Here is a 60,948-nt window from a genome sequence, read left to right as displayed (position 1 = left end):
GTGCCCTGATCAAGGGGACCTCAGTGGCACCTCAGTGGCACCTTGGCAACCTCCTGAATACGGGGCCACCACCGGCCCAGCATAATGGCAGCATCGACGGCATTACTAGTGGGAGGTGCGTGAAGAAGCCCCTAAAGACAAATAAAAATCACGTTTTTTTCTTTTGTTTTGTTTCTGTTCATTGTCGTCGTTAATAACCGATAGTGATAAACGTCGCGACCAATGCGCGGCGTCGACCAATGAAACGCGGCGGTGACGCGCCGGTGACGCGCCGCCGTGTCCCAGCACGCAGCGCCGCCTGCTATAAAGCGGAGGTCGAGTCCGGGCACGGCTAACAGGATCTCGCCACGTTCAGAACTGTGTTTGCGCGTTTCTAGCTAGCTTCGTGGGGTTTTTTTTTCTTCTTCTTTAGTATCGTTTGAGAACAAAGGGAAGGTTTATCATTTTATTTAGTCAGGTACGCCGAGCGGGAGATTAAATAAATCGACGACGACGAAGGGGAACGTACCAGGACGACCAGCACATACCGGCAAACAAAGAAAATCCTTTCTCCAAATACGAAAATACATCCTCATTATTCTTTAGTTATGAGTCATGTGGCCGTCGAAAATGCACACGGTCTAGATCAGCAGGTAAGTGCGCGTTTTCTGGCGGTCCGTGTGCTCGATGCGGGCCGAACGCGAAGTTAGGAGCCGCGTACTCGTGGCCGTGCGGGGCCACAGCGTCGGGCTCATCTTGCTGCGTGTCGCCCTAATCTGCTGGTTAAGATGGAGGTTGGTGGAGCAGACGGAGGTAATGGTGGTGATGGCGGAACTGCGCCGCTCGATGCGGCGTTCGCTTCTTCGGCCGGGCCTCGTGGTTCCGTCACCATTTCTGGGCCCTTTAGGCTAAAACGCCCCGCGTTGCCCGGTCGAGTTCGTTCGGTGCCGTGGACGTGGACCCCGCTTTATTGTAGTATATATTTTACTTTAGCCGACCGCTATTTAGCAAGCGCATTCTTTGTTAGCTTTTAGCCGAAGTGGAACCGACGATCGGTTGACATTACTAGTTCCACGAAGAGTACGACGTTTTTCCCCAAGATCTATTCATGTTATTTATCCCCTTATTTCACCTTTTTTACGGTTTCGTGGTCTAAAGTGACTTAATACAGAACATTCCCCTCTGTAGGTTGGTTTTAGTTTCCGGCGTTTTGATTTAGTTTCGTATTAAGATGCCCCTTTTTTCTTAGTTTATAATACGTTTCCGCAACGTTTTTCACCGTTTCCCGTTAACCGTAACCGGCTAGTTTGCTCGCCGGTCTGCCGGCAAGCGGTGAAATTCGGCGCCGCGTTGCTTCGTCCTCTTTTTTTTATTTCTCGCTTCGTGGTTCTCTGGGGTCACTTGGAACCCCCCAACAAAGCTGCGCGACGGGGCCGAATTCCGGCTGGCCCTCTGGGAGAGTTCCCCTGCGGGATGCTACGTTAGCGTTAGCCGCGCGTTAGCGGTAGCCGATGCTAAAGGCCGGCCGGGCCGCGCAGTTTCTGTGTGCGTCACGCTCCTCGGGGCGAACGTCCGTACAGCGTTGAGACGACGTTTCCGTCGAGATGAGGGCTTTAAATCTCGATACTTCGTGAGTCTTACGTTTTCTAGTTTTTTTTTATTTTTTATTCGTATTATTTCGTAATGCTCTAGGTTTTTCCCCACCTTGGAGCAGCATGTTAAGTAGGGCATAGTGTTATGAGTGAATTGTGGTTTGCTATTAACGTCTTTTGGTACCTATAAAATAAGGAACTCTAAATGACTTGCGTTTTTAAATTCGCGTATTTGCTTGTTGTAAAGGTAGTCTCAAACCCTGTCTCATATTTTACTCATCAAACGTCTCCTTTTTTTTTCCTCCTCCCAGCTTGCTGCCCTAGACTTGAAGTCTGCTGACGTGCAGGGTGGTGGTACAGGCAGTAAGTGCTTTTTTATATTCTATTCAAGTGTTGTGGAAATCAATGAAGGTGAGCTGACTCTTAATTTATTTAATTTCTCTAGGACGTTACATTCCACCCCATTTACGTAACAAAGAAGCATCCAAAAATGGTAAGAATGGTATAAAAGCCTGTCTTCACATTAAGTTCACTCATTGACATCTCCCATCAACCGTTTTTGTAATGCATCAGGACAAAGCATCTCCCACCTCATTTTTTAATTTTTTATTTTTTTTTTGTTCCCCCAACATCACCTCAGCGAGTCAGTGTCGGTCCTGTGTTTAGACTTGAACATTTTGCTGGGATGGACCCCTAACTTCACCCAGTGCACAGTAGCGTCTGGTTACATGTTTGACACTGGGCCTCTACTTCCATTGCATGGGTCAGGATGTGACCGGGGGCTTGGGTCACTTTTAGTGATTGCGAAGCACGAATTAGTTATTTCTGGTGTGAGGCATGCTGCAAGGTGCTGCTTTAGCTTGTACGGTTTCAGATTCTTCTGTTGCAAGCTCAGTAAGGAGGGTGATATTGCTGTAGGTCATAGCAGCATTCTGAATTGAAGACTTTGTAGAACCCACCACTGACCACTTTATTACATTTTTTTTCCTCTAATAAGGCCAGAAATGGTTATTTCTCTACTAGACAGGTTGGTCTAGTGCCAACCAGAATTGGCTGCAAGTTTTGGTTGTGAATTGAATCCAAAAAGCTTAGCAGCACGACTGGTCTGCATGCTTTGACAAAAGTATACACGTCTGAAACATGGGCTTTATTCCCATACGGTGGGCTCTGAGAGCACTTATTGAAATGCAGTAAATGAACTTAGGGAAGCTTGGTGCTTATTTGTAGCATACCTTTTGCTTGTACTTTTGTACATCCTGAACAAAGCTAAGTTCAATTCCCTGCCCGTCCTTTTGGGGGCGGTGGTTTCCGGTTCAGGTAGCTGGTACAAATTCCCTTCAGCGGGGTACGGTCACCACAGTTTCCCAGTCGCCTTTTAAAGGCTCCCCGCTGCTCCCAAAGATGGTAATGGGTTAAATGCAGAGGACATTTTGTGTGCTGTGTGTATCACAACGACACAACTTTCATTGTTCAGTATCTCGCTTATTGCGGAGTCTTCACGGGAGTTATTTTATTTCTTCTCTCAAGATTCGGCAGGATGGGATGGAGGCCGGAGTAATGGCTTTGTAAATGGTTTCCATAATGGCGACCGAAACAGTTTTTCTGGACGTGTACCCCTTCGGCAGGACCGTGGTGGCCGTGGAGGATTTCGCGGAAGAGGCGGCAGCTCTTACAGCCCTGGCCAGCCAGTGCAGAGCTCAGGTTAATGAAGCTCTAGACCCGTTGCTATTATTTTAAAATTTTTTAATTTTTATTTATTTTTTTATATTAAGGTGGTTAGCTGAGGCCTGACCGCTACATACACCCTTATTTTTTTGGTAGTGGCCTAGTGGGCAACACACTCTCCTATGAACCATGACCCAGGTTCAAATCCCACTTACTACCCTTGTGTCCCTGAGCAAGACACTAAACCCTGAGTTGCTCCAGGGGGACTGTCCCTGTAACTACTGATTGTTAGTCGATCTGGATAAAGGCGTCTGATAAATGCTGTAAATGTAATTTATTAGAGGGATTTGGCTATGACAACAAAGATGGTGGTGGCTGGAATGTCCAGAGAGACAGAGATGCTTACACCAGTTTTGGAGGACGCAGCGACCGGGGCAAGTCTTCTTTCTTCAACGATCGAGGCTCTTCACGGCCAAGGTATGGGATTTTAAGTCTTCCCTACTGAACTGTGAGTTAACAGCAGCTATTTTTTTATAGCCCAAAATGCTGAGCAGTGCGCTATTGGTCTGCAGGTTTGAGCGTGGAGGGTTTGCGAGCGGTGGAGGCGGCCGCTGGTTAGATGACTCCAGGGATGAAGAAGACTGGTCCAAGCCGCTGTCTCGCAACGAGCGTCTTGAACAGTGAGTACTTGACCCTGAACCCGTGACCTGCCACCTGCCTCGGTTTAGTCAGGCACGCTCACCCGTTCGTCTTCTCTGCTTTGCAGTGAGCTGTTTTCTGGCAGCAATACAGGAATCAACTTTGAGAAGTACGATGACATTCCTGTCGAGGCCACCGGTCAGAATGCCCCTAGTCCCATCGACAGTGTAAGTTCTGATGTGCTGCATTAGAATCTGATGTTAACTCAGAACTGTGAAAATGGTGTTCAGATTGCAAATTTTGTCTGCTTCAGTTCCATGATGTGGACATGGGGGAGATCATCATGGGCAACATCACACTGAGCCGCTATAGCCGCCCTACCCCGGTCCAGAAGCATGCCATTCCAATCATCAAGTCCAAGAGAGACCTAATGGCGTGTGCCCAGACTGGTGAGTGCCATGCGTGGATGCTCAGAGGTTTTGCTTTAGGTTTTCTGCTTGTAGATTTGAGGTCATTTCAATCAACACTGTTTGTTCGTGGACAGGCTCTGGTAAAACTGCTGCCTTCCTGCTGCCGGTGCTCAGTCAGATTTACACAGATGGGCCAGGAGAGGCCCTGCAGGCCGTGAAAGGTGGCTCCCAGGAAAATGGCAAATACGGGCGCCGCAAGCAGTACCCACTCTCTCTGGTTCTGGCCCCAACCAGAGAGCTGGCCCTCCAGATTTATGACGAGGCCCGAAAGGTACCTCTCCTGCTCTCTCCCTCCTAGGTCTCCTGACCTGCGTCATTACTGTCTGTTTGATTTACTTTGACCTCCGTTTTTATCCAGTTTGCCTACCGCTCCCGTGTTCGTCCGTGCGTGGTGTATGGTGGGGCTGACATTGGCCAGCAGATCCGTGATCTGGAGAGAGGCTGCCACCTCTTGGTGGCCACACCAGGGCGTCTAGTGGACATGATGGAGCGAGGCAAGATTGGCCTAGACTACTGCAGGTATAAGAAGCCTTCTTTTGAATGTGCCAGTGGATGGTCTGTGAGATTTGTAGATTCCAGCATGTTGAACTGACCTGGTCCTTTTCAATCATGAAGCTACCTGGTGCTGGATGAAGCTGATCGAATGTTGGACATGGGTTTCGAGCCCCAGATCCGGCGCATTGTGGAACAGGACACCATGCCCCCCAAAGGCCATCGTCAAACCATGATGTTCAGTGCCACCTTCCCTAAGGAGATTCAGGTAAGCCTGAAGACTGGTTGCTCATTACGAAAACAATGTGACTGCTGCTGTGGTGCATGTAGACAGGTCTCCTTAAACTGTAACTAGATTTGCATAACAATGAAACAATAGAATTTGAGCACCTTATGTTCTTGGGCAGATCCTGGCCCGTGATTTCCTGGATGAGTACATTTTCTTGGCTGTGGGCCGAGTGGGCTCCACCTCAGAGAACATCACTCAAAAGGTTGTGTGGGTAGAAGAGAATGACAAGAGGTCTTTCCTGCTTGATCTCCTCAATGCTACAGGTAATTTGACTCATTGCTTGTCTAAAGCATTATATTCTTCAGCAGTTTCAAATATTTCATTTATCTTGGCGAGCTAGCTCTTGTAATAGTTTACCTTTTAAATGTGTAGTGAGTGGTGAATGAAACATGCACTTCTGTGTGCATTATGCAGTTTGGTTGAACACTGCATAAAGTGTAGGTTTGGTTTTATTCAAAGTCATACCCAGCGAGGTTCAGGACCAAACTGGGGAAAGCATTGAGAAACCTGGTGAGTAGAATATTTTTTGATGGGTGTGGAATGCCAATGTCATCCTTATTTTTCCCTTTGTAAATTAGATTTTTATTTTTATTTTTAAGTCCCTGTTAAATGGTCCAGCTTTTCTGCTGTTCCATCTATTTTCATCACATCCCCCATGCCATCGTTGTTTTTGCCTTTTTTCTTCCTTAGTCCTTTTCAGATACATGGCGATTTTATTTCTTGATTGCCAGTAGACATTCTATTTGGTTTAAAATGCTTATGCAGATGGTTTTATTTCAGGCGTTGAAATAAAATTGCCTCCCCCCCTTTTTTATTTATTTTATTTATTTTTAAATCATCTCAATCATGTCATTCTTGTTACAAGTTATATAAAAGATGGCATCAAATATAAAGACTTACATCCCATTACCGTTCTGACAATGTGGCTTTTTATTTGCTCTTCTAGGCTGGAATCTTAATATCTGGTATTTTGCTATAAATTAGTTAACATTTTATCATTTCTCTACAGGCAAGGATTCTCTGACGCTGGTGTTTGTCGAGACCAAAAAAGGTGCTGACTCATTGGAGGATTTCCTCTACCGCGAGGGCTACGCTTGCACCAGCATCCATGGTGACCGATCCCAGAGAGACCGTGAGGAAGCACTTCACCAGTTCCGCTCTGGCAGATGCCCGATTTTGGTCGCCACAGCTGTAAGTCTTCAAATTTCCTTCAGTTGGTTTTGAGTTGGTAATGAGTCTTGTGATGCCAAGTAATTATGGTGTCCATGTAGGTGGCTGCCCGCGGTCTGGACATCTCCAATGTGAAGCACGTCATCAACTTCGACCTCCCCAGTGACATTGAGGAGTATGTTCACCGCATTGGTCGTACTGGCCGTGTCGGTAACCTAGGTATGTATTCAGTTTTGAGAATTTGAAAAACATTTATTATTATTGTTATTATGATGCTAATGTGATTTCTCATGTTAGGGCTGGCAACATCTTTCTTTAATGATAAAAACGGGAATATCACCAAGGATCTTCTGGACCTCCTGGTGGAGGCCAAACAGGAAGTGCCATCTTGGCTTGAGAGCCTGGCATATGAGCACCAGCACAAGAGCAGCGGCCGTGGCCGCTCCAAGAGGTAAATTCCGACCCGCTAGTTTTACCTCCAGCCTGGCCAGGAGTAGTTGTGGGTATATGCCAGAATTTTAGTATTATGATTATTTTCTTTTTTCTTTTCTGTGATTTTTAGTGCTGATGTGGCCCGTCCCTCGAGATTAATAACGCTTTCCAATCCTGATTTATTCAGTAGGTTCTCCGGTGGCTTTGGTGCAAGGGACTACCGCCAGACCAGCAGCAGTAGCAGTGGCACCTTCGGGAGTCGGGGAGGCCGCAGCACTGGAGGCCACACTGGAAACCGAGGGTTTGGTGGTGGTAAGGATCTATTAATCTATTGTAGGGAATGCGGTGATCTGGATAATTAAGTGTGATTGAATGTCCTTTTTTTTTTTTTTTTTTTTTTTTGCAGGGGGCTTTGGCAACTTTTACAGCAACGACGGCTATGGCGGAAGCTATTCTCAGCAGGTGGATTGGTGGGGTAACTAATTACCCTAGCAAACGCCATCAGCCTCCTTCCTACTCCCACCTTTCACGATAGTAGGTCACCATGCCAAGCTCGATTTAAATGGAAACCACATGTAAACTTTAGCCAGACTATTAATACCCTGTGTAGCTTTCAAGAACTTCAGTACATTACCAGCTGTGATTCTCTGCGCACGTTCTGGAACAAAAAAACAAATAATAAAAAAAGAACCAGGAGACGAGGAGAGCCATAGTGTCACACCAAGGAGGGTGACCGGTCTCCATGCAACTGTCTGAAGATCAGAGAGAAACGAACACAATAGCCTGATTAAATTTTGGAGTCTTCGGTTTGGATTTTTATTTATTTATTTTTTTTGCTTCCCCTCCCACTGCATCTCATTTCTTTCTTTGTTCTGAAACTAAGTGAGAATCATTTGTTAATGTACTGTGCCTTTCAACGTAGGCTTTTTTTTTTTTTTTTTTTTTTTTTCTCTTCTCTCTTTCTTTTATTAATGTCATGCTGGCCTACACCAGGCTGAGAAATGATTGCGTTTCTTTCCTTTTTTTTTTTTTTTTTTTTTTTTTTTTTTTTTTTTTTTGGGAAGGCATACAAATTAACTTGGTCTAAATCAAACCTTGGCAAAAACTCTGGGATTATATGACTTGAGTGAGTCATGATTCCATTTTGAACTTCAAATTTGTCGCAGGGTCACCAGGCAGACTGTGAGCTTCACAGGAGCGTTCCATTATTGGCTTTCAAACCCTTGTGTGGCAAAATTCATTTCAAGGGAGATTCTTCTTGCTCACTCTATCCTGGAGAGGAACCTTTTTAAGGAAATGGTAGTCTTCGATCAAAAGCCATTCCAGTTTATTATCTTAATGCTCATGTCATAACGTCATAATTAAACACAACTTCTCCGTGCTTGCGGGTTGAAGCGTTTGACACTTGAATTTTAATCCACTCAGTAATTGACAAACTCTTGGGCAGCTAGTCGTATAAAAATGCACTAGCCTGTGAGTGGTTTAAATTTAATTTGCTTATCTTTCTTGAACCATTTTTGGGGGGAGGGGGTACAACAATTTGGAAATGTATTTTTAAATGGTAGAGTATGTCAAAGCAACTGCCATTTATTAAATATTGAGGTAAAAATGGCTACACTAGGACCACAGTACCAGAGCGACCTTTAGCCGAACGTCAGGGCCGTCTCTATCGATCCGCAATGCTAGTGGTGTTTTTTGGTCAAGGAGATACAAAAATTTGCAGCAGGCTTTATTTCACTTCAAATGATCCACATGCATAATTTTTTAATCTAATTTTTATTTGGTATTTTTGTTTATCTCTCTCTCTTTCAAGCTGCGTTGAAATTCAGAAATCCATCCTCGGCTTGCTCTTGACACGGCTCCCCCTTTTTGAAAGACCTCAGTGAACAGGCAGGACAGGGTCAGGAGAGGGTGGTAGTGTGCAACTAATCCAGGAACAAACTGCACAGGATGAAGCGTTTGGGGTGCAGTTATTATAATTTGGCTTTTTTTATTTTTATTTATTTATTTCTAGCACAACCATTTTTTTCCAGCTGCAAAGAAAGTTTTGCTTCCTGGCAGTTATGGCCAAAGATTGTTTTGGCCATGGTTACTGCGCATCGTTGCAGCTACTCTTAGGCCGCCTGAGGTGTGGTGGGCCGCCGTAACGTACTGTATGGGGTTTATCAATGGCCAGTGTGCGCTGGCGTCAAATGGTCTTTTTCTCCAGGAGAAAGCTGCTGGAGAGTTGGCGTGAACTAGCATTCAACTGAAGTGCAATAGTTTTCACTCACAAGTGTGTTGTGCCTTGACTTTTGAAATAATTTTCAAAGTTCACATAGTAAATTGAAGCGGATGCACTGACAGTATTGTGGTAACTTTAAGATGAATGGTGCTACTTGAGTTAGGTCTAGGCCCTTGTATGTTACGCCCTGTTTTACACAAGTTGTTTTATTGCACATCTCGAATTTTATATAAATGTCTTGAGTGCGTGTCTTTAAGCTTCCAGATACTGTGTGTGAAGATTGTGAAAAACGCAGCTTGTTTACAAAAGGGGAAGGGTTCTCAATATTTAACCCGGATTTATTTGGGACCAGGGGGATTGGCAGAGGAGAATTTAGCTATTTGCACACAGATTACTAGATTCTACTTTTGCTGCTAGTTTGTGTAATTTATTAAACATTTTTGAGAAATATTTATTTTTATAAGCCTAAAAAGCGATAGTTTCAAGTAACTTGACCAAAAGACAGTACAAAAACACTGGCACTTGAATGTTGAATGTCACCCGTATGCGTGAAATTTATATATTTCGGGGTAGTGTGAGCTTTTTAATGTTTAAAGTCATTTTGGAATCAGTCAAAATTCTCACCTGTAACTGGCTTCATGGCCAAATGTTTCAGTTTATAATTGGCAGTCAAAATTTGGAAAGCAAACAACCATGCCAAGGTTTGGACAAACATTTATCAAACATTTTCTAAATAAGTATTTGTGCAGCGTGTCCAGAATCTCCAGAAAATATTTTTTATTGGTTTAAAAAAATTTTTTTTTTGGGTTCGTTTTCTTTCCCCCCCAGTGAATGTCTGGCACATGGCAATCTTAAAGAGTTAAAATAAATGAACATGTGGTTTATTCAAATGCATTTGCATATTGGGAGTCTCTAGGGTTTGTTCTTTGTGTGTTGGTGATCTAGAAGTGAGTAATAGAACAGTGCTATGTATTAAGTTGTTACATGTCATTAGCATGGTGTCAGACTTTCAAATCGCTGAACTCTCAAAGAACAACCACAGAGCCCAGTAGACTTTAGTATTTGCTTTATGTACCTAGTGTAGAGGCTGTGCACGGCACGAAAACCTGTACGTTCATTGTATGATTTTACCAAAATTAAAGTTTGAAATTGCAATTAACCTGATTTCATTCTCAGTGTTTTTTGTTATTGGGCGCAGTTGGCATGGGGAAGGTTGAATCTGAGTATACAAAGATTCTTGTAGGCACGAGAATTTTAAAATGCCAATCCACATTCTTTAATTTGGTTTATGTGACTACTTCAATCTTAATAAACTACCCGTATCTCTTGGGCCTAAGTGCCTTTTTAATGTCCTTTTTATATTCTGTTTTTTGTACCTCCCGTCCTCTTGTCATTTTTCCATCGCAGTTGTAATAACCTTATTGTCTCAATATGCAAAACACTCTCGACTGCAATGTGATCAGTTAAATATGTATTATAATAGTTCCACAATGTAACAGCCATGTGAAAAGTAACTTTTTTCCCCTCATGTATTTATGTAACATCATAAAACAAACCAAATATGTATTACATCTTTGAATACATATTTGCGTAAAGTCTGCAGTAAACTAATAACAATCACATTCAGCAGTGTAAGATTCATAACCCAACAAAGGTATGTCTGTAAACAATCAACAAAAAGACAACTTGAGCGACACCCAACATTTGTAAAAAGATTTAAATTCAATCATGTTGCAATATCCAGTGAAGGCAAAAACAATAAACAGCACAATTTCAGACCAAATATCATTCCACTTGTCTACATGACCTACAGTTAACTTAATACAAACACTTACAAGTACCAGAACAAATGTAGCAGTCAAATCAGCACTTCCTGCAATGCCCATATATGTACTGGGTTCAGAACTGGTCAAACTACCCTCAGTTAAACAAGGCTGCCCACTTCAATGGGTCTTTTTAAATCCACAACTTTTCAATGTGTGGTTAAACTGGCCACACACCCATTTGGCAAGAAAAGGGCTAAAGAGATCCTGCCCTCATAGTGCACATTGTCTCCCAGAGCAAAATGAGAGGGGGGGCTTAGGAGGCTAGGCCCAACAGAAATCCCCCTACGAAACCGCTAGAGATGACTATATTCCTCTTCACGAACTCCGTAGCCTGAAAAAAGAAAAGTGCAATTGGCGGTTGAATCAGACACAGTGCTGGGGGAGAAACGGCCTCTAGGTGGCACTGTTGTATATGTAATAACATGCTGCTTTCTTTTGCTTTCTAATCCAGGTATAGTGGATTACAGTAGAAATATGAATGTTTTTAAGCCTAGAATACAGTGAAATGCGTACCTCCTCCAAAACAGAGTTGATTTCTGGGGCGGCTTTCTTTGCTTTCTTCTTCAGGTGCTTCTTTGCGCTGTTGACATCCTTTTCTACCTTCTTCCAGTCGACCTGTACATAGCCACTATGGTTTGCAATCTGCAAAAGATGATTGAAACGACTATAATGTAGTACATTTAATAATCAATGTGCAATGGTAGTTTTTTTTTTTAATCTTCATTCACCACATAATTTATTCTGTTTACCTGCAGCAGCAGAAACCCTCCACCCACCGCAGTAGCTGCAACCTTGCCTACCCTCTGGAAGAGGTACCCGGCACACCTAAAACAAATGATAACGTTTTTAACAAGTACGTTTGGTGTAAGGCTCCATAATGGAGGAATGATGATGCCGCACATACCACCCGCTCACGCCTCCCATCATAATCTGAGTGGCCACTGAGTACTTCTCAGCGATGGGGCCGGAGCTGCTCCCAAACAGGCGGCTCCACCACTGGTGACTCCGCGCGTACTCGCTCAGGTCCAACACCTCGTATGGCTCGTCGTCGCTCTCGGGATCCTCTTTACCTTGGGGGAAGCGAGGACAGCATCACGCCACTGAACAGAAAGCCTGGGCGGCCTCGTAACGGGAGGGATAAAAAAAAACAGCTGACCACACACATCCAGTACACCATCTCCACTTCTCTTAAGTGCAATATGACTATACCTACCCACTGTACATATGTAAAATGTATATACCGACATTTTTTTTTTTTTTTTACAACTCACATTCACTGTTCTAGGACCATTTATTTGCTTATTTGTACAGTGAGCTTTTATATAATACAGTCGACATATTGTCTTTTGCTGCTCTTATCTTGTACTGTCCACCTCCTGCCGTGACATTGTAAGTTTCCCACTTGTGGGACTAATAAAGGATAATTTTATCTTATAAACACAGACATCCATGTCCACGTCCACTACCAAAACACATGCAGGAAATATCATCATCATTTCCATAGACAACATTATGGCGAGCTTTTTTATGGTCGTCATTTCAATCCGGTCGAGGAACTGGAAGGATATCGAAACGAAAACGTTTTGGCTCAAAAACCAAGACGACGCCGACGTTGCCAGCGTTCGTGTTTGCAGCTATGCTATCATCTAAGGGCAAACTGGCAACGATATTCTGAACTCGAGCTACGTTATTCCACTGTGCGTTTATTGCAACACTATAACAAACATTCAAGCCCCGATTAAAATGAAACAGCGAGTCATGACCTGGCCTCGAATGTTTACATTGTCACTAACCTCCCCTGCGATCCGCCATTTTGGACAGAAAGCGGTGCGTCCTGGAGTGAATCGTTCGCCGAGGAGCGGCTCTCTTGATTGAATCATTTTGGTGAACGAACGTGACCAAAACATTTAGGGGAAATGATCGTTGTTCTTTCCAAACATTTTATCTTATACTAATGCTTAATGTCCGATATGTATGCGCCGTGTCAGGCCTGTGTTTAAATCACACCAACAAAGAAAAATGTCTGCGTTAGCTGGGAAAATATGTTTAAAGTGAAAATGTGCAAACAATGCGTTCTAACAACACTCTAGTATATTAGATGTTACTGTGTTATATATTCGTAGAAATTATATGTATGCAAGCGCTTGAGAACCTTGGCTGAGCAAAGATCCGCTTGGGATCCAAATGATCCGGATCCTTAAGGTGAACTGATACAAAAGCAAAAAGCCGGAATGTACAGTACGAGTTTTGATCAATTCCTGGCCCGCCCTCCCGCCACGTCAGTCACTTCACACACTCAAATATGTCCGGGTTTCGAGGCCAACTTTATTTACCACGTTAAAATGCATTTATTTCAACGATGCACAGCAAAGGTCACGTGCCATCTGGTTACGTTTATTGTAAAATCTTGCTGCAGCACAATCCCTGGTGATAACAGGATTTATCTTGCATTTAAAAATGGTGGTCAAATGTAACAGTGCAGTGTCGAAAAAAAAGAACACGAACTGTTTTTGGTCATTTGAAACGCTAAACCGCGGATTATATTTGAAAGACCGTCCCTTCTTTTAGATTCCTCATCGGACATAATTAAAATAATATATGTGCATTTAATGCAGCCCATGTTCCTGTTCTCTTTTAAGTTAATATATTCGTTTAAAATGCATTAAATGTTTTTCATAACAAAGATAAAAGACCCGTGTGTGTGTGACTGGCTGCTGTGCCGTTATCCTTTATTCTTTAACTGCATTTGATCCGTAAATTATCCTTTTTAACTACATTTATTCAGTATACTTGGTGTACGATATTCATGCACGCAACCAAACGATATCACGCTTTTAGCATATAATAACAACGAATTGTTTAAAAAAAGATCTCTGTGAATATTTATGATTACAAAGTCGTGCATTGAACCCGTATTAACCCGTGCTGTCGTTAATCGCGATACGGAACGAAGGTTTAAAACGCGCGACTTCTGATTATTTGGATTCTGGGGAAGGGCTCGAGAAAAAAAAAAAAGAAAAAAGAAAAAAAGAAAGCAACACTCAGGGCGCGTCACGTGTCCGCCTCCCGACGCCGCCATTGGCCGAGGCGGGAGGGGGCGGGGCGGCGACGGCGGCGTGGGTTCGCCTGTGTGACACAATTACAACAACTTTGAGCTGGTGGTGGCGAGAACTTTCGGGCTATTTTCAATGAACGTCCCGCTTTTTCCCCGCGTCCGGCCCGCGCTACCCTAAAATGTGAGCGCGGACAGGCGGACGAGTCGCCTTCTTGTGCTCCGAGGGGGATTTGCGGCGCGATTTAGCTTTTAATCCCGGGGAAAAAAAAAGTTTCTCTCCCTCGATTTATTTTTTCCCGACTCGAAGCGACTTTTTTTTCTGGACCCCGCTGGATTTTTAATCACTCGGCTTGCAGGCGCGATTCCATGAAATCGTGCCGAGTGTCGCTCGCCGCTGCTGCCTGCGCTGCTGCTCGGAGTCTCGGCGCTGCTGGTGATGAGGAAAAGAAAATGGCGGCGGGAAAAGCGAGTGAGACCGAGGAGGACTTTCCGAGGCTGACAGCGCAGGAGAGGGACGGCCTGGCCGGAATAGACAGGTGGGGGACGCCGGCCGTCGCCGAATGCTCGAGCCGTTCGCGGTTTTCGTGCACGATTTTGCTGCCGTGTCGCCGCGCCGTGCGCTGCACGTCTGGTCTCACCGAGCCGCCTGTGTTGTCTTCTTGCTTTGCAGCTCACTGTTTGGATTTCAGAGGCTTCATGAAGATGGCGCCAGAACGAAGGCCTTGCTGTTAAAGGTAGCAAAACCCGCGCCGAACGCCGGACGGATCGTTTTTTTTTTTAATCGTCGCTCCCTCTTTCTGTTTTAAACCGGCCCGCTCCGCGCAAGGCGGCGAGCCGCGGGAGGCTCCGGGGCGGCTGGATGTGCGCGGACCAGCGACCCCGCGGTTGCGCGGCGTCCTTGTTCCCCCCCGTCCGGCTTTAATCCAGCGACGCCCAAACCCAACTCCGGCCAGAAAATACGAGAGGAGGGTCGGGCCCGTGTTGTTTATTCACTTAGCAGCTCGCTAATAGCCGCCGCCGTGTGCGTGGAAGTTTGCGGGAGCGGGCCACAAAAACAACTCGCAAAGAGGCAGCAACTGTCAAAAAAAAAGGGTTTGGCCGCCGAAGCAGATGGTTTGCCCTGGGCATGGCTCCGCGTCCGTCCTTTACGCACACCGTCACAGTCAACCCTCCAATTCTGCTGCTTTTTATTTTGCCAAAGCGTTTAATTGATCTCAAAATGGAGTTGAAATGCCGCCTTGAACGTGTGCAAATGAAGTAGAACCCCGTTCGCCTCGTATTAAACACTCCCAGGTGATTTCCTGGCCACTCGGACCTGCGTGTTGTTCCCCGTTTTTGTAATTAATAGAAATTTGTGTGTTTAGTTGCGTGTGAGTTTCGCGGTGCTGCGATGGACGCTAGCTAACCAGCTAGCTTGTAGTTTTGTGCGTTTCGCGCTGCTAATGCGGCGTTATAACGCGTTCACTCGACACCTCGCCCCTCATAACAGCCTCCTGGATAACTTTGTGGGGCCTTTTAGTGAAAACGGACGAGCGAGTTGTCGAAAACGCTGTTTTCCCCCCCCCTAGCCAGCCAACGTTAGTAATGGCTGCTCCGGTCGGCCCAAGATGGCGGGGCAGGGAGGAGTGCGAGAAAATAAAAACTGTGGCGGAGCGCCGGGGGAGGACCGGCGCCGTCGGCCGCCCGGCTCGCCCCTCCGCCTTCTCGCACCGGCCGCGGAGCTGTCGCGGACGGAGCCGCCCGACTCCCACCCTCGGCGCCGCGTCCGGCGTCCGCACTGGGCGGCGAACAAAGAGGGCAGCCCTCCGCGCAGAGAGTCGGTGTCTCTCTCCCCCTCTCGCTCTCTCTCTCTCTGTGTTTTAATGCAACGCAGCTACCAGGGGAATCTGCATCCCGCCGTCGGCCGGACGAGCTCTTTGTTGACCGTGTAAACAGTCGTATCGACAGCCGATAGGCGTGACCAGCCCCCCCCACCACCACCACCACCCATCGCCTCCAAAACGTTTCATAATTCTGCATGCATGCGTGTCGAGTTCTAGCTGCTGGTCACGGTCTGGGGCCGTGACCTGTGGAACGGTTGGGGTTAGGCATCAGGCTTCGCCGCCGTGTATCGCAGGTAGCGAAATCGGGATTGTCGGATTGTTTCCACGCTTGTGTGTGGACCGTGATCAGTGGGATTTGTTCTTGTGCTCCGAGATCATCGTTCCTCTCGGTGTGGAACCGTTGAAACTTTGACTGGGGAGGTTGGAATGGACGTTGTGTGTTGTTGTTCTGCGCAATGTGCCGCAAAACACGGCATTATGATGTCGTAAAAGCTGAAACTGACACCGAGCTCTGCGTTCTGCTGTATTATGTCATCATGCGCGTGCCGTCATGACCATTATGCAGCCGCTCGGCGTTGGGACCCATTCCTCCGATTTCTTTAACTGAGTAAAACACACACAGTTCGGTTTACTCCAGCAACAGCGCAGCTTACTGCGCGGCGAGCTGCGTCCGGGGGGCACGCGTGTCTCCGCCAGCCTGGTTGCCGGCGAACGCTTTTGGTGCAAGCTGCGTGTCGGGGCTGCGTGCTCCGGTTTGACGGAGGAAGCCGTGCCGCGTGGTCACTGGTAAACACAACACGCCCACGCACCACAGCAAGGAAAACTATGGACTCACACAAGACAACTTTGCATGCACTTCAGTGGAAAAAATATTAACCCCCCCCCCCCCGCACTTACTATTATTTATTTCCTGGGAGGGGCCACAGGGTGTGTGTGTTACCGGCCGCAGAAACCTTCCAAAGAGCGTGGCATTGTTCACGTGACTTTGCAAACACTGTTGTACGAATGTTTTGTGCCGCGTGTTGAAATTGACTTGTCGTTTCGCGCTCTGACGCGGTACAGCGATTCATGGTGGAGGTTCGGCCGTCCTCAAGATGAATTTTCTGGATGAGAGTACCTCCCCGGAAGGCCGTTCCTGGCACTCTTAAATCCTTTTCAGGCGCCCTTTATATTAATAACACTAGTTTTGCTTGAAGTGGAGGAGATGGACGGACATTTCAGCTTTTATTTCAGTGTCCCCGTAAAGGCTGTCCGAGTGAGGTGTAACAGTCAGGCCCTATTCCGAGGGATGTCCCGGGACACTGGATGCCATAATCCTGGCGCCCGATAAAGGAGAGCTCAGTCGCTGTGACAGAAGGAGGTCACTGTATCACTAATGCAGGGTGGGTGTTAAGATGTTTGGGCGAAAAGTGGCTGTTCGACTGTTTGGATGGGGGAGCCTCTGTGATGAATTTCTTTTTTTTTTTTTTTTTTTATCTGGAGCCTGTGTGGTGCATTTCATTTCAAGAACAGTTTCATGTTAGGGGCGGGCAATTTAAGTGGACCCTTTAAAGGCGCGGCTTTTGTAAAGTAATGCAGCTGTGCATTTTGTGCCAAAAAGGCATCGCAGCAGCTGATGGGCCAGCTGCCTTTCAACTTTTGCTGAAGTTGCCGGTAGAACTGGCCAGGGATGCTTTATAAAACGCCATGATCCTGCCGGTTAATTCCACATGCACTAGGCCAGGGGTCGGCGACTTTTTAACACTCAAAGAGCCACTTGGACTCGGTTTCCACAAAACAGAAAGCACCAGGAGCCCCACATTTCTTCTTGAGATAAAGATAACACTGCATATATTATTTGTACACTATTAAAAAAAAAACTAGATTAGTGTGTTTCTTGTGAAATTGTATTTATGCAAAGAAAATGTGCAGATGGGTTGAGGGTGGGAACGCTGCCAGAACGGCATTTTCTTTACTAACTGGGGTATGCGAGTAAAAGCCGATGACACGACAAATGTTAAAAAAACCCAGCCAGACATTCGGGAAAAAGCAGCGCTATGCAAACTCCACACAACTTATCAACTTAGTCAACATATGCACATTAATCGCTAAGTATTTTATATTTTGAAATGCTCCTCTAATTGACCAAACTGACTAACGGCTCTGGCCGGGCTGGCGGGCATATAAGGCATTTTTAACTTCAAATCGAACTACGATTAAAAAAGGATAATAATGAAATAGTTAAATTATTATATATTGAAAGCCACAGGGACCTGCAGTGTAATGGAGGAAAGAGCCATGGACTAGGCACGTGTAGGCATTTGGTTATGGGTTTTTTTTTGGGTTTGTGCTTGGTATTCATTGGTTCCCACATCTCAAACCCCAAGTTCAGACTACATCATAGTCAGGGATTTTTAGGGTTCACACTGCACATCTGATCAGCAATGGGAGTCCAACGCTGCGTAGTCTTCCACCTTCCGACTGCTCCATTGGTTTCCAAAGCAATGTTGTGTCTCAAAAAGTGACTCAGGAAAAGACTTGTTCAACTCGCAAAAATAAGCTCTAGAAGTTTGTGTGTTGTTGATTACTGAAAAAACATGTAGAGTAAATTCAAGCTATGGACATATGAACAGTATGGTTCCTCTGCCCTCCCATGTCCCTAACCATCACCCTGAGTGAGCAGTGGGCAGCCATGACAGGCGCCCGGGGTGCAGGGTGTGGGGACGGTGCTTTGCTTAGTAGCACCTCCTTGGCGGCTCGGGATTCAAACCTTCTGATTACGGGGCCACTTCCTCAACCGCTAGGCCACCTCTGCCCCCCAAAATTTGGAGCGCTTCACGGATTTTGTCCTGCACTGTTATTGGCTGTAGCTTGGCGACTAGTTATTTAGCATGCTCGATATGTGGTCGTGGGCGGTAAGTGTCTTTATCCTGAACAACTGCTAATTTGCTTCTGATTGGGAACAACCTCAAAATCCGACTTGAAATAGCGAACCTGGCTTCGTCTGTATTTTATGTGGTCAAAAATGTTTATACCCGTGGTGATGTTCAGAATTTGTCTGCTTGTTTAGGGATTGTCTTGGTTATTTGTGATGCTGACCTGTGAGAATTGCTGTTAGTCTTCAGCCCAGGGTTTTTATAAATCATGTCTGATGACAGTTTGTCTGATTCAAGCGGCCGACGTTGAGTGGATTACTTTATCCTGGACACTTCTGTTTCTGGCTGGGTGTATTATTTTGGTGCCCAGTCACAATTATTACATAATTGCTTGAGTATATCACAGTGAGTATCAACTGCATGACAATTTTGCATAATCGTTATGCAGATTTTTTTCTTTTTAGATCTGTGTGAAATGCAGTATTTTTGTATTTCTTCAGTGTTAATCAGTTCAGCAAGTATCATGTGAAATGTGACTATTCTATATATTCGTAACTAGCTATGATGTTGGGTCTTAAAGATATCTGCACACACACACATGTATGTATGTTCACAGTAAAAAAACAATAATGTAGCTTTGTGTAAATACTTTTTACCGTTCTTCTTGTGACCCGTGTTGAGCATTGCTTTGCAGGGTTACTGAGAAGAATAATGAGACTATAATAAAATAACATTTTAAAATAATAAATTGAACCCGAGAGTGCTTTCTAAACAGAAAGGAGCACAACTCGGCTGCTCTAAGTGTTTGTTGAGAATGGGATCTGATTATTTGTGCTCAGGTACAACTACTAAATATTTCCTGACCCCGTATATACATGCTGGCCTGGATTTGGCAGACCCAGTGCAGTAACTACGCAGAGCTACGCGATATATCTGTCTGACGTTGATTTGATTTCGGATTTGTTCAGGCTAACACATGGATTCATCCCATTAAAAGTCCATTTGACTTTGCACAGCGAGCAGTCATGGACGTTTTGATTGGAAAGAGAATGAATCTTTGCTCTCTCAGAATTGTATATTGTATAGTGAATTAGATATTGTTTGGCGGTCGCAAAGACCGCTCTAGAGATCATTCACGTGTCCGCCTCCCTAACACAGGCACAGAAATGTGATGAGTGTGTTGGTTGGCTCAGATTTTATTGATTTATTTATTTCATCAGTCTGCATATGGATTGTCTAAATTTTCTATTATGTAGAAGAAAAAGGATATTTTTGTGGCCATTGGAGTTAATGAAGACCAAATGTTGACAACAGCCGAATTGGAATCGTTATAGGACGAGGCAGTAAGATCTGAGCAGAGTGCTAATTTGTGTCGTCTACTCCCACAACAAGAAAGAGGACAAAATGCCACTCTTGAAATGGGCAATGAAACCAAGTAAGAAGTACGCTCTCCTCGTGTTGGCGCAGGTTTCTAAAGGCATGCACACTAGGTGGTTTTGTCGACACTGAATTGTCCATCATTTGAGTGAGTGTCTCTGGATGTAATTAAGGGGTTATAGATGGCGATTGAGTGAAAGTTGGTTGGTGGATTACTTATCGTCTTGGTGTTTGGCCTGATTAGTCAATGTCCATTGAAACCATAGTCTTTTGATTTGCATTTCTCCTTCCACATCATGCACATGTCTCCTGAAATTGAATATTTTTGAATCTGAATTGTACAAACTGAATCTGAATGTAATATATTGTAATCTGAGTTCCGAGGAAATTGGAACCACATTTTACATCCCTGAAAATGTAACACAATTTTGATTCTCCAAATTCAGTTCACAACTGGATTCAAACCTCTGCCCGGACCTCCAGATCAGTAGGGTATTTACGTTCACTAATTGCTCACAATGAGCACCGGCAGTGCTGCATAGGCATGTGAGACGCTTTCTTTCTGTGACGTTGAGATTTATGAAGGCGAAGCAACTCCATTGGTGACAACTGTACTCTGAATCAGACTCTCACCTCAGACTGCTGCTTCTCTCCCTGGGTCGCAGGTCACGGCCTCTGGTAGACTTGTTTATGCACAGCAGGTAACTGGATTAGTCACTACTTGCCATGGTCAGCATTCTGGAGGGTGGTTTTTTTATGCAAAATGCCATAATGGAACGTTCTTGCCCTCTGAAGACAATTGGCTCGATCAAAGCTCCCAACCTTCTGACTTAAATCCTGAATGCCATGCAACTCCCCAAACATAATTTAAAAGCTGCTGCTGTGCAAAGCAAATAGTTATTAATAAATCCATCAAAAGTTAAGCTTTCCAATTTATACCTAATGAGCTTTCGAATGTGGCCTGTTCAGTTATTTACTTGCATATTATGAGTCAGTGGACATATTATGGCCTAGCGGGTAAGGAAGCAGACCCCTAACTGAAAGGTTACGCATTCTGATCCCGAACCGCCAAGGTGCCACTCGGGTCCCTTTTGTTTAAGACACCGTCCCCACACACTGCTCCCCAGGCGCCTGTCATGGCTGCCCACTGCTCACTCAGGGTGATGGTTAAAAGCAGAGGACACATTTCACATGCGTGACACTAATACATCAGCGTCCACACAGAGACGCGGAAAAGAGAAATTTACTCTGAAACCCATTTCAGGAAGTAACCAGCCTGTGTCCCCCTGAAACGCCGTCGCGTGTGGCCAGATTGGACTGAAATGTTACCGTTTTGGAAAAAAAATGTGCTTGTGTGGATGGGGCCTAAGTCTTATTTGTGTTAAATAAGTTTGTCCAACCAGTCTAATGCTGTTCTTTACATTTTTAACATGTACTCTGACATTTATTGTCTTTTTTTTTTTTTTTTTTTTTTTTTTTTGGATGCCTGGAGTGTTTACGTCCATTTAAGAATTTACTGCGAGGAATGTTGTAGCATGTTGTAGTTGTATAGTTGCCTTAAAGGGACAGCGTGGCTATTTATAGTACTTCCTGACATTTTAAGAATATGATTTGAGATGATGATTACTTTTAAATCCAGTCTCAGTATTTTCTCAGTAGCTTGACTGCTCCTTTTCATGTAAGTGCTGTTTCTGCACGTCTTTCTTCAGTGTCTGGGGATAGCAGCTCGGTTGCACTGTGGCGGAAAACCTCTCGGCCAGGAGCCCGCTCTACCTCTGCCATCTCTGTGTATTCAATCATACGTACACACTCGAGTTATACTTTGCCAAGCTTGTGTACTGTTCTCTTTTTAAGCGTGCATAATGTTTAAAAATTGAAAGAATGTGCGATATTGTTGTGTTTGGATTGGTCAGCAGCACAGATGAGGTGCTGGTCAACTTTACCACTACTTCCCTCACGTGGGAAGGAGGTTCGACTTGAGGCTGTAATAACTCGCCAGCCCCATTTGAGAGTTACCGTAATTCAACCTGCTGCTATCTGCAAGGCAACTGTTGTAAGAATCTCCGCAGCACAATGTGCAGATATTATTTTAAATTACCATATAATAATTTGTTTCTTTACATTCGTTTGAGTAGAATAATAGCTTTTTAAACAATAAGTAATATAATGGGCTCTTATACCATAAGTCAGCCCTTTCCTGTCATTTAGGAACCTGTCTGTTCCTGTGTTGTGTCAGGAGGTGCCGGTGCCTTTTAATGAAAATTTTTGTGGAAACTGCTGCTGTCAAGTTTTTCTGCTAACGGACTGTCATAAGTTCAAACCCCGCTCTTCCTGCTCTAGTCTTTTTATTAAGCAGCATCGCGCTACTGTGAATCACATTTTCTACAGTAGTCAGTAGTTTGGCAGTCTCATCATATTTAAGCTACATATATGAAGTGCAGGAATGGAAGGTTTTGGTGGAAGCCAGCAGATTATGAAAATATATAATTAGGTTTCCAGATGTCTTTCCACTGGAATTGTGTGTGAAAGTCAGGCTTTAAATTTTGTTAATTTGCTGCAACCTTTATGCAGCAGTTAAAACAGCAAAGGTGTTTATCTAAAAACTATCCTACATTTTTTGTAATCGTGACCGTGGTGGTCATTTACGTGTTTTTGGTTAATTAGATTTATTTTTGTTGTTATTAAAGTTCTGCAGTACCCATTTGGAAAGTAACAGCATTCCTCTCTGCCTTCTGTGTAGGCTGTACGCTGCTACGACTCTCTAATCTTGAAAGCTGAAGGAAAAGTTGACCCAGAGTTATTCTGCCAGCTCGGTCATTTCAACCTCTTATTGGAGGATTACCCAAAAGGTAAGACCTTGTGTGTGTGTGTGTGAATCCTCCTTCCATCTTCACAACCTCTCATTAACTCACCTCTTTGTTAATCTCTCACCAACTGAATCGTTTCTCATCAGTTAAGTAACGGTTTGCGTTGTTTTTTTTCTCCCCAGCATTATCAGCATACCAGAGGTACTACACTTTACAGTCAGACTACTGGAAGGTGAGTGGTGTGGCTTGCTTCATAAAAAGAGAAAAACGCTGAAGTCATTTTTGTCAACGTTCATCTGATTTCGTACACATTTGATTGTTTAGTCACTGTGTGTGTACTAATTATTATTATTATATCAAGTTACATTCCAAATGATTATGACCAATAAACTAAGTCCCTATGCAAATCATTTTGGTTTCAGTTTATTATTATTATTATTATTATTTGATGTCATACATTTTGTACACTTGCACCTAACAAGCCCAGTTTAAGGGCGGTCACCTAGAAGTAGCTTCACACGTAAACAGTGGAATTGAAGACTGGGGTGACTGTTGGTAGAAAAGGATTTGTTTAGAGCAGAAGAGAATGACTGAACGTCAGTTTCTGATGTCGCTGATGTTCCTGTGGCTGAATGGTCCTGTCTAGCCTGTCCAGTGCTGTTATATGATGTACTAAAAAGGGAGGGGAAAACCAACCAATTTGGCCACAAACCTGCTCATCACAAAATGATTTAATCGCACTGGTTGCTTTTGTGTCCATGACTGCGCAATTCAAACCCGCTAAAGCTGGGTATGCACTGTGTAATTGTTTTTTTAGGCATTCATTGTGCCTCATTTGATTTGGATATTGTTCACAGTGCACAATTTGCTTTTCTCTGTCTTGCTTTGCTATTGGTCCTTCACCATTCTGGTGAACATTGAGGTGTAAATACTGAATATTGCAGGTGTTTAGTGTGTTGCATCAAGGTGTCATTTTAGTCTTTAATAGTCTTAGTCACATCCATATTCATATTAGTCTAGTTTTAGTCAACGAAAACTAGTAGTAATTAAGTTCTACAATCGTAGTGATTAAATTTCGAACAAGTAGCTATGTAGAACAGAAAAAAGCATTTTCTTTTAGTCAAACCCATTTCATAAAATAAAATAAGTTGTCCTCTTTTGCTCTGACGTCCTCTTTTTGTGACCTGGAAATTGTGTTTGGGTTTTTAGAATACATTTTTTTAGATGATTTAAACATTCATCATGGATAACCTACACACATATTGACATTGACTTGCGCTAGATGAAGTTCAGCTAGCAACACATTTGTGCTAGTGGAAGTATCGTTAAGGTGTCTGCTTTTTCACACGCTCAAATCTGATCACCCTATAAAAACCGACTGGGGAAAAAACGCATCGTTTGATATGAGACTAGTGTGATCTCTGGGTTTTAAATGAACCCAGTTTGAGGTATTAAATGCTCAACATGGTTCAGATGAGTGTGGCTGCCAGGCTTCTGGTAGGCCTGAGAGGTTTGTACCCATGTTTTGGAAGCTTCTTTTAACAACTAAACTTTTTGAAGATGCAATAATGGCTGTGATTTTTACGGATTCTCAAGGATATCTTTAGGCAAGACTAAACGGTGCAGAGGCTTTTATGTACAAAGCAATTAATTACGTAGCCAACAAAAATTCAGCTTGTCATAAGTCACCTAGGCAATTTCATGCCATGTTAGGCCTAAATAGTCTATTTTAATTTGCTCTGTACCTTGGTGACAAAATGCATGCACCTGCCTCTCAGCTGAAGTCTCTTGCAGATGCAGACTCTTACAAATATTGTTAGTACTAAATTTAAAAATGGGGTTTGAAAAACCTTCTGTTTCTGATGATCAGAGCTCTTACCTGAGAGGCTTTTAGTTGCTATTGTGTTCTAATGCTATATTATTTGTCTGTCATTTCAGAATGCTGCCTTTTTATATGGTCTTGGTATGGTTTACTTCCATTACAACGCATTTCAATGGTAAGTTGTGAGTGTATGTGTGTGTATTTTTGTCATGACCTTTGTGCATCAGCTTTGCCAAGTATCATCCGTCCTATTTACTGCTTGAAAAACAGATTTCATTTTAGATTTTATGGTGCTGGACAGTGGTGTTGTGTACACAAAAAAAATAATATCAACAAGTGTTTATGACGTTAAGATTAAAAATTTTGACTCCATATAAACAGAGTAAAATGATTAATAGGACCATGTGGTGAACTTCCATGTTGCTCACTATGCTGTGTAGTAGAAGATGAGAGATGTGAAAAATAGGAAGAAATATTCAGAACATGTATTATTTACAGCAAGGCCTACTGAATTATAATCAACATGAACCTTAATAGCATTTTAAGGCTGATATCATGTTACGTGTGTGTGTGTGTGTGTGTGTGCGCGCATTATATAGACTCAGTTTCAGTGAGATAAGTTATGCCTGATTGTGGTCTGTTTTAGGGTTAGTACAAAAAGATTGTGTGACCTTTTCAGTGCTGGGGTTTGCAACTCTTAATCTGGTAGGCTTTCCTCCTTTTTGTTGGGTACCAATGCTTCTCCAACCTTCTTTATGCAGCCTCTAATTTTGAGCTCTCTGAAGCATTATGTATTGCGTCTGTCATTCACTGTTTCGGAGGTTGGGGTGGGTATGGCTTGACCCCTTTATATGGTTTTCTGGCCTTTGATCAAATATGGAGTCTGTACAAGAGCTGGGCTACATGGGAGGAACAGGGCAGAGCTACAGGCTCAGCATGACCTTTACAAAAGGATATGGATCATTTTTGTGATTCTGCATGTGCTTTAGTTTTATTTGTAAGGTGTTGTTTTTTAGGCTGTGGCTTAATTGACGGCTCTTTAGAAGGTAGTGGTGTGTGTGTCTGTGTGTGCGCGTGTGGTATCCTGTGAGGCTCATAAAGCCAATCAGCGTTCTTTCCCATCATCCCTTCAGGCCTGCCCACTGTGTTTGGCTAGAGGATGGTTTCTATGGCAACACGGTTGCTCTCCCTGGGCAGGGTTGAGGTGTCGAATCAGAAGGGGAGGCTCTGCTCGCCTACTGCTGCTGCTTTTGATATCTCACCATGTGCAGCAGTGCTAATCCACTCTGCAGAGGCTCTGCCGTGTGCTGGTTATTAGCATTGTATTTATATACATTTTTTTTATGCGTGCATTTTTTCCAATTTTATTTAGTTGAATCTGTGTTTAAATATGATTTGTTCTTAAAAAGCCACATGAATGCATTTTGTCTCCCAGGGCGATTAAAGCTTTTCAGGAGGTGCTCTACATCGACCCAAGCTTCTCCCGAGCCAAGGAGATCCACCTGCGCCTTGGCCTCATGTTCAAGGTCCACACCGACTACGAGTCAAGCTTAAAGGTTAGAGCTGCTCCATTTCCTATGAAGCACTGGACACTGGGGGAGATGTGGGCTTATTCTGTTGGGTGTGTGTGTGTGTGTGTGTGTGTGTGTGTTTCTGTATTTTATGCCGAGTTTGTACATTTAGTCCAGGAATTACAGGGGTTTGTGTGTCACGCTTTGTTCTCAATCTCCGATCACCTCATTTTAATTCTGCACATGTACTGAAGACCGCTTCTGATGTGATGTTGAGTTGATAATCTGATTATAACCTCAATAACAGTGTTTATTCCTTTGACGTTTAACGTATTTGCCGCTTAGATTGATCAGGGGTAACTTTGTCTTGTGGTCATCTATGGTACTAAACACACATTCAGTAGTTTTTGATCATTGTCTCATTTAATGGAGTGCTTTTACCCTCTAATGTTTCATAACATGTGTAATTCATTGTCTCTATTTCAACTTGCGACCATGAAATAAGAAGCTAATTTAAAGGGACTCTTCATCCACAGCATGTTCGTTATCTTGAGAATAAATGATACGTGCCTGATGCCCTCAAGGTTTACGTGCGTTTGTGCTGTTTGGGTAAATGTGTGTTTGTGGTGTGGTGGTGGTGTGGTAGTCTTGTGATTGTGAACTGAGGTGTTTGGATGGTGTGCTTCATGTGTACGCAGGTAATTGGTTTTGGACCGGCTCTCGCTGCTCCATCAGTTTTGTGATCTTTGGCTCGGAGACGCATTGTCTCGGGGTTAACACCTGGAACTGGATTTGTTGTCGTTTTAACAGTTTCCTCTTTCTTCAGAATGCATGTTATCAATTATTTAAAATAATAATTCTTTTTTTTTTTTTGTGTGTGTGTTGCAGCATTTTCAGCTGGCTTTGATTGACTCAAATTCCTGCACTTTGTCCAAAGCTGAAAGTAAGTACTGCCGATAAACAGTGCAGGGGTTACTAATGTTTTAATGTTTTTTTTTTTTTTTTTTTTTAAATCAGGTGATCTGAAGATGATTTCTGGTCATGGTTTAAAAATAAAGCAGCAGCTTTTTATATTTCTACAGATGGATACCCTCTTATTCATATTATTAACCACAAAAATGTAGAATTACCAGCCGTTGGTCACTCGACGTCCACATCACTCTTCTAAGCTTGTAATGTAGAGGAACCAAGACTCACATGCGTTCTTCATTGCCCCACCCACCCACCCAACTCCAGATATTTTTGCAGATTTTATTTCAGTTCAGTCTTCCAAATTCATTTTGCTTTGGTTGCCAAGGAAACACCAGTACCAGTTTCTGGCGTAGTGTTTGTGATCAATCTGCAAGGGCAGGCACACACACTCTTTCCTCTCTGATGCTGTCTTACACACACACACACCCGCTCACACACGCAGGGACAGGGACATCAAGGGCAGTCTCACCTCTCAGCTCGGTGTCTGCTGTCTGCTCGTTCTTTGTGTTGAAGCAGTCGGCAGCGGCGCGTTGGACAAAGGAGACACTCCGTGTAGGAATAATGCCAGCTTGCCACCGTGGGCTGCATGTGTGTTCGGTTCGTGTCTGTGTGTGTGTGTGTGTGTGAGTTTTCAAAACTGAATTTATCTTTTTTTTTTCTCCCCTTCCTTTAACAGTTCAGTTCCACATTGCGCATTTGTATGAAATACAGGTAGGTTTGTGTGTGTGTGTGTGTGTGTGTCACCTGTCAGTTTGGATGAGTTCTGGTTTCTTTGCACCTATCTGTTCAATTTTTTCTAAATGAGAAATGATGGGTTTTCCGATGCAAGACCAGTTGCCATGGCAACAGGCGGGTGTCTCCGGCACGAAGCCTCTGTTCTTTACGCTGGTGTCAGCCGTTCCTTCGAGAGCCTTTTTTTTTTTTTTGGCTGGAAGAGTGTGTGTGTGTGTGTGTGTGTGTGTGTGTGTGTTGGACTCTCCTGCTATCTCTCCACATTTTTATTCTCACATCTCTCTCCTGACGCTGGCACTTTCTTTTTTTGGCCGGTCTGCACCACCTTTTTCATTTCTGATTTGCTGACTTGACTGATTCCTCATCAGCCTGAGTCCCCTTTTTGCTGCAGCTTATTGTTCAGACTCAGAGCTCCACCACAGTTCAGCCTGCTTCATTCGTCTCTTTCCTGTGCAGAAGAAGCACCGAGCGGCGAAGGAGGCTTACGAGAACCTCCTGCAGACGGAGAACCTTCCAGCCCAGGTGAAGGCCATTACCTTGCAGCAACTCGGTGAGTCCCGCTTCTGAACATCTGGGCTGACATCGAGCCTGGCTTCGTATGTTGTGCAGGTTTTTACGTTTTATTTTTTGAGGTTGACTGGTGGTATAGTCGGTCTGTTTTGTCAAGGTGGTTTTTGGTCCTCTTTGTATGGTTTGGAAGTGTGGAAATTAAGGACCTGAACCAATATATAACATCTGGAAACACTGATGCTTGGTGGAACATTGTATACATTATATGGAATTACTAGGTCTGTGGCGGGAATAGAGGGCAGCTGGTATTTAATCTACACTGGAATTATTACAGTACTTGGAGGGTACCATTGAGTTAATAGGAAGGGAATTTTCTGCGTTCAAGGAAAGGGGCGGTGTCAGACTGTTCCACTGCATGTTAAATTAGAGGGGAGATGCTGCTACTGAGTATATGAAATTTATAATTGATGTGGCATCTCCACCTTTCTACTGTATAGTAAATTTAATTCTGTTCAATAAAGGAGGTCCGGCAGGGCGAAAATTCCCCACGGTTCTCATACTTGGTACAGATTTGTGGGTCATCTTTAAATGCCATAAATGTACATTTTGAAACCATGTCTGTTGTAATGATGTGCTGTGTGGGGCAGAAGGAGCGCTTTTCTCAGCTCTCACAGGAAGAGCCGTGAAAAAGAGGTCGTGTCCCTTCACCTCTACAAGACTGTTAAACCGCGACTGCTTGTGCTGGAAATACACACTTGCCTCTCTTGTGCTCGTCACGATTTTTGACGTTCATGTGTAGTTTCAGTCTTTCCAGACAAACCCGTATTGAGGGATTCCGTTACAGCATGAGCAGAGTCGATAGAACTTTTTCCTACATAGTGGACGCTGGCAGGTTTCATTATTTTAAATCCTTTTTTCTTTCTCGCAGGCTGGATGCATCACACAGTGGAGCAGCTGGGAGACAAAGCCAACAAAGACAGCTACGCCATCCAGTGTCTGCAGAAGTCCCTTGAGGCAGACCCCAACTCTGGCCAGTCTTGGTACTTCCTAGGCAGGTGAGTGAGCCGCGTGTGTGTTTGCACGCATGTATGCATACGTGTGTTTTTGTGTGTGTTTTTGTGTGTGTGTTTGTGTGTGTGTGTGTGTGTGTGTGTGTGTGTGTATAGTCTTGTATTCCTACATAATTGCATCAGTAAAGTAGCAAAAAAAAAAAAAAAAATACATTCTTTTGACCTGGGCATGGGACTTTGCACCAAGATATGCCCAAGTTTACCTCTAGAATAGTGGGATTTGGTCTGGATTTTAACATTTGTATTTTTTTTGCAGGTGCTACTCAAGTATTGGGAAAGTTCAGGATGCGTTCATCTCTTACCGGCAGTCCATAGACAAATCAGAAGCCAGTGCTGACACATGGTGCTCCATAGGGTGAGACTTTGTGTGTTTTGCTCTGTTTTTACCACTTCAGATGCAAATATGACTTAATTAATGCGTTATAATGAACGGCACGTTTGTAAATCTACGTTTTAAAGTCTGTCTGTTCTTCACTCAACTAAAACACCTTCCAGAGGGCCTAATGGTTATAGATGTAAGCCAAAATTTGATGGGTCATTCAAAGTATCTAGGCAGTGGGAAATGTCCAATACTGTGTGGGAGAGGTGAAGTTAGATCAGTACAGGGTTCCTATGGAAAAGTCATGGGATATTTTGTATTCCAAAAGTTAACATATAAGGGACAGTCTAGAGGTTATGAAAGCGGTAATCAGAAGGTTGCAAAGCACCGTCCCCACACACTGCTCCCCAGGCGCCTGTCATGGCTGCCCACTGCTCACCAAGGGTGATGGTTTTTGTTGTCAACATGTGCTGTGCTGCAGTGTTTCACAATGACAATCACTTCACTTTCTCTTTCTCATGAACTTATGGACAAGACATTGAAATCGGATTGACACTGAATTTATAACGGAGCACATAGTTCCCGTAAGACTGCATGAGAAACGTTTTTCTGTTTGCAACTACAACATTTCAAACTTCACAGAACATATGGTTATGAGAATTTACCTTTGAGTAATTGTCAAATCTAAAAATAGGAGTAGTTGTGTAAGTATTTGGTCAGTGACCGCATGCTACAATACTTTCTGTACGTCCCCCAGAATAATCTAATTGAGGAGCTGAAAGGTCAAATAAATGTAGTTGTTCATTGGAAAGTGACAGTGACTGTAAAGAGTTAAGGTGCGGTCGACTCCGTGTGTTAAAGACTGGAAACAAGAGACAGACAGACAAATAAAATAGTACACATATTGTATACTCGGAGAAACGCCCAGTGGGGGGAAAATACGTGCACCACTATCTTGAATACAAGAAATGAAATCAGGGAAGATCAAGTGCTGATTCGTACTCATTGTTGTTACCTGCCAGTTTCGAGTAAGGCATAAAAGCCAAATAAAACTTAACTCAGTTTCTCTTTTCAGAGTGTTGTATCAGCAGCAGAACCAGCCGATGGACGCCCTGCAGGCCTACATCTGCGCAGTGCAGCTGGACCACAGCCACGCAGCCGCCTGGATGGACCTGGGCACGCTGTACGAGTCCTGCAACCAGCCGCAGGACGCCATCAAGTGCTACATCAACGCCACGCGCAGCAAAGCCTGCAGCAACGTGGCTGCGCTCACCGCGCGCATTAAATGCCTGCAGGTAGGCGCTCACACACACACACACACACACACACACACACACACACACACACGCAGGTCTGAATAGCATGTGAGCCATATACCAGAACTGACCGGGGCTGCAGAGCTTCACTCTTTTCCAAGACTCTGTGTGGGTGTCTGCTTGTCTGTACACACTTACGTGTGGGTGTGTGCGTGTACTTGTGTGCATGTCTCAGCAGTTTTTTTTTGTTTTTTTGTGGAATCTCTCTTCTCTCATACTCTTCATTTGTTAAATGTTTGTGTTTTTTTGTTTTTTTTTGAAACCACTTTTTTTTGTATGATTGTGTGAATAATTTGTCTTATGCAGTTGCCATTAACACACGAGGCTGTAGTTTACCCTTAGTTAATTAACAATATGCTTCTGTAAATCACCATTGCCTCCCTGTCTTGACACACCTAGACAATGAGTTCAGAACGTTTTTTTTTGTTTTGTTTTGTTTTTTTTAAACCACTAAACCTTACGTCTGACTGCAGTAACTGTGCTTAATGTTCAGGCTACATACTAGACCATAATCTATCTAATTAATTCTGCAGCCAACCGAGTAGATGGCCTTTTCCCTCCAGATTGTTTATTTTATTTTACTTTTTTTTTTTTGTCACGCGTTTTTCGTCCTAGGCTCAGTTGTGTAACCTCCAACACACTAGTCTACAGAGTAAAAGTAAAATGCTTCCTAGTATTGAGGAAGCCTGGAGCCTCCCAATCCCAGCTGAGCTTACCTCCAGACAGGGCGCGCTCAGCACGACGCAGCAGGTGAGAAGATAGAGCACACCCAGAACACCCACCCCCACCCTCAACACGGCCCAGCCACACCGACCAAACACACCACCCGACATTTCTTCTAGTAAACCTATATACATCAATCTTACATAGGGCAAGGTTTAAAATATACCTCATCTAATGGACATTTTACTTTTTTATATATATTTTATATATATATTTTAAAAAAGTGTTTGGTCCATGTGGTTTGGTCTTACTAGCGTAGATTTAGTTGTACTGTCTTTTGTCTATTTATTTTTTATATTTCCTATAAATGTATATTTGAATAGATTGCAGTTGCTTATTTCCCAACGTCCCCTAATTTTGCAGAACCCCTTTTCTGCTTGAAGGCGGTGCACTTTAATCACTTTAAATGCGCGTGTGTGTGTATGTCTGTGTGAGTGTGTGTTCATCGATGGCACAGTACAATGGTGTACACAGCATTGTTACTGGTGCATTCATGATGCATAGTTTTCGGTTTCAGTGTTCAGGTTTTATTTATTCTTCTTTACTGACACATTCTGCTTTTTATTGTTTATTTTTGATTTAATAATACGGTTGAACAAATTGTCACCGTTGATTACTTAAGGTCTAAAAGGTTATGCACACGAGAAGGCGATCAATTGTTGAATGAAGTCCACATTAACTGAAAGGACAGGGACCGTTGTTCCATAGTCGTTACAAAAAATTTGGTTCCGAATGTGCTGTACTTCTGTGTCCATATCTAATTTTATAGTCCATAAGTTCCACAAAAATTGAAGCTTGTGCTGCGTTAATTACAAATAATTCTGCAAATCAGTAAGAACAAAGTCGTTGAACTCTTGACGTTAATTACAGAATATGCTACTGTGAGTAGTTGGTATGTCAGTGTTTATTGGAGTTGGCGCGTTTGCTACATTCCTTCGCATGAATTAGATTCTCCTGGAATTAATGGACTTTGTTCAAGTTTGATCATTGCCTTCAATCAAAACAATGGAGTCCTGATGAAATTATTCTTGGTATTTTGGGGGCTTACTGCTACGGTTTGCATGCACATCACTTTTCAAGCCTGCACAGAATTGTAAAAAATTATTTACTGTTTATTTATTTATTAAAGATATCCTGGCCTTTGAAGGTGGCCATTGAATTTATCAGAAAATTAGAAATAGTTTTTGAATGGACCCTTAGCAAGGCACTGCTTGTTCAATCAAGTCAAGCCTTGTTTGGTTAAACCCCCCTGAATCCCTGAGTTATGTAAATCTGAATAATTAAAAAATGTGTGTGTCGGTAAATTGTGCTCTATAACTGAGTGATGTGCATGAAAACGTACTCTGTGTGCAGGTTGTTCCACTAATAATGTAATTTCCCGTGGTTCTATGGTCAGGGTATATGCATACTTGCTTGAGGATTATTGTATATTATGTGAAATATGAGTTTTTGAATGCAGGAATCACACTGCTTTCCTGCTTTTGTCTGTTTCTTGCTTCTTTTTTTCTTCTTCTTTCTATTATTCTACTTTCAACCCCAATCTCCTCTATGCTCTCCAATCATTAAAACAACTTTCCAGGCATGCAAACCACACAACAGCACAGGCGGAGGCCTGGGCAGCGCTCACGGTCCGACCCAGTCGCTGCCCCCTCATGTAGGCCCTGTCAGCCAGGGAGAGGAGCAGTCGAGTCCCGGCAAGAGGAAGCGGACCTCCAGCCCGGCCAAGGTACACACTCGTTACTCGAGGCGTGGCGGCGGGTCGTGCGAGAGTTGGCGTGGCCGCACTGGCGTTGGTGGTCACTGTGATTCGCCGTTTCCTACAGATACCGGGGTAGAGCTACACCGCGCTCAGTCAAGTTCAGATTTTCTGCTTTAAAACAAAATGTTTGTTTTCTGGATGATTTCAGGTTGTGTTTCTCAGGTTGCGTATGTGAGATTTGTTTATTTCCTCCCTTTTCGTTTCTGCCTATAGAGCCCCTCAGAGTCATGGACTAATAATAACTCCTCGCAGCAGCAAGTCTCTAACTGGTACATGTCACCACAGAAGCTACAGGTAAGCTACAGCACTTTAAATGCACCCGTGCGTGTATATTGGGAAGAGTTCTTAGACGTTGTGGCTTCCTTTGAATTCTTTTTGAGCTCCTCTGTCCCTGCCGTGCCTCCTACAGATCCTGGAACAGTTACGGAACAACCGGGCCAATCTGAAGCCGCCGCAGATGCAGATGTTGCATCAGCTGGAAGCTCAGCTGTCGCTCATGCAGCAGAACCAGCAACAGGTATTGTTTTCATCATTTCATCATATGTTTGTTTATTGAAACCGGAAAGAATGCCGAAATTTAATTCGATTTGCGATATTCGATTTCTGGGCGTTTCAGTTGTTGGGGAATAAAAAGGTTTCCAGCAACTGTTTAAGTCAGGACACTTTTGAGGCGCATCACCATTGGTTGTTATTTATTATTGTCCTGTATCCTGTAACAGTATGGTGACGTGATGCACGTTCTGACACCCTCCATTCACACTGAGTAGGAAGTGAGTGTAATAGGTTGGGTGAGATGACGTTGTATAATGTGTGTGTGTTGTGTGTAACAGATGAGGCAGAATGCGTCGGGGCAGGTTCGGCCCTCTCTCCCTAACGGTCCCTTGGCGGGTCCATCACTGCCTTCACATCCCCACGAACCCTCTTCAAGGCCCTCCACCTCAAACCCCCGCCCTCCCTGCCCCTCCCTACTGCCCAACGGGCCATTCCCGGGCAGCCCCGCTCTCTCTGTCAGCAATAATCACGCGGCAGGGGCGGGAACCAACGGAGACGTGCCTTACCTGCACCCCAACGCACTACCTCACAACTGCACAACAAGCCCGGAGGACTCGTGGAAGAGCCAGCACCTAAACGCCACTCAGGTAACCTCGATCTGTCTCCTGCTGATGTTCGTCCGTTGCCCATGAGTGGTCACTGCAAATTGGTACAAGTTGATCCAGCGAAAATCCCTCCAGGGTGACCACACCCCCATCTACACAGCGCAGCGGTCACTGGGTTCAGTGTGGAAATGTTAACGAATGTGGTCATAAGTCACGTCCACGGCTCTGAACGTGAAATGGAAATGCACCTTTCCGTAACAACTGGGCGATCCACAAAACTGTCCAGGCGGACCAGGTACCGTTTCTTACGTTAGGGATGGACCCCGCCACTTCCTGGTGAAATACTGCCCCCTGTTTGATGCGGTTGAAAGTGGACATTGTGGCAAATGCATATATGTGTAATATCTTTGAAACCTCCACTGTCAGAATGAGAGGAGGAAACAAACAGGGAAATCTGTTCCAAGGAGCATGTTCAAAACCTTACTTTATTAATGTAATTACTAACCGTATTTTAAAATGGGTGGTTTTTAATTAATTGTTCTCTTTGTATTCAGGGGCTTCAGAAAGGTCCAGGTTCGCATTGGGCAGGTCCTAATGGTGAGCGGCCTCCCTCCTCTGCTGGATTGGCTAACAGCCCCGCCACTCACAATCAGGTCGGCCACTCGGCCACACCCAGCGTCCCATCAGAGCCCTCTGTCAACCACCTGTCCTCTTCGTCTCCTTCTGCCCCGTCCTCGTCCTCGCACACTGCTACCTCAGGCTCCCCCCCAACCAAAGAGAGTGCAGCGGGGGCCGTACCCAATGCTGGTCCGAGCACTGCCACAGCCACTGTCTCTGCCACCCAGGGACTGTCCAATCACGTCCGACCGGCCACTGGAAATTCCACAAACCACCACGCTCCCTCTCCCAGCGGCGGCCTCTCTTCAGACAATCCCCAGCTCTCCGCCCTGCTCATGGGAAAGGAGGGTGACTCTACGCCACCAGGGGCAACCAGGGTCAACCATGTGGCCCTGGGGCCAAAGCCGGGAGGGCCGGGGTGCTCTGCGGCACCCTCCCCAGCGTCGGCTATGTCCACGGCGACGCCCTCACCGGGATCCGCTGAAGCCCGCCACAGCCTTAACAAAGCCGCACAGACGCCACCAACCAACACGGTCGTCAACGGCAGCGGGGGAGGGGCCTGTTCGGAAGACTCTCGGAGCCCGCTGAAGGTGGAGCCGGCGGAGGTGTGTTTAAAGGCCCCTCTACGCTCCCAGCGCTGCTCCTCCACAGTCTCCATCTACCCCACCTCCACCGACCTGCTGAAGGCCTGCAGGTGAGCCAGTCGGCCACCATCAGTAGTTTAGTGGTAGTTCAGCAGTTCATGAAAATGAACCGCTGGCTGTCTTGGTCCTCTGTGTACAGTCTGTCTTACTGGTCCATTTATTTATGTTTTTTTATTTATTCTAAGTGATCACTATGGCACTTACTGTACTCTTTTATTCATCTTTCCGTTTTTATTAAAATAGACAAAACATAGTTTCAATTCTACATTTAAAACACAAATTATGGCCTCACTGGTAAGTTCTGGTGATTTAGTGGAATTTACTCTAGCATACTACTGGTATACTTGTACTAAAACTAGGAGACAAAAGGGAAAGTGCTGGAGTTCACAGTGATTCATATTTGACTGGAATTGTGGCCTTTGTTAGTGCTGATATTCTTAAACACTCCTCGAAACAAGACAAACAAGCACAAAAATAATCTGCGGCACCACAACTAGTCGAATTAACATTTTATTTTGGCAGCCGTGGCTTATTTTTAACATGTTCATGTTATTGTCAAATATGATTTGTTTGTGGGGGGGGAAAGACCGATGCGCTTAGTTTTGGAAAGTTGAAATGTCTCCCTCTGCTGTTCAGTCGAATCAGATAAACTGGGAGTCGGGTGTGAACAGTCAAATTAAACACTCTAATGACCATTAGAGAGCACGTCCGGACATTTCAGTCCACGTAGCTACTGAATAATAGAGGCGCTGTCTGTGGTGCTGATTGTTACATGGATTAAATGGGTTTATGATTGCTTATTAATGACCTTGTTATGGTGTTGATTTTCAGTGGTGCGTTCGTATTTGGCAGATCTGTCTTGTGTAATTGTGTTGGGAGGAGGGTAGTCCAGTGGAACTGTTCTGAACGTGGGGCCCATATCGATATTGCCCGTTGGTGCCATTGCTACCAGTACCGCTTCTGTTGCAAAAGGTACCATGTGAAAGAAATCTGCTCTGCAGCATATTGCACAATCAACAGTATTATGTTGTTACTGAGGGTAACATACCAATATCGTGTCATAATTATAAAAGGGCATTAAAAACTAAAAACTTTTTTTTTTTTTTGTTTTTTTTTTTGCATCATTCAGAACAAATGTTTTGTCTATCTTTTGTCTCACTCTCTTTCTCTCTCGTATATATATATATATGTGTGTGTGTGTGTGTGTGTGTGTGTGTGTGTGTGTGTGTTATATTTGCAACAGGTCTGCTTCTTTATGGTGTGAATTATATTATGAAGACATTGGACAGGGCAATCAGTACAATTTAGAAGTAAAGAAACTGTGCTCTAGATTTTTATCAGGGAGAATCAATGTCATTTGTGTTCCACTTTTTTTATTCGGTTTGTCCCAAAATTTTTTCCTCAATTAGAATTTTTTGAACCTTACGGACCAGTAATCGGAAGTTTGTGGGTTTAAATCCAGAACCACCAAGGTGCCACTGAGCAAAGCGAAGCAAAATGTGTGTGTGAGTGTCAGTGTAGTGTACATTGAATGTAGTGTACATTGTATGATATGGAAATATGCTCTCTCTCCAACAGGAACCTGGGCAAGAATGGTTTGTCCAGCAGCAGCAGCAGCATCTTGTTGGATAAGTGCCCCCCTCCCCGCCTACCACCGCCCCCCTCACCTGCCCTGCCAAAAGACAAGCTCAACCCTCCGACGCCGAGCATCTATGTGAGTGTCCCTGGAGCAAGCACAGAAGTAGCTGTTTTCCATAAAAAATTTAACCAAAGCCGTAATTGTGGCTCATAAATTGTCAATTTCAGTTTGGGTCTTAATTATCGTGTTACCTGTGGTCATTTAAAACTATTTTACTTATTATATGAACACTGTCAGACATTACCCTTGTTTAACTTGAGTCCTTTTCTATCGGTCTGCAGCTCGAGAATAAAAGAGATGCCTTCTTTCCTCCTCTGCATCAGTTCTGCACGAACCCTTCCAACCCAGTCACAGTCATCCGTGGGCTCGCTGGCGCCCTCAAACTCGGTCGGTTCCCCATCTCTGTTTCCTTTCCCCTGTCTCTCACACACACATCCCATGAGCCACAAGGACTATCATAACTACTTCTCTTAGGCCAAAGGCTGTGGAAGCATTGTACTGTGAAGGCCATTTCATCATGGCGTTACCATGGAGATGAGAGAGTCTTCAGAATGAATCTGTGTTTGCACAGCATAAGCTATTATTGTTACCAAGGACAATTTTTCTATCATTTGAGCTACAGCGTGAAATGCTGTGGAAGCCGACTTCCTGTAAATAGTAGACTTTCTGTCTTAGTTTTTTGCTTATTTCTTGCCATTCTTCATATACATACTTTTAAGATACTATTTTCATGTAATCTTCACATACTTTTTTGAAGTGCATGCTGGATGCATTATGCAGTTTAGCATCTATGATGTGTGGAACGGGCGCCATCTGCAGGACAAGTGCAGCATTACATCTTAGCTCTGCATCCCAGTGTCCCTCGGTGGTAAATTATCCTTTGTCGGTCTCATTTGTTCCTTTTTTTTGTCCTCCCTTGCTTTCAGACCTGGGTCTGTTCTCCACAAAGACCCTGGTGGAGGCCAACCCCGACCACGTGGTGGAGGTGTGGACGCAGCTCTCGCAGCCAGCCGATGAAAACTGGGATGCCACGGGCAGCAAGAAGACGTGGCGCTGTGAGAGCGCCCGATCCCAGACCACCATAGCGAAATACGCCCAGTACCAGGCTGCGTCTTTCCAGGAGTCTCTGCGGGTCTGTGTCTGTTCATTTTGATTTAAATCTTACTTCTGCTGCAGATGAATGGGATTATGTGCACTAATTATAGAGCCATTCCCTCCCCGTGTTGCTCAAAGACTGAAGAAGCTGCGCTTGTCACTCAGGCATATACGCCGGCTGGGATAAAAGGTGTTACAGTGATACAGGAGATGTCAGCATGCTCATCTGTCTTTGTTCATTCAGGAGGAGAATGAGAAAAAGGGCCAAAAGGAGCTCTCCGACTCTGAGATGACCTCCTCGGAGAAGTATGTAGCTTTCTTCTGCAGAGCTCTTCCGTTTTCTTTATCCTTGTAACTTTTTAAACCTTGTTGTGACTTCTCTCGCTCCAGTGTTGTCAGGAGGAGGAGGGGTCCTTTCAAACAAGTCAAATATGGGACGAACATCGATGTTTCAGATGAGAGAAGGTAAGAAAATGTCCGGCTGCTTTCGTATTGTAAATGTAGTTTTATCGTGAGAAACCAGGTTCCTCGGTTCCTCAGAAGGGTTTACCAGACGTTCTGGTTGACTCCTGGGTTCTGCGCGCAGGTGGAAGCAGCAGCTCCAGGAGCTGAGTAAGCTGCCGGCCTTCGCTCGGGTTGTGTCTGCTGGGAACCTGCTCAGTCACGTGGGCCACACCATTCTGGGCATGAACACCGTGCAGCTCTGCATGAAGGTGCCCGGCAGTAGGACGCCAGGTGAGAGGCCACACACACACTCAATGGAACCATTTATAGCTGTGTTATAGATTCCCCACCTTATTGAAACTTTTTTTTTTTTTTTTTTTTATTTGGTAGTTTTAAATATGTTTTTTCTTTTCTCCATCCCGCTGTTCTAGGTCACCAGGAGCACAACAACTTCTGTGCAGTGAATATAAACATTGGGCCGGGAGACTGTGAGTGGTTTGCAGTGCCGGAGCCGTACTGGGGCATCATGAGCGAGTTCTGCGAAAAGTACGTTTGTTGCACCTTACATCATTGTCCTGTCTTAGTTCAATTCAAAGAAGTCACATAAATTTGGATCAAGCGGGACTTTTGTCAATTTTGCATGACAATTGTGCATCCACTTGTTCTCATCCCAGAAACAACATAAATTTCCTCATGGGCTCATGGTGGCCGAATCTGGAGGATCTGTACGAGGCCAACGTCCCGGTGTACCGATTCATTCAGAGGCCGGGGGACCTGGTGTGGCTGAACACGGGAACAGTTCACTGGGTCCAGGCCATTGGCTGGTGCAATAACATCTCGTGGAATGTGGGCCCTCTCACTGGTACGCTCAGCTGGTTCTTTTTCTCTCACCTTGTGCACAATCAGCATTTAAATAGCTTAAAGCAGGTATGATTTTATGAGGACTTTAGGCCAATTCATTCATGCAATTAGGAGATATACCTATCCCATATATCGGATGATAATCATCATTCTATAACATAAAGTACGTGTTTCTTTGTGGGTCTGTCATTTAAATGATTAAAACTGGTGTGGCTGTTGCTGTAATGAGCTTTTTTCTTTGCTCTTTTACCCCTCAGCATACCAGTACAAACTGGCATTAGAGCGCTACGAGTGGAACAAGCTTCAGAGTGTGAAGTCTGTCGTTCCCATGGTGCATCTCTCCTGGAACATGGCTAGAAACATCAAAGTGTCGGACCAGAGGCTCTTTGAGATGATCAAGTATGTTTTTTTTCCATCTAATTGCACCATAACATTATTTAAAATGATTCTCAAAATAAGACTCTGTATACTCAACTTTGTGTAGATCAGACAAATGGTATTAAACGGTATATTTACTGTATCATATATTATAAGATATTATCTGTCATTGTGGTCTTATTAAAGTAAATTTTTACATCTCTATATTGTTCCATTTTACACCTGGCCACTAGAGGGAGTTGTGCTCTGCTGCCTATAATGTGTCTGAATGTTCTCTGCTCCACCAGGTTCTGCTTGCTGAGGACTCTGAAGCAGTGTCAAGCATTAAAGGAGGCGTTGGCTCAGGCAGGCAAAGAGACCATCTGGCACGGCAGGAGCAGAGACGAACCGGCCCACTACTGCAGCATCTGCGAGGTGAGCGAGCGTCGCTCTCCAGCGCAGCCTGTTCTAAAAACACCAGCGAAAAAATCTATGCATAATGGGCAGATGTTAGATCAGCTCCGCTTTTCAGAAATCGAGAAGTTAAGAGAATAGCTTTTCCACCGGCTTTCATTTTGCTGGAGAAAAAAAAAACGAACGAAATTCTGGTTACATCTTTTCTAAATTTCCATTTCTGAATAAACTGTAATTTTTAAAAATATTTACAATGACGCTGGACTCTTGTTTTTCAGGTGGAGGTATTCAATCTTCTGTTTGTGAAGAGCGAGACGTACTCTCGGAAGACGGTCGTGGTGCAGTGTCAGGACTGCGCGAGGAAGGGCAGCAACGATCTGCAGGACTTCGTTGTGCTGGAACAGCACAAGATGGAGGATCTCATGCAAGCCTACGACCAGTTCACAATAGTACGTTTTTAAATTAATTCCTCGAACCACCGACTTCGTATCAGTTTACACTCAGGGAAGCTTTCTGCTCGCAGTTTTCCCATCGTCCATGACCTTGCCATTATTTGGAATGTGATAAGCAACAAAAAAGGTGCACGGTTATAGCTTGTACAATTCCGGTATTTAGACCAGTCGCCATGATCTGCATTCGTCAATAGTTTCATATTCACTCTGATGGGTTAGCTGGCAGGATCTCTCCTGTTAACATGTTTCAGTTTCCCTTCGAACAGATCGTATTACTTCACAGCAGCTTTTGAGTTCTTCAGTCCCATTTTTTTGGGAGTGAAATTGTGTTGTTTTGCACTGCAGGCTTTTATTATTCCCACCTTTTATTTGGTTATGCTTTCTTCCTTTTTCCTTTAGTAGCCAGCATGGCCTGATTCTTTGCGGCGCTTTCGCAGTGTGGCTCTAATGTTGCATTTTAGATCAGAAGTATGTTCGCGCCACAGCCCCTGGCTTCTCCTGTAACTCTGGTTCATAGCAGTTGTTGACGGGCAGTTTTTCCCAACCATCTCATCCCACGCAGTTGCGGCCCTGGTCACAGATGGTGCAGATGAAAATGACACCACCAGCTGCCCATTTGTGCACAAAATGTTGCACACTGTGTGTAGATCCTATATGTCTCTGTTGCTGAAATAAAGGCACCAGAAAATCTCTATCAAGCGAGCAAGCCCTTCAAATTTTTAACACAATTGCAAGGCTGCTAGTTATGGTCAGAACCATTGAAACCATCACATTCTTTTCTCTTGCAGGCTCAGCATTCCTCTTGACATTAACAGCATTAGCTCTGTCTGGACTGTAATGGTGCGTTACAGGAACTCCGCTAAATAAAAGGACCATTTCTGATATTCAGGAAAGTCAAGGCAGCCGCTGGCATGGCTGCCCTCCGTGGCAATGGCTGGAGGCGGCTGTGTGTGTCTATGCAACCTGTTGAAGAAAAAAATGGGACATGGCAGCCTACAGGGGGCGGTAGTGGGCGCACTTTCATTCTACAGACCTCCCCCAGCCAGGCTGTTGAGCTCTTCTGCAGACGGACATTTAATCAGCAGACTGGGGAGAACATTGTGGAAATCTTTTCTTCTTTTTTCCTTTTCTTATTAGTTTTATTGTTTTTTTTTGTATATATTGTCCGTCACAACAGGTATTGTCACATAAAGACTACTGACTTGGGAGTTTGGTTTTGTTAATGGGGTGATGCCCTTTTTCTTCAGTCTCGAGATCTCTCCCCTTTTGGCTAGAACTCTAGTCTAGCCTCTTTTTCTCTCTTCCTTTGTATGTTATGAATTTTATGAACTTTGGATGGGAAATATACAAGAAATTTGTAATGTGAAGAGTTAGGTGACCTTTTTCCTTTTTACTGCTTTTATGTTTTTTTGTTATTTTGAAACTAAGAATTTTTTTCTTAGATAATAAAAAAAATTAAACAGCCAAGTCACAAAGAAAAATGGGTTGCACATAGACGTAGGAATAAAGTTTAATTTGTGATTTTTCTCCTTTTTGTTTCATTGTTTCTAATCTTGATGTAAATTTACACTATTTATAAATACATATTTATTGCTTGAAGATATTTGTTGAATGGAATGCTGTTATTTTTTCCAGAGTACCTGCCATTAAATTTGAAGGAGTTGTCATTTAAACACTACTCCTCTTACGTTTTCTATATATAAATAAAACAGATTAGCAAGCGTTGTACAGAAACCATTAAAATTGTTTTATTGTTTGAAGAATGTTTTATGAGTTATTAAACAATAAGTTGTCAAATAATTTACGTACATTTTATTTTCATAAAGCATACTGTTTAAAATTGTGGTAAAGAGTATTTTACTGTGCCTGGTTGTCTCATTTCTAAAATGACGCAGTTATTAAGTGACAAGCAGTAGTAGTAGAGACGGCAGTAGTCTGATTCTTGTGTTAGATTGTCCGGAAAAATGGTAGTGGTCGAATTTGCATCTCCACCTCCATTTTGATAAGTACCTTGTACCTTTTTTTTTTTTTTTTTTTTTGGTTGATTGGTAGATAGATCGGGGTTTCTGCATTGATCCTATTTCATTTATGAATCATTTCTAATGATTGTAATATATGCATACACAGTGTAACATTTGTAAATTAACGTGTTCCATCTTAATGAAATAATTTGTCATTTTGGAGCTATATTGGCGGAACACACGACTGACTGATTGTTCGGGGTCTAGTCGTCAACATAAACCGAGGGGAACGTTTTACAAACAGATGCTCGTACTATCAAATGCATTTGCATTTGTACATTCAGTGAAACCCTGATATCTTTTTACTACATCACCTTAGACCACAGTATTGGAACATGATTGCTAAGATGAAATGAAGTGGTACCGGCATATCGCTATATCTGCACTCTGACTGAATGTGGTCTGTCGCACTGGCCTTCATGTAAACAGTTGACATAATAAGAATGTGTAGCGGCACGTCATCTAGCTGGCTAGACCATCAAACTGTATTTAAGACTTTTTTTTTTTTTGATTGAAAAGTGAAGTGATTTTCATTGTGATACACAGCACACAGTGACACATGCTTTCCTCTGCGTTTTAACCGCCACCCTTGGTGAGCAGTGGGCAGTCATGACAGGCGCCCGGGAGCAGTGTCTGGGGACGGTGCTCGAACCGGCGACCTTCAGATTTTGGTCCGCTTCCTAACCCAATAGGCCACCACTGCCCCTTTTTGATTGATAGATCACTTGACAGGTTGATGGAACACTTTAGTTTCAAAGTTGTTATTTTTGCAGCCTGGCATAAAATTAAGACAAGACATGGAAGACAGAAAAAACAAACTGGAAAAGGTCATTAAACAGTAGTTAAAAAAAAAAAAAAAAAAAAAACACATTATTACTCCGTTTTTAGGAGAAATATAAGTAGTCTGACAAACTCAACAGCAGCGTCGGCTACATCCTCGTCCACCGTGATGCCATCAAAGCACAAAACTGACTTTCACGTGGACAGCTCACCGCGTCACCGACCTGTAGCCGCGTTTTTCTCGCCAGTCCGCGGCCTGTTTTACCCGAGCAGGCCGGAGGGGAAGGTGAGGTCAGGAAGAAGGGCTTCTCTTGTGTTTGAAGTGGGTGAGAGGTGAAGTCGAGGAGGGTGCAGCGAGTGGGGAGATTAAAAGCAGGTTAAATACCTGACTCGCCGCGAGGCGCCAGGCCGCGAGGTTTACCTTGCCGTGTTGATTTATACTGAGGGCTGTGTCAGAAGTCACCGGAGAATTTCCTTCATTCATGGCAACTGCATGTGTGTCAGTGAGAGCATTCAGGTCACAGACGGATGTCAGCAGGTCCAAAAACGGCTTTAGAGAAGTGTTCAGATGACAGAGCGGAATTTAGACAAGAAACACTATCAGCAGAACATTAAATTACAGATTTGCCAGTTGCTTAAGCACTATTTTTAAAACTAGTAATTACCAGTGCATTTTAGAAAAAATGCCAATGGGTTCTGTTCTGAATTGATCCTTGAGTCTTGTCGTCATTATGTTGCACACTCATGAACTAATATGAATTATGTAGGCTTATTGTAGACTACCGCTATATTCACAATTATTATTATCATCATAATCATCATCATTATTAGTAGTAGTAGTATTTGTAGTAATACCTCATTCATTGATTTTCAATTATAGCTTAAGCCACACTAAGGTCACAGGTGCCATCAGGCACAAGGATCATTCACCCTCAGCAGGACATATTATTAGCAGCAGTAGTATTAATATAATCAATAATAATTTCAGTATTACGAAATCACAATACTGTTAATTCTGCATAAAACCTATTGCAGGAGAGTCGTCAACAATAGGATTCTGAATGAAGAAGAATAAATCCATCAGAGATGAGTCTGAGCATAAATCACTTTGTGGGGACAATTGCCTTCAATCCCTCCCTTTGTTTCTCTGCTATAAACACACGTTTTGTTTATGTAATAGATCATATCTTTTTGGGTTTGAAGCCACCGGAAGGGTTGAAAGCTTTTTAACACTGAGAGAAATGTTTTTCTGTCTTTTTAATCAAGCAAATTTATTCAAAACACATTCCAGGTATTAATGTTTTACTTTTTAATCTGAGAGTCACATGCTTGGCCCCTTGCTAATTAATAACAGTAAACCTTTGATAATCTACCTGGACGGTGTGAAATCTGGTAGCCATTTGGAATGTCCCTGCTGAGCATTTTGGAGCCAGTTAAATGGGGAAGGTGAAGACGCCAGCGGCGCCCTGCGTTCCACCTGACAGCAAAGTGCTCGGGAGACGTCAGGAAACGAAACGTCAGATGCGTACGACGCGCCTCGGCTGAGGACGCCGACCACGCCCTCGAGTGTCGGGTGAAGAGTCAGCTCCGCCCGGAGGTCCCGCCTGCTACTGTGTCGGTAGAACAGTAAATTACTTCGTACGCTGGCTTGAAATTGGATGTAGTGGAACGTGTATTCACGTGTATTCTTCCCTTTTTCTTTTGTTATCTGTTCCCGCCTGCGTGCTTTCAGTTGACGCCCATCGTAAGGGCTTCATGTCACCTTCATGTCACATTATTCAAAAGAACACACTAGTATTCAACCGGTCAAATTAAAGTAGAACGTTCGATGCGTCATAGAGGCGAGTAAAAAAAAAAAAAAAAGATCACAATACACATAATGCCAATTTTTAAAAGTCCCTTTAATAAAAAGCAAAATACTTCAATTATGATTCGGTACACTTTTAATGGAGAGCCGTGATCTGCAGAGTCGCTGAAACCCAGCAGACAATGTAGCTGTAGCTTTAAACCACACAGATTTCTACACTGTATGCCAGGTTCAGCACCTTCACAACCGGCGGTGAACTTCCAAACGCCCTCCGGGGAATAAAGCAGCTCGGCTGTTCCTATTCATTTCCTGCCGCCGCCATGAAGGTCCCGGGCGCGGCCCGTCAGAACACCGGAGAACCTTGGAGACCCAGTAGCCAGATGTAGCTGCTGCGTGTGGTACAGGATCTACACTGACTATTGAGCAGCCCGTGTTCTCCCTGGGAAGCCATCCCTGCGGGCTACACGCCGCATCCTGTCGGTCGTTTCAAACCGTCCCCTTCACACACACACACACACACACACACACCACGATTTCAGAGTAATCTTACCCACTGCAGTGGAAGACGGGGATTTTAAGGAATTGGGGTGTGGAAGGAGAACTGAATCTACGCTCATTATCAATCAGTGGGAGTTAAGCCGAACCCGTCTCCGGGGGTCCCCACGTGCTCTTGTCCCTGTAAAAAGGAAAAAATTTAGAGCCATACATTTTACTGAACAAACTTTTAGCCCCAATTTCTGGCTTTTCGGACGAGCCCGGTGTGCATTTCCGAGCCCTCTCATCTCTTCGCCGCTCTTACACAACCGTGTTCGGGGAGATTATCGGCCGAACAGGCTGTCATGACGTGGGGGGGAAAAACGAAGATCAAACAGACCCGCGAGCGCCCCGGCCTTGGGTACAAGCTGTGGAAAGTTAAACAGGGGGCACACCTCCATTTTTAAACAGGCCGAGATTAGCGTGGCTGACTAAGGCCGTTTCAGGCGATAAACACCGATCCCATTCATCCGGGCATGTACCTCCTCAGCACTCAACCTCTCTTCAGTTACCCTGCAATCAAAAACACGCCAATGGAAAACTTCCTCCCGTTGTGCAACCAACACAACTGATGGAACGGTGTGTGTGTGTGTGTGTGTGTGTGCGCCCGTGAAAAACACCTTGCTCATCGGGAACCTGTGGGAACCGAACTTGTTTATGGTTATGATTGTATTGCCACAGACTTGGCCGTCGACTTCAAAGAGGAGCTGGTAAATGTGTGACCGAGTGGCCGCGCAGGTTTACTCATCGGCCCCGCGTTTCAGGGCCGGAAAAGTGACGCTGGGGTTCCACCTGCCAGACATCGCACCTTCAGCAAAAAATACAATTAAACTTCTACTCCACGAGTCCTGCCGCTGGATGAATAATTCGCACCAAACAAACGCATGACGGTACACAGCACGGGAAGATGGGAGAAGTTGCTTCAAAGGTCGAACAACAACTACAAACCCAAAGCCTTCACTACACAATTAACACAGGCCAAGCCTTGATACGGCAGTAAACGGTGGGCAGGCGGCACCTTAAAATGCCATGAACATGGTTTCCTTCAGATGGACTGGGCGCTCCATGCAGCGTAACGAGTCCGGCTCGTGTGAATAACGGCCTTCCGAGGATCCGGATCTGAGGCCGTAATGCGCAGGTGGGACGGGGACGGGGCCGGGCGGGTTGAGGCCGGGGTTACGGTTGCCTTATCTGCGTGTTTATGCAACGCCACTTGTTCCCGCGCCGCCGCGGCTGATGGCGGAAGCGCGGGGGCCGTGATAAGGACAGACAGGCTGATCGGGTTCACTGCTCCCTTTACATGGGAACGCTGACCTGCAGTTACGGCCCATTTTCACCCTGCTCTCTCTCTCTCTCTCTCTCTCTCTCTCTCTCTCTGAGAAGGCCCGAACGACCCTCTGAAGAAGGCAAAAACCACCACAGAAGAACAGAGAAGGTCTCCATTAAAACCAGACCAGGTCTCTCTCTCTCTCTCTGCCCTGGGGGTTAGTTATAGGTGGTCTAAATTTAGCGGCTCATTGTCCCCCCGCGTTTCCTGCGACTATGTATAGCCGGCGGCGAGCGAATGAGGTCAGCGTGCGAGGTGTCACCGGTACGATTGCGGGACGCATGGAGCCATTCGCGTAGCGAGTAGCGTACCGTCACGCCCGTTCGTTTTTTTTTTTCCTGTTTGTTCTCGTAAATGTTTGCCCGTTGCCCTGAGCGACTTTATGTAAATGTTTGCAAGAGAACAGGACACCAGTTTATTCAATTAATAATCGTTTTCGAATGTAATGAAGGTCTTCCCGCCTTTTTTTTTGGCGCCGCACTCTGATTGCCCAACACGGCTGGCCAATCACGACGCAGCACTCAATGCTTCATTCATAAAAAGTGACACGACCCACATGGAGCGGCGGAACCTGCCAGGCCACTTCCTGTCCGTTTCGCAGGGATCCAGTGGAACCAGTAGAACGTAAAACAACCACATTCACCACAAAAAAAGACAAGAGAACGTAAACCATAAAATCTTTCTAGAACAACACTCTCCCAGGTTTTCTGGCAGGTTCGTGAGGTCAAGGGTCATGCTAATAAAAACCTACATACAGAGATTGAAACTGTCCTGGAGTCATTAAAGTTGAATGGTTGACAACACACACACACACACACACACACACACACACACACACTTCAGGATTGCTGGCTGTCACTCGACCCCCCTCCCCGCTTGGGTTCTATGTAATGAGCTTCCTCGGCGTTGGGGAGAGGGGGAGTGTGACAGCTGTCTTTCATCCACAGAGGAAGAGCAGGATGAAAGAGCATGAGCGATGAAGACAGGAGAAAAAAAAACTCTCTCTCTCTCGCTCTCTCACACACATCTCTATTCCTCCCTCTCTGCCTCGTTTCTTTTTTATCTTTACCTCTGCTCACAGTTTCCACTCGCTCTGTCAGTCAGTGTTTCCGGACGCTTCTCCCTCGCCGGACCCCCGGTCTGTGTGGCTTTCCCCACTCCTCGCTCCTGGTGAAAAAAAACACACACACACACACACACACACACACAGAGAGAGAGAGAGAGAGAGAGAGAGAGAGAGAGAGTTCAGGTCGGTCTGTGCCCGTTGACCTTTTCGTACGAGGCGTGTGTGCGGTTGCAGCAGGTGATCTGGGAAACGCGCTCAGTTTTTCTTTCCTCTTGTCTGAATCGACTTCCTCTCTCGCAACACACACTTTTTCCTCCCTTCCCTTTCTCTTCTGCTTCTTTGTTATCCTGTAATTGCCCACCCTTCGCTCCCCTTCTCTGTTTCTCTGGCGCAAAGTTAAAAGCGCTTCGATGTCGGCACACCGCAGCCACCGAGGAAACATGAAAACGTTCACTTACACAAAAGCGCCATTCTTTCATTGTGCTCCATTCTCTGGTCTATATTACCCTCACGCTCCCACTGAGTCACATGCTGACAGAGATGGCCTTCTTTAAAGAGAGGCGGGAGCTTCGGGGGAGGGCCCTGCGCCGCCCGGCCAATGGGGCCGCAGGGGGGGCGGAGCCGAGGAAAGTGTTAATGGGGAGGTTGCAGATAGCAGACCCATTGAGGAAAAAAGCAGCAGGAAATGATGCCACGGCTAAATAAAGCCCCGGCTCGGGCCGAAGGGAGAAGTGAAACCTTTCTTCCTTGTGACTCGTGTGCGGCGGCTTGGCCGTCATTCACCGCCACCTTCTCATGCAAATTTAATTAAAAAAATGTAAAAAAAAACAACAAAAAAAAAAACATGTATACCAACATGTTTGCTTGAGATCATTTAACCAAATTAGAGTAAAAAGATCCTTCAGCTGCATTTAAATGCACTCCTGCAACCTTGCCCTTTCACCCTCAAGCCAAAGCATGCAAGATGCCATGCCTCCCCCATTAGTCACCCAGATATTAATGACACACCTTCGCATACAGAAGCGGCCAGAGCTGCACGCCTCACGTTACGATGAAGGTGCGCTGATCCCTTCATTCCTCCACTAACTGCCCTCCGTCAGAAAGTTCTCCTTCCGACTGCTGTTTAATGAAGGTGGCGACCGTGGACCCCCTCATGATGTACAGGACGCGAAAGGCGTGAGTGCATAACAATTTCCAAAATTTGTTTTTTAGATTAGGAATATATAAAGGAAAAGGAATATATAAAGTTTTTTTGGTCAGATTGAAATTTTATTATGTATATGATTGCCTGCAGCATTGGGTGCAGACCTGATAAGGATATCGGTCAGCTCAACTGGGGGTAAGGAATATCATCACATGGATGATGAAATTAATTTTACATTAAATTGAATAATCTCATATTATCCCAAACATAATATGAGATATATTTAATATTTTCAAATGTATTTGAATTCAGTGATCAAATCTTCGAAAGAATCGTTTGTGATGAGCGTTACGCAGAAGTGGTCATCTAAAATGATAACAGTAACGCTGTTAGACCCTCAGGCCATGCGAGGAGACAAGCCGCCTTTATTTCCAGAACCTTCTCTTCTGGGATTCCGCCCATGGAACCGCCCGAGTTCACCGTTCCTGATGAGAAAAAGGTCACTGTACTGCACATCGTCAGCAGAGCACCAGCAAGAGAAGATGTGGTGGGTGGGGGGGCGACACACACATCACTGCTTTTCCCATTCTGCTCCACGCCCCCACACAGGTCGTCTCATTCAATACAAAGCCACAACCTCAGTGACCCTCCATCCTGGCCATCCATAAACTCTGTCTTCCAGGGATTAAACCTTATTCCCCCAGTGCGGGACAGATAGGAAATCATTTAAAACACACACACACACACACACACACACACACACTCCCACTCACATACTACACACACAGACCTGGAGAGGTCTGGCGCAGCTCCACGCATTTAAAGTAAGGAACCAGAGAGTGGGAGTTGCGTGTCTGAACAGGCTGATCCAGGACCAGTTCCACCCGCCCACGCAGCACAGCTCGGCTCCTGACACACGCAGTCAGCGCTGATCTGGGACCTGCCAGCCTGCATTACACAAGGAGCCAGCAAATGTGGCCGCCGGAAAAACTCATTTCTTTTCTGAACAGAAGCAGAATTTCAGAGGATCTCTTTATTCCTCACAAAATTCTCACTTCACCCCCGTTAATTGTTCATTTGGCCTTTTATTACATCCGAGAAGGAAAAAAAAAGTCCGCACTTCAATCTGCGCCATCGTGCTTTCGCAAACCGAACAGATTAACTTCATTTTTACATTTCATTTGCAAAAAGAGAAATGATACACCACCGAGACAGGTATCGGCAGTGATATCGCACCCAATAAGTGAAATATAGAAATAAATGTCACAGGCCTAATTACCATTGGTGTGTGGGCGAGTATTTATGCTAATTACTAAACCTGCAAGTGTCCCCAACCACGTTCAATAGGCGCTGGTGCATTATTCTTATCATTATTATTCACTTTATCATTTCACTTTATAGCTGCAGCTTGCATTTCTGGTTGAAAAATGAGTATAAAACGTGTATGGAATTTATAGCATTTCTTTTCACTCCTGGAACATTTTTTGCCACTTACCTGTTTAACGTGAACTGTTGCCGTCGCTGCTGCTGAAGGTTAAAGAAATGAAGCTCCCAGCTGCCATTTTAATCGTTTTTGTCTCGTTTCAGCTCCTCGGAAATGCGAGAAACGACAGGCAACGTGCGTTTTAACACGAGCTGTCCTGATGCCACCAAAGGTGCATTTTTACACGCGACTTTCCCATTTTGGGGGGTTTCCTGTGTTCTGTATGTTACTACAAGATGCCCACAGAATTCCACAGAATCTCACTGTGGACATGAAAGGATTTCCAAAGTTTGCATCCGTCGTCGAGGATGGAATAAGAAGGACGACTTGTTGCACGAATGTTGCAACCTTTTTATTTATATATATTTTTACATAACAATGACATATGGGGCTTTTAAAACTTGAAAAAAAAAAACAGATTATACCAAAATTGGAAAGCAAGTTTTTGAAAAACGATTAGAAAAACTCGCATGGCGTGGTATTTCACGCACAGTGGACCATTCGCTTATTTCGGTCATTTACAGGGTAATACGGGGTATTTTCCCTCTAGCACACTTTGCAAACGCAAACCTTTCTCTTCTCTTTATGCGTTTTATTTATTTTATACGCGATAAACGATCGGAAGCGCGTTACCTCCCACCGGCCGCCAGGGCGGAGCTAGTGAGCCCGCCCTGCCCCTCCAGCCCCGGCCGCCCCGTCCCGGGACCACACACCTCGCTTCCCCAGCACGACGAGGCGACGTCGGCGAACCCGGATCACCGTCCCCGGCTGGAACGCGCGTATTCGTGCCGCCTACCTCTCTCCGGTCCGCGGCCATGGCCAGACTTTGCCTTCTGCAGTTTTCCAGCGGGGTGGGAGGGAGGAGAAACAAGAAAAAGAAATGCACAGGAAGGAAAAAAAAAAAACTTATAAAGTGGAAAAGGGTCTTAAAGTTGGTTTTGTTGCGTCGCCGTCGTTTGAACGTAAAACGCTCTTGGTGGCACTGACCGCGTCGCACCATCCGCCGGCCGCTTCCTTTCCCCGTATCGGTTTCCTCGAGTCTTTTCTTCTGTCTCGCATACCGATGTCAGTCGGAAACGTCCTCGGCGGGAGCGCGCACACGCGCGCACACGCGATATTACGCGCGCACTCGTGCACATAACAATAATAATAATAATAAGAAGAAACGTCGATCCGTGAAATATAGAAAATAAAGAGAAAGGCGGAACTACTGCGTACAGGTCAGTGAATAATTCATCACGGTAGATTGATGAACTGAATGACAAAAAGGCTGATTCGTTATTTCTACGTTTCTGTTCTTTTTAAGGCCAAAGTTAACGATTTACCTGTGTGATCGGAGTAGAAACCTCCCCCATCATCGTGGTAACACACACACACACACACACACACACATCCCCATCCGCGGCTACACGCTCGGTCCGGACCTGAGGGGGAATGGCGCTCCTGGGCTTCCCCACTTCCAGCCTGACCTAGGGAAGAGAAAGTGGCCAAATCCGACCCGACTTACTGTGTTCGGGTAAAAGCCGTGACGCTTTATCACTACAGTCACATTCCTGACCTGTTTTTTTTTAGGTGTGTGTGGTCACATCAAATTGATTCTCGTTCCCTGTTTGTGAGATTTGCGTACTTCTAGAGACACATTTTATCTATAAATATGTATATTGTCTGTTGGAAGTTTTGTCACCACACACACACACACACACACACACGTATGAAAGCTCAGAGCTGTTCGAGCAGGGTGGTGTTGGAGATAGAGAGCTCTTACCTGGCCAAAGCGTGCAGACATCATTCCCCAGGACGTCTTGCCTTTGTTAGGACATCAGCTGCACTCCCTCCTCCTTCCCTCTTCCTCGCACGCTATCTCCGTTTCTGCCATCTCGCCCTCCTCTGTGTGATTTCTCAGTCTCTGCAGCTATATTTAACTTTCTCTTGCCATTTCTTCCCTTTTCTGTGCTTTTGTCACTTCCTCTTTCTCCCTTAATCCTATCAGTTACATTCATTGGCGTTCCCTCCCTCCCTCTCTCCCTCCCTCCCTCCGTCTCAGGCTCAGGTCCCTCGTTTGGATCTTCAGTGTCTCCCGTTTAGTCGGTCTGATGTGCTCATTACTGACGGGCGAGCGAGAGGAAGCCAAGTGAACGTCTGCCTCCCATCTCTACCGATAACGCGGCGGGCTGTCAGCGCACGTCCCCTCGCCTCGCCACCGATTGGCTGATGCTCACCGGCTGCGGCGGTGTGTCGTCCCCCCCCACTCGCCTCCCTCTCCTGGCCGGCGTGGCCGTCTCTCTCTGAGTCACTGTGCAAGTGATCAATCGGCGGGCTGCTGACAGCCTTAACTCCGGAGTGCCTCTCCACCCCCGGCTGCAGAGCGGCGTGCGGGTGTGTAAGAGAGTGGAGGATCCCAGCCCACACACTCTCAGGAGTTCTCAAGTGCACACACACACACACACAATCATCCCGACATGTATATTCATATATGTGAATAAGGTCCTAACCCAACGCAGCATATAGATTCAAACGAACACACACACACACACACACACACACACTGGTGACCCACACACCAGGGTCACCAATTGACCTCGAGAGCACGGCAGTAGGAAACCGGAGCAGCACTGACATGTTTCCGTGTCGCCTGACATCAACTCACCCACACACGTAGATATGATTTCATAAATACCCCGGCCATAATCTCACACACACAATTCCTCCTTTAATGCCCCAGATCTTTGTTTTTTCGTCGCAAGCTGTAATCCTGTGGAAACAGAATTGCACAAATCGGCGTGAATCACGGAGCCTGCAGATCACGGGGGTCAGATCGAATTAGAATAATTTAACTGCCGGAACTGAATAATAATAAAAAGAAACAGACGCTATAGAGATGCAGCCTGCAGCTGGAGCCTTTTTTTTACATTTTCAGATGCACTGAGCGACCGGGAAACATTTACACCATTCAGACCTGAACATCAGAGGGCATCGAGCCATCCAACCAACGTACTTCACACGTATGTCGGTTCTACTGTTATCGTGGCAAAATTCCCATTCCTGTAATCCACATACACGTACTTTACATAACCGGTTAGTCCTACTCAGGGCACACACACACACACACCACTCACTCACACCTACGGTCCATTTAGAGTCACTAATCCACCTACATGTACATGGCGGCCCTAACAAAGTCGCAGTCCTTTTTTTCTTCGTCTGTCTGTGGCGCACCTTGGATGAGTGGCGCCCTTACATTCCTTTGGACGACAGGAGGAAACCTGAGAACCAGGAGGAAACCAGCTCCAACACAGGGTGAGCATGCATACTCCACAACTAATATGACCTTGGAGGTGTCCCCTAACTGCGGTGTCACCATGTGGCCCCCATTCACACCAGTCAGACATATTATTACGATATAACGACAGGCACAGTGACTGCCATTGATGATCCTATTAAGGTGTCACCTGGCGGTGGGTGGGACATATTAGGTGGCAGGTGGACATTTTCGTTCTTGAAGTTTTGTTGGAAGCGGAAAATGCAGGCAAGTGTAAGGATTTGAGTGACTGACAAAGACCATTTACAGCATTTATCAGATGCCCTTACCCAGAGTGACTTACAATCAGGAGTTACAGGGACAGTCCTGCTCAGGGACACGATGGTACTAAGTGGGATTTGAACCTGGGTCTTCTGGTTCATAGGGAGTGTGTTACCCGCTAGGCTACTACCACACCTATATAATGGTGTCAGAACATCACAGTTTGTGTCTGTGTCCGCATAGCTGCCTGTGTTGCAGTGGGCACCTGAGCATCAGAACTGATACTAAGCAACGGACAAAGGTGCCTTGGTCCAAAGAATCACGTTTTCTTTGACATGGTGTGGACACCTGAATGTGTGTGTGCTGCTTGCCTGGGGCCAGGATGCACCATGGGAAAAAGACAAACGTTCTGCTGGGAAATCATACAGTGGTATTACATTGGTGCTGAGCAGACACACCCCTCCATGGAAGCTGTATTCCAGCTTACAGCAGGATCGGGCACCAACTCTCCAGACCTCAGTCCGGTCAAACATCTGTTCGATCCAGCCGTGATTCTGATCCTATACGTTTGCGGCAGTGATAATTGTGTGATTAAAGGGGGTGTTATGTCACTTTTGAGTGTGGCACCTTCCTTAATACATGCTGCGTGTCAACGAGTCGATTTTCTGTTCAAACATGGCGTTTTCGATACGCGTTTCATGGAAAAAGCCTCCGAAGCATCACATCAGGGTCTAGAGCCCCCCTGTACGGCCAGCAGGGTCCGCCTCACCGCGCTCATTTGCATTTGGGCCGTGGGTTCAGGTTTGAAAGCGCGCGGGCGGGAAGGCAGGAAAATGGTGCCGCCACTCTTGATTATGAATGCAACCTAAGTGGTGGGGGCTGGAGTATCGGCCGGCGCTGCCTCACCGTGCTCGAGCAATTACCTGTAAAATTACCCGCGGCGATGACAATAGCCTCCTAATGGAGCAGCAGTTGCCAAACAAACGGGGGAAAAAATTAAAGAAGGAACTTTGTGCAGCAGCGGCATTTAAAACCGCCCATAAATAACAACGTGGAGCTCCAAAACGATTATTCCCCGGTCGTCTCCATCCGCGCCCCGGGATGTAACACTTGTTTGCACAGATGTGCCAGCCAGTTGTTTCATTAAAAAAAATATTACGAGAGTGGAGTGCATGTTTTCAGATGGAACCGTAACCCTTCTGCCTTAATTCTTAATTAAATTCGATGGCGGCTGTAATGGTGACAACAAGTAGTAGAATAACGGACGCGAGCGTTGCTGGCTGGTTAGTTGGTTGAGGAACGAATTAACTAACCAACTATCAACCCAGTCAGTTCTCATTCGGACACCCCTCAAGAAATAAGACAGAATGTCTAATGAATATATTACAAGATGAGACTCGAACGCACGCTCAGCGTATTTGGATCACGCACCACGTGGTTAAATGTTCAAGCACCGGACACGACGGTAAGGTTTAATGCAACCGGAACCTTCCCATGTCCTGGGTGCCCTCGTGCGATTGGCTGGATCTGCTAACACAGTTTGGGGAATGGCAGGAATGTGTCGATACTGCAGGTTGGTCAGCACAACCCTGAAGATCGAGGAGTCCACATCTTCCAGCGGACCACACAGTTCCCGGGGATGAAGTAATCGGTGGGTTGGAGGTCTGCTTCATTCGCTTCACTGGAACAAATGAGACCCATCGGATTTTGCACAAATGCATTTCAACGTCTGTCATGAGATCTGGTGGAACGGATGCATCACATGCGCCATAGCTGGACCATGCAGAAGAAGGTGTCCTGGTGTCCTGGTCTTTCAGGACCTGGGGGTGAAATGTAAGCAAGGTTGACGATGGTTGATGTTCTCCTGTGAAACGTTCATGTGGATTTTACTTTGACACATACCATCTGCCTGAACCCTGTTGGTGGCCAAGTAGCCCCCTTCACCACTGATGACCGCGCCCCCTGTTAGCAGGATAATACACCCTGCCAGGCTGCTTCCAGAAACGTTCTGACAAAACTAAAGGCATCTGCTCCTCACGTCTTGGAGTTCATGCTGTTTTGGAGGAACCTACGCAAGATGGGGCAGTGGCTCGAATCCTGAACCTCCAAGGTGCCACTGAGCTCCCACACACTGCTCACACCGCCTGTCATGGCTGTACACTGCTCACCAAGGGTGATGGTTAAAAGCAGAGGACACGTTTCACCGTGTCACCAGGCGCTGTGCTGCAGTGTATCACAATGACAATCGCTGCACTTTCCCTCTTTAACGCCGTGGATGTCGCATCACACTGATCTGGAAGTGGAACATTTTTGTGGACAGTTCCCATCTCCAGCGCTGCTCCCAGAATTCCTGCCGGGCTCGTGTGCATGTGTGTGTGATGTATAGAATTTGGCTGAATTTGGCCCACTCACCTGAGGCCTGCTGCTGCTGCTGCTTCACGGCTGCGCGTGAGCTGGGTGCATACGGCACGTGGGTGTGTGTGGGCGCGAGCGTGGGCGCCATGTGAACCTGACTCACAGTTTAGCGTGCAGGAGAACAGAAGCACAACAAACTGCGGCTCAACAATGTGACCGACCCCTAGTCAAGCCGGCTGCACCACCAACCTCTCTCTCTCTCTCTCGCTCTCTCGAATAAAAAAAAAAAACCCACGATTCACGAGCAAAGAACACAAGTCGATACTGGACACGGCGGAGCGGCGAGATCTTTGCAACACGTCTCCAGAGATAAAAACAAGGATAAAAAAAAAAAACAAAAAAAAAATCCTCCACAGCGATAGAAAAGAAGACAGAAAAAAAAAAAATCCTATTTTGCGCCTGTGTTGCAAATGTGTGTATGTGTGTGTGTGTGTGTGTGTGTGTGAGAACACATGGGGGTGTGTGGGTGTATTCTGGCAAAAATCCTATCACTCCTCTCCCGGCACGAAAAAGAACGCTCGCACCGTCGCTGGGTTGGACCGCCTCGAACAGAAATATCCCACACGAGCAGAGCGCTTTCAGGCCGCTGAGGGTTTATGTACAGGCCTGCGGTGCGACCGCTGAAGGCCACGCTCATTCATCTCAGTTGACCCCTGCAGGGGTCTGCAGGACGCTGTATACCTCCCGCCGATTGTCACTGGACGTATGGAGCGGTTCCTGTACGCGGCGTGTGAAAAGGGACGCCTCTTACAGCTCGGCCCTGTGGCTGCATCTTTGTCATCCGATGACCTTGATTGGCAGAATCTGACAATAACTGCTGAAAGATTACTCCAGAAACCATGGCAACCTGGATGCAGGTGTGCTTTGAAGTTGAGGAGAAGCCTCCCAGGTAGCCGTGCACGCTCTGCCTTATCCGGCACCGTGGCTGTAGTTCATCGTCTCTCATCCACACAAAGGAGAGCATGACTGAAGAATTGAAATTGGATAAAATTGGCCCTGATTACCCAACCAATTATGCATTATTTAAACATCATGTACATAAGTGTTTTATAATAAAGTCTAAATTCCTAGTGGAAAAGATGATGTAATATGAAATTATAAAAACAAACCTATTAGAGCTTTTAGTGTTTGTCCTAAAAAAATATATATAAAAATAAAAAAATGGTGCTGTGTAAAAAGTGAACAGTTATTTGCAATAGTTTCCACTCGATATTCCTTATAACTGATAAGCGAGTAACCGGATGATCATAACGCTGTTTTCACCAGCACTCTGGCTACTTGCGTTGCTAGGCAACGGCGAGGCAGTCCTGTTAACATGTTGCCGTGGGTTTTTCCACATAGTTTAGGAACACGTCGAGGGAGGTAGTTTCTGTCAAGGGCTATAATCATGCAAATTACCTTTCGAGGTTGTCTCTCGACGTCGATGTGTTTACCCCCGTCCGCATGTGCTGTTGTGTTGCATCTGCAGCACGTTCAATCGAAGGGGCCTTGGAGTCGCTGTGTGCGCCTGGGAGAGTGAAACACACACACACTCACACTTTTGCACACTCGCACTTGCACGTCAGCGATGAAGACATCGGCTGTCAAACGTGCGGAACACCGCCGCTGGGTCAGGGTGAGAAGAGGAGTCTTGGTCGCTTGTCGTTGAGTGTTTGTGGCTCGGAATGTTACTGTGGCGGCGGTGATGAAGAGTGAGTGGGCTGCGGCGGGAGGCACGTCGTTCTGAGGGTTGTCAACGCTGATCCGCTGCGCTGACTCCAGCTCATTGTGTGCTAGTCAAAAGCAGACTTTTATACAAAAAAAGCCTTTATATATCTAAATATATATATAGAAATAAATATATATATAGGCGGCAGTCTGGGTAGTGACAGTCATTGTCTCACAGTGTCCCCATGCTCCCCCCAAAATCTAACTCCACCCCTCTGTCCCTGTTGCAACATGCCTCCATTCAAAGTGTGCTTTTTTTTTATTTTTCCCAGAGCATTTCGACAGTCGCAGGTTTTCTCTCCGCTGTGGCGGCCCCACTCCTCCGCGGGCGGCCATGATGACTCAGTGGTGTGGGCTCCCCATTATCCGGCACCCGGGCCCTGCGCCCCCCGCTCCTACCATCGCAACCCCACACCTATTATGCGCTCGCTGAAAGAGTAGGATCAGAGCTGCCGTGAGGGATGTGGGATACCTTGGTTTAAGGTGGAGGTCAGAAAATTCGTCTTCTCCCCCACTCCCTCTCCATCCCTCGCGCTCTGGGTGCTCTCCACTGTGTGGGCGCGGTACTTCAGAGTTGAAGCCGAGAGCCCGAAAAAGTTGCCCAGATTATAGAGTTATTATTGCCCCCCCCCCCCGACAATGTGAGGCGAGGCTGAATAGGAGTTAAGTCATGTAAATGCACTGGGGAGACGGGAGAGGCCATGAATAAACATACGTATGGCCAACCTACGCCTCTGCAAATGCTCCCTCGCTCCGCTGAAACGCTGCTGCTGCTGCTGCTGCTGCTGCTGCTGCTGGCCTCTCTTTGCAAAATCTGCCCAGAGGTAGGTGTGTGTGTGTGTGTGTGTTCCCATGTCTTCAGTTTATATGCATGTGTGTGTGTTTTTTTCTCGCTTCTGCTTGCCTGTATGTGTGAATGTTTGCAGATCAGCCATTATGACCACTGGGAAGTAAAGTAAAATAAGGAGCATTTCTTATCTTTTTATAATAGAACTTGTAGAGTGGGTGGGATAGATTTGAAGTTAAATGGGACTAGCCTTTTTGTTGGCGAGTAATTATTTCTGTCACGCAGAACAGGATGTAGTAATATTTTTGAGAGTGTAAATGTACTAATGGGTGCATGAAAGCTGTCAGTCATCATTATTACAATTTAAATTATGTTCATAAAAGACCATTGGTTAGTACATAACGGGCAGTTTGGTGCCATAATGTCATAATGTTATGGACGATTGGTGTATTTGTGCATATTTGATTGTATTTGTGTATGCATGTGTATTTTTTGTGTGTGTGTGTGTGTGTGTGTGTGCATGTTCTTGTGGATTTTCTTTGTAAAAATAAAACCGGTTCCAATCAGCAGTTTAAATCGGCATTCTTCTATAAAAGTGTAAGTAGCCTTCTGGTCACATTCAGCATTTTTTGGTTTGTGCAGCACAGGATCTGTCATGTTGTCACCTGTGTTGGCAGCGTGCGCTGGATACGCTCGGGTTTATGGATATATTCGGCAGAGATAATTACTGGATATGGGGCTTCCTGTAGAGATAATGCACAGGCTCCCGCCGCGCTGTGACAGGGGTGACAGAGTGAGAGAGGGTGAGTGTGCACGAGCGCGGCTCCTCCAGCCCGCCACAACAACCAAAAAAAAAAAAAAAAAAACTAAAAAAGCGGGAAAGAGAGGCGATGACATCTCCAGATTACAAAAACATTGCATTACACAAATTCACGCGAGGCTGTTTGTTTTCTGGGGCTTCTCCCTGACTGCGCACTTGCTGCCACTTCTGGCTGTTTATGAATCTGTTTTTTTGGGTTTTTTTTTAATAAAAATTGGTGCCGCTCAATGGACTGGACGGCTCTATATATGGATCAGGCATAAGATCATAAGAATTTAAATGCCAAGTGAAGACCGAAAACTCATTGTTGTGTTTTTCAAGCCATTCTTGGGCCCGTTTTGGTTCAACTGTTTCCATGGAGGCTGTATTTGGCCGTACGTGTCAAAGCAAGACCCAAGATTTCTCAGCGGAACGTGAAGTGAAGTCATTATGATGCACAGCAAGCACAGCACATGGTGCACACCACGAAACGTTCCCTCTGCTTTTA

General features: G+C 45.1%; 3 protein-coding genes across 7 annotated transcripts; 2 read left to right on the top strand and 1 right to left on the bottom strand.

Moving 5' to 3' along the window:
- The first annotated feature begins 308 nt into the window (after positions 1-308).
- Positions 309-7,646, top strand: LOC114764378 (ATP-dependent RNA helicase DDX3X-like). 4 transcript variants are annotated; one of them, XM_028953981.1, is made up of 18 exons: positions 309-632; positions 1,883-1,934; positions 2,017-2,064; positions 3,099-3,272; positions 3,578-3,713; positions 3,809-3,916; positions 4,003-4,102; positions 4,189-4,324; positions 4,420-4,616; positions 4,704-4,864; positions 4,961-5,105; positions 5,245-5,389; positions 5,586-5,636; positions 6,136-6,317; positions 6,398-6,515; positions 6,594-6,747; positions 6,916-7,040; positions 7,135-7,646. In XM_028953981.1, exons 1-18 carry the CDS (start codon positions 588-590, stop codon positions 7,209-7,211), a joined length of 2,154 nt encoding a protein of 717 aa, XP_028809814.1. In that variant the 5' UTR covers positions 309-587; the 3' UTR covers positions 7,212-7,646. The 4 variants fall into 4 exon arrangements, with proteins under 4 accessions (XP_028809814.1, XP_028809816.1, XP_028809815.1 ...); XM_028953983.1 differs by lacking the exon at positions 3,099-3,272; XM_028953982.1 differs by lacking the exon at positions 5,586-5,636.
- A 2,764-nt stretch (positions 7,647-10,410) lies between these two features.
- Positions 10,411-12,666, bottom strand: LOC114764667 (FUN14 domain-containing protein 1-like). The gene is made up of 5 exons (XM_028954475.1): positions 12,572-12,666; positions 11,683-11,848; positions 11,528-11,603; positions 11,292-11,420; positions 10,411-11,109 (listed from the first exon to the last, which is right to left on the bottom strand). The coding sequence occupies exons 1-5, from the start codon at positions 12,588-12,590 to the stop codon at positions 11,032-11,034; spliced, it is 468 nt and encodes a 155-aa protein (XP_028810308.1). The 5' UTR covers positions 12,591-12,666; the 3' UTR covers positions 10,411-11,031.
- Positions 12,667-13,906: 1,240 nt separating this feature from the next.
- LOC114764398 (lysine-specific demethylase 6A-like) lies at positions 13,907-42,905 on the top strand. Of its 2 annotated transcripts, XM_028954012.1 has the most exons (30): positions 13,907-14,369; positions 14,504-14,567; positions 22,629-22,737; positions 22,878-22,927; positions 24,634-24,692; positions 25,953-26,073; positions 26,917-26,971; positions 27,677-27,711; positions 28,189-28,282; positions 29,171-29,297; positions 29,569-29,667; positions 30,707-30,926; positions 31,563-31,697; positions 33,250-33,396; positions 33,643-33,723; positions 33,839-33,946; positions 34,260-34,568; positions 35,081-35,838; positions 37,367-37,502; positions 37,709-37,814; positions 38,354-38,559; positions 38,767-38,828; positions 38,913-38,987; positions 39,109-39,257; positions 39,398-39,512; positions 39,641-39,828; positions 40,085-40,226; positions 40,493-40,619; positions 40,877-41,047; positions 41,839-42,905. In XM_028954012.1, exons 1-30 carry the CDS (start codon positions 14,200-14,202, stop codon positions 41,854-41,856), a joined length of 4,236 nt encoding a protein of 1,411 aa, XP_028809845.1. In that variant the 5' UTR covers positions 13,907-14,199; the 3' UTR covers positions 41,857-42,905. The 2 variants fall into 2 exon arrangements, with proteins under 2 accessions (XP_028809845.1, XP_028809846.1); XM_028954013.1 differs by lacking the exon at positions 31,563-31,697 and having other exon boundaries at positions 13,908-14,369.
- The last annotated feature ends 18,043 nt before the right edge of the window (positions 42,906-60,948 follow it).

The sequence above is a fragment of the Denticeps clupeoides genome, chromosome 15 (genome assembly GCF_900700375.1).
Source record: "Denticeps clupeoides chromosome 15, fDenClu1.1, whole genome shotgun sequence".
Taxonomy (NCBI): domain Eukaryota; kingdom Metazoa; phylum Chordata; class Actinopteri; order Clupeiformes; family Denticipitidae; genus Denticeps; species Denticeps clupeoides.
The sequence above is the reverse complement of the archived record's forward strand: the minus strand, read 5'-3'. Positions and strand labels throughout refer to the sequence as shown.

Coding starts and splice junctions, on each gene's coding strand:
- LOC114764667 (XM_028954475.1), bottom strand. Junction 11,604..11,682: donor ATGGGAGGCGTGAGCGGGTG/GTATGTGCGGCA, acceptor CATTTGTTTTAG/GTGTGCCGGGTACCTCTTCC. Junction 11,421..11,527: donor GAGGGTTTCTGCTGCTGCAG/GTAAACAGAATA, acceptor CATCTTTTGCAG/ATTGCAAACCATAGTGGCTA.
- LOC114764398 (XM_028954012.1), top strand. CDS start 14,200: ATGAAATCGTGCCGAGTGTCGCTCGCCGCTGCTGCCTGCGCTGCTGCT. Junction 26,972..27,676: donor CACTTTGTCCAAAGCTGAAA/GTAAGTACTGCC, acceptor TTCCTTTAACAG/TTCAGTTCCACATTGCGCAT. Junction 38,988..39,108: donor GATGTTTCAGATGAGAGAAG/GTAAGAAAATGT, acceptor TTCTGCGCGCAG/GTGGAAGCAGCAGCTCCAGG.
- LOC114764378 (XM_028953981.1), top strand. CDS start 588: ATGAGTCATGTGGCCGTCGAAAATGCACACGGTCTAGATCAGCAG. Junction 2,065..3,098: donor CAAAGAAGCATCCAAAAATG/GTAAGAATGGTA, acceptor TCTTCTCTCAAG/ATTCGGCAGGATGGGATGGA. Junction 3,714..3,808: donor CGAGGCTCTTCACGGCCAAG/GTATGGGATTTT, acceptor ATTGGTCTGCAG/GTTTGAGCGTGGAGGGTTTG.